At 50.6% G+C, this 69,788-nt stretch overlaps 1 protein-coding gene and 1 long non-coding RNA gene across 5 annotated transcripts; one reads left to right on the top strand and one right to left on the bottom strand.

Annotated features, from left to right (window-relative positions):
- Positions 1-30,310: 30,310 nt before the first annotated feature.
- GATA2 (GATA binding protein 2) lies at positions 30,311-43,794 on the bottom strand. 3 transcript variants are annotated; one of them, XM_075052620.1, is made up of 6 exons: positions 43,531-43,794; positions 41,219-41,712; positions 39,860-40,459; positions 36,975-37,153; positions 33,811-33,936; positions 30,311-32,977 (listed from the first exon to the last, which is right to left on the bottom strand). In XM_075052620.1, exons 2-6 carry the CDS (start codon positions 41,445-41,447, stop codon positions 32,678-32,680), a joined length of 1,434 nt encoding a protein of 477 aa, XP_074908721.1. In that variant the 5' UTR covers positions 41,448-41,712; positions 43,531-43,794; the 3' UTR covers positions 30,311-32,677. The 3 variants fall into 3 exon arrangements, with proteins under 3 accessions (XP_074908721.1, XP_074908720.1, XP_074908722.1); XM_075052619.1 differs by lacking the exon at positions 43,531-43,794 and adding an exon at positions 42,234-42,580; XM_075052621.1 differs by lacking the exon at positions 43,531-43,794 and adding an exon at positions 42,234-42,576 and having other exon boundaries at positions 36,975-37,120.
- LOC142042560 (uncharacterized) lies at positions 41,140-53,920 on the top strand. 2 transcript variants are annotated; one of them, XR_012653800.1, is made up of 4 exons: positions 41,199-41,326; positions 50,190-50,293; positions 51,028-51,117; positions 51,884-53,920. It is a non-coding gene; the product is annotated as an uncharacterized LOC142042560 (long non-coding RNA). The 2 variants fall into 2 exon arrangements; XR_012653799.1 differs by lacking the exon at positions 50,190-50,293 and having other exon boundaries at positions 41,140-41,326.
- Positions 53,921-69,788: the final 15,868 nt, after the last annotated feature.

A 69,788-nucleotide genomic window follows, 5' to 3' on the forward strand; every position in this document is an offset into this window, starting at 1 on the left:
TCTAAAGGTAACGTGGAGCCAACAGGCCTGGGGGTGAGGTTTGGGGTCCACGTGATGCACCCAGGCATGGCTGGGTCCTCCTTTGGAGTATGGGCTGAGCCCCGCCAAAGCATCTGCATCTCTCTTCTGACTGAACAGTGCATTTATCCTGGTTTTTTTTCTGATGTTTCTGTCCAGCTTGCTTAGGACCCAAGGCATTTTATTTCTGCTAATGAGGTTCTGGTCAGATGTGGGCTCTTACTGGAGCTCAGCAGTGGATCCCTGCTGTACAGCTGTGAGAGAGGACAGAGCACGCCCCGAAGCGTTTACAGCATCAGGCCCGGTCCTGGCAGATGCTGGTCTGCATAAGTATGTTTAGACACATGATCCTTCCTCTCGAGCTCAGAGTGCCCAGAATTCTTGCATATGTAAATGTTTGCAGAATCAGGGCTCTGTTTGTATTGCCTGTTTACTAATTTAAGTTTATATTTAAGCTTCTGATGTTCAGTTCATTTTTTTAATCCATCCATAATTTTAAGGAAAGGGGTTTTTTGTTTTGCTTTTTAAGCAGATAACTGAAATGTTCCTTGCAAGTTCAGCATGTTGCTGCAGTAGATATAAAGTCTGGGTCCAGTGGTTTGGGTTGGGATCTCTAGTTTTGAGCAGTGATGAAAGAGAATGAGTACTGTACTGTACAAAGACTTGTCATCACCATTCCCGATGGTTTTTTGTCCCAATTCTTGTTAGGACATGCTTTCTCCATTTCAGCATCCCTCACATCGGACCATTACATAGGTCTGTGCTTGGTGCTGAGTCAAAAGCCGGTCATCTGTCTCCTTTCAGAAGACAAGCACAACAGGGCATGCTTGCATATGCCAGCTGTTCTTACAAGCCCAAAGCTTTTCTGGGTCTTGGACAAAACCAAAACATCACCCTGGCATAGGAAGGAGATGTCCATGTCATGGAAGCCCTCTGACAGCACTGGTTTGGTCTGATCCAGGTTAGAGACAAAATGCCTCGCTGGTAGGGGATGGTGGTGTGGGATTTTGCTCCTGCCATGCTCTGACTGCAGCGCATGGAGCAGCAGAGGGTACTAGTCTTCAGGGCTGTCAGTCGAGCACTAGAAAATTTCCCTTTCAACAATTCTCTTCTTTATTAAAACAAAAAAAGCCTGAATGGTCAGGCAGGAAGAAGTCATTTTTCCAAAATACTCAGTGATGAATTTGGGAAAATTGGAGGGAGGCCAAGGAGCTACAGCAGAGAGTGAAAGTTGGGTGACTTTCCTGGGAGTGAGTGACCAGGGAAGCTTTCAAAGCCACCCCCCCTCCCCTTACCCACCACTGCCACAGGAGAGCGAAAACCTTGGCAGGCAGAGGAGCCGCTGCCACCACCGCTGCCTCCTTTTCTTACTGCCAGATAAAGAGGACAGACTCTCCTTTTTCAGACCATTCTGCTCACACAATGGAAGAGGGGGATCAGCGCCAAAATTACAAGTGTGAGCCCTTAATGCATCAGGTTGAACAATGGGCTTTGGAGGCGTCTGCCTTGTCGTGAGGAGCAGTACAGCTAGTTCTGACTACCCAGTGCCATGGAAAAAAAACTCATTGTCCTGATGAAATGCTCCCCAGAATGAAAACACCCTCCTCCTCCTTTCTTCAGCTTCCTAATGGGAAGCAAAATAACAAACCAGGCCCACAATTAAACAAACATGCCACTAACCGAGCAGAGCTCAAGTGTAACAGATGTTGTTGCAGTTGGACCAGGCTGGGGGCCGGGAGCGAGCCGCTCTGGCTGGCTGCAGCTCCCGGGACGCTGTCGCTGCAAAGGTTTCTTTGCCGCACCACGGCCTTCTCCCTCCACCGATCTTTATTCCTTTTTCTCCGGTGTGCCTTTTCCTTGCTCTCATCCTCCCCTCAGAGCATCCCTTCTGCTTGTCCCACCTGGCTGCCCCACTTCATCCCAACGTCTTGTTCATCACTTCATCATTTTTGGCTTTTAACACTCAAACCCACAGATTTTATTTCAGAAAAGCTCAAGAGAAGGGGCAAAGCCACTTCAATGAACTTTTTAGACCATTTTAGTACAGGAGAATATAACAATTATTTTTCTCCGTTTCTATTTTCTTGCTCAGATCCCGTGCAGAGACCAGCCCTGTCCCCTCACCAGCACACAGTCTCTGCGAGGATGCTCAATGCCACCTCCCAGTTCCTGCAGACCCCGAGTTTGATGGTTGCGGTGCAGGTGCCTGTGGGCTGCAGCTGGGCACACATGAGATCCCCGCCCCAAAAGTGCTGCCCCTCCTCTTGTTGTTCCCCAAAATCACTGGCATATCTGTAACACAAGAAATTTGGTGTTGGAGAGGTGACAGAGATGGCTAAAGAAAGGCAAGCAAAAGGCAAGCTGTGTCCTTTCCATATCCAGCTGAATCCATCTTCTCTGGGGCCTCACAGCTCTGGTGCAGTCCACAATAGTGGTCTTATTACCTCTGAGGCTTAAAGTCCCCAAGTCCTCATCTGGCACTGACTGATGCTTCTGACAGCCTGTGTATCCCTCAGCTTTGCTGGGATCTGTTCCTCCCAACTCTGTGTCAAAGGGACCAAAATAATTTGGCACATCCCAGAGCCGGAGGCTGGTTGGCCTTGCTTACTTCCCTGCAAAGCTGTGCCAGGGTGGTACGCTGCTGGAGGAACCAGAGGGACCCAGGGGTTCAGTGAGAGCCCAGCAGCCCTCCAGGCTTGGGCACGGTCTTCTCGGGCCTTTGGGTCACTCCAAAGAGCAAAACCTCCCTCTCTCATCTGGGAGCCACGGTCACCAACACCTTGCTGAGGTGTTTTGAAGAGGAATACAGGGCTGTAACGTGGGCCATCTGTGGTTTTGGCTTGTCTTTTGTTCTACTTGCTCTTGCAAGTACAAGGTCCTGTGCAGTGGGATTTTGCCTTGCCCCAGGCTGCCATAGCACAGCAACTTCTGCAACTATTAATAGAAGCTTGAAGATGTAAGAAAAGTTACTTCTCTTTCTCCTTCAAGCAGGGGAGCTGGAAGAAATGGGAAGATCCACAAAATCTTCCCTGAGCTGTCTCAGAACAGGGACTGGACCAGCTCAAAGGGCCCCAGAGCCGTGGCTCACCAGCACAGTTCGGGACTGGAGCATCCACCCCCAGCTGCCATGCCCAGCAATGCTGTGGGGTGGAGCAGGTAAGCAGCTCAGAGTGAAGCCTTCCTTGGTTTACCCTGTTTGTTAGGTGAGATGGACTGGTTACCCTGGGGCACTGGCAATATTAAGCCAACACCAGCTCTCAATGCTCTGCTTTGGTAAGGAGCCAGTCAAATGCACGGCCACTATGGATCAGGTCTGCTAGTTCACCATTCCAGTGGTCAGAGCAGCACAGCTACAGATAGCTCGAGGCTCTCGTGTGCTCCCAGATCGCTAGCGCAGTGCTGAGTGGTATTTCCACTCATATAACAAACTTGTGAACAAACAGGGAGCCCTTGGCAAAAAGCACCCCTGCTGTCAAAACCCCCTTCCAGTTCAAAATGAAAACCAAGTCCAGGTAAATGTCCAGGTATTCCAGACCAGGGTGGCACTGAAGGTAAATCACAGCAAGCCAACCAACCACACACCAGTTTACTTATAACCTAAGATTTGGTTTTTTATACTTTTGAACTACTTAGACTGAGGCAAAGCACCTCAGATGATGGAAAATTTGATTGGGGTATTAGTTTTTACTTCCTTATTCACAGCTGATACGCACAATGTGTGCACATATGTGACTGCATGCTTGATAAATACAGCAGCAGTTTTACAAGGTTGGCTTCATTAGAACAGCTGATGACATGAGCTAAAATGACTAGGAATTACCATTCAGAAGTGGATGTAAAATTATCACACTTCAAGAAACTCAGGAGAAATCCTGTCCTATAAAACACTGGTGCCTTGTTCAAAAAATGCATCTCTTTTCACACTGCCCTTCATTCTTCATCCCACCCCCTTCTTTCTCTCATTTGAAACTCAAATTTACCTCTGTTCAATTCCTGCTCTGTTGCCCACAGCATCTTTTATTTTCACAGCAGCTTGGCAATGCAGATTTTGAGACTAAGACCTAGAGAGACACACCTTATTATAGTAAAGTATCTGGGCTGTGGCTGCAGAGCAGCCTCCACCCTCTCACTGGCTCTGGGGCTCACTGGATCTTGCTCTGAGCCTGCTCAGGATGCTGAGCAGCAAAAAGAAAGTCATTTTTGGTTGGGTTAGTTTTATGCCAGCTCAACATGTTGGCAATTCTTTACAGGGTCAAGTAAGAAAGGGAGTGGAAAAGGAGACCATGTTGGACAGCAGTGCTCAGCAGAGAGGTTGGCTAGGGATGCTGCAGAGCCGCTGCCTCCAGCCCCATTTTTTTAATGCTGGTACATTATATATCTTGTAAGGATGTTTGTCCTGGTTCTTGCTGAAGGCATTGACCTGAACATGCTGCTTAACAGCAGTTCTCCACTTAGTCCCATCCCAGTGAAGGCCTATGTGGCTTCTGTTTTTTAAAGCCCATTTAAGTTAGGTCTTCTGTAAGCAGGACTATTTTGATAGAACTTGAGAAGTGATGACACAAATAGTTGACAACACAAATAGTTATGCTGGCAGATCAGAAGAGGTGGCAACCTCTGGATGGGAGCCATGAAAAGCAGCTGTGGACAGACACCTCTGCACGGAGCTCAGCTGCAGCTGAAACAGGATGCAAAACCTAGGGATTCGGTCACTGTTACATCAGGTCAAAGGAAGGGGCAGGGTGAATCAGTCCAGAGCAAATGAAAATGATTCTAAATTCCTGCTCATAAAACCAAAGGGAACTTTTTTTTGCTGAGATTTGAAAAGATTTGGCTAATCCTCCACCATTCTGTTATTTCTATTGTCGATCTGGTGCCTGGTTTAATTCCCATCCCAGACAAAAGCAGAAATGCTGAGATACCACAAGTAGTTGTTGGTCTCTGTAGCTCTTCAGGCCAGGTAGGAGCAGAAGTAGTGGGGACGTCTCATGAATTACCCACCCGTTTCTAAAAGTGTGTCTGTGCAGTCTTGAGTGTCTCAGCCTCTTCTAGAGCAGATACTGTAATGCACCAGCAATAGCAGCATTTCTGTGATTCACTGATTTGGCTGCAACATCTGAGATGCCTCAGATCACATGAGTTCTTGAGAGGTATAACCTCCATGTGTTGCTTCAGTTCCAACTGAGCATTTATTGGAAAGAAAGGTAAAGCGAAGGGGAAACACCCTATGTGGCACAGAGCAAGGAATGAAGGCAGGGCTGAGCAAGACTAGAAGATGCTGCGCGGTGGCAATTCCCAACCATTGTAACAGCCCTCAGGAGAGCTGCTACACACTGGAATAGTTTGTAACAGCCCTGAGGGACCAGGGCCAGAGCAAGGGCAATATCAGCCAGCTTTGTCTCCCTCACAGGACTGAAGCTAAGCGTTGACTTGGAAAGCAAAGGATCTGTTTTTTCTTTCTGGGAAATGGGGCTCTAAGGATGCCAGCTGATTAGGGCTCTTGTGATGGAAAGTGCAAAATAGGAGCATCGTATAACCCTGTGATCTGCTCAGCCTTAATCCAATGATAGCATTCTCTTTTAGATCCTTCTCCTCTCCCTCCTGGATGGAGCCCTAACTTTTGCAGAGCACTGGCGATGTGATACTATCCTCACCCAGGCCTGGAGGAATCTTGCTCATTCCAGTAGTTATCAGGAGGAAAATGTGCCCTTTTGCTGCAGCCAGACCAGCCCTGGAGGAGCCCTTAACCCTCAGGCCACTGGTGACAGGATGCCTGACATCTACATACGCCTACAAGCACGCAGTGAGATCTCTCTGATGCAAGGCCCCTTTGGCCCTGTGCTAATGTGTGAGGCAGCCTCCATGGTCTTTGCATTTCAATGGCATGCATCTACGTCCAATCATCTGGGAATCTTATCGCAACTCGCATAAAGTCCCCTCTGCTCCATAATTACAGGGGCCAAACTAAGAGGGTCCTTAAACTGTTTGTGAGTCAGGTGACCAGGATGTGGCCTAAGGTATCAAAACTTCCAGCAATAAAGGGGACATCATCGTTAGCTAACCCCCTTCAGGGGCTGCTATGTGGCAAGCACTGGAATGCACCACTTTTCTTGGTCTTGCTTGATATAATTACTTTCAGTGTTATTTAAAGCTCTGACTAATCACATGGCAATGGCCAGGTTTATAATGCAACAGTGTGTAGCCTGGAGCAAATTCTGACATAATTACACTGTATAAATTCCCCCATTAGAAATGACACTGCATTGGCATTGTGTACAAAGCAGCCATGGTCCAGTCAACTGGCTCTGTGAAAATCTGTCTGACAATTGTTTACCCTGTTGGTATCTTATTGACACTTCCTACAATGATGAAACTGTTACATGACAGCGAATGGGAGCCAAAGGCTGAATGAGTCTCTCGTTTCCTCTCACTTGCTTCAAGTGCGGTCGTTTTCTTGCCTGGTTTTTCTCTGGATGAGGGCTTCCTCGGTTTTGATCGCTCTGAAATAGAAAGAGAAGCATATGGTTATGGTACAAATCACAAAAGCCCATAGAAATCCTGGTTGGGGTTGCATCATCTGCCACAAGGAGCAATTACTCCCCTAGGCCCTGTGCCTTCACTGCAGTGTGATTATGGGCCATTTTAGGATTCGTTCCGACCTGGAATTGCCTTGCGCCATGGCAGGGTAGCGGGAGCCAAGCTGCTCTCCCGCTGTTTTTGGCACGTGCCGACAGAGCGGCAGGGCGTCGCGGTGGGCTAATTTGTCAGACCCTGGCATGTTGCGCTGCAAAATGGTTGCATGACATATTTGTTTCCCACCGCAGCGTCAGGGCTGTGGCACATTTGAATGGCCTGACGAGAGGGAGACTGCCCTCTTGGTTGGGAGGAGGATGAAACTCTCAGGGCCGTGGCCAATGCTCTCTGGGCAAAGGAAGCCAAACTGATTTCCAGTTTTGGAGCACTGATTCAGTGTAGGACAAGGAAGGATTTTGTCCTTTTCAGTCATTATCTTGTATAAGGATAGGGGGAAAAAATGGGAAATACTCAGTAATATGGAGAAATTCAATGAATGCAATGAATATTGGTTATGAAAACAAAAACTTGTAGAATGTTTCAAAGGCAGTTTTATCACCTCCCTGAGGAATGTTCAGGAGGCACCCACTAAAAACGTATCTTAAGTAACAGGCTTGCTAGCAATAGAATAGCAACAAATGGTGATACGGTTCAGAGGACAGGATAGAAGAGTATGATTCCAGTCTCCCTCTAACCTGGGAGACCTGAGATAATTTGAAGTATGGGGAATGGGATCTGGAGCCTTTCCAGATCTTGAATTTCAGGCTGGCTCAGGAGACCAGGAGGCTTCCAACACAGGCAAACTTAAAAGAGAAATAAAGGGGGTCTTTTGAGTTATAGCTGAAAAAGAGGGAGAAGTTGAATATTTGCGTTCCTGCCAGTAAAGGATTGTTCCTTGCAGTAAGTTGTCTATACCAGTTAATTTACAAAATCCCAAAAGACCGAGTTTCTTCATTTCCCCATAGAAGACTGTTCTTTAAAGGAGGTATTGTCATGTCCATTTGGAAATCTTTGGGGCTTTGTGCAATACAAGTAACATTGGTAGCATTTGTCCATTTTCACCAGGTAAGAGCTGAACCCATTAACCCCCCTTAAACCTGGAGCAATAACACGTGTCTTTTTGTTTGTTTGTTTTCAGCATCATCAGGAAAGCTGTGACCTGGATAAGCCACACAGTATCATTCCTAAGCAGTAAGTAATGCCCCTAAGACAGCAATTTTTCCTGACGTTATTCAGAGGCTGGAGCAAAGTACTGAGATGCTGTTGCATGTATGGGAACAGTGGCGTGGTCCCCTGTTTGTGTTCCCAATCCCAGTGTCCCCACACTGAGCTGGGTCCCTCTGGAAATACAGTGTTTTACCCCAGTCCCACTAGTGGTACTGTGGGACCTGAGCAGTCCCCCCCTCTCTGGGGTTCATGTCCTTGCCTCGGCAAGGAGCAGCATGGAAGAAGTTAGCACTGCTGTTCCCTATGGCAAACCAAGCTGTGGCTAAAGGAGTATTTAGATACCCTGGGCTGCCAATTCAGAACTTTCCTAAAACCAGCAGTAAAATTTGCCTCCGATTCCTTTTTAGGAAAAGAAGTCTCTAGTATAAAGTCTCATTTTCTAGGCATTAAAAGTTTACAACCCACACCATTAAAAGCAGCATTCTGTGCCTAACTTAATGTTTGGTCTTCAGGAACAGCCAGGAGGAAAAGAGAAGGTTCCCTGTTTGTTCTACAAAACAGGAAAGTGGTTGCTTTCTATACTGTAAATATGCATTAGAAAGCTCTTATAGGCTCGTGCTGGGGATTTGATGTTTTTAACTGACTACATTCCTTACATTTTTGTATAACTGCCAAGAAAGCTAAATAAAATGGCTTTTTTAGTGTTTTCTCTAAGAATAGCCCTGCTTCTTTGTAAATATAGCAAAGGAATTGTTGATAATAATTCTTTGGGAGAATAACTGGTGTTATTGATGTTAAAAGTAGAAAGATTGCTCTTTCTCTGTCTCAGAAATACAGCTAACCAAGTAGGCTGGGACTTCAGAAAGCCTGAGCATTCCTTAGCCAGTTACTGAGATTAGACTGGTTTCATTCCTGTGCCAGAAGGTGTAGAATCAGAGAAGACTGGCACTGAAGCTCAAGTAGAGAAAAATAAGATTTGCATTTTCTTTCAGAATGCAAAACTGAACTTTTTCCCTTCTTGTTTGCATTTCTCAATTTGCAGATGGTTCTGCCTTCTGCCAATTTACGCTGAAAGGCTGGGGGCTAATCTCCTCAGTCTGACTCAAATATGCACAATAAACACTTGGGCACCCCTAAACCTCTGCAGTGTTAGGTGAAGTCCCATCCTCCTGAGATACTAGCAGGCAAAGGCTGTCATTCTCATCTAGAAGTTGACAAGTTGAGCCAAATTTTAGACTACAGGCCCCTGGCTGTTGCTGGTTTGATGCCCATCATATGGCATGACCTTAGACGTGTTTTGTAATGCCGTATGATAAACTAGTGGTAAAACCAGGATTGCAGCATGAGAATTTGAACCAACCTGTGCCATGCTCTGACTGCTAAACATTGCTGCCATCCAGGATTACCAGAAGGTGGAAGGCTCATAACCCACTCATATGTCACTTCCAGGAAACAAAAAGGCTAAAATTATTTTTTTAGGGTTGACTGAAAGCATCTGCCTTCCCTACAGTTGAGACAATGTCTCACAAAGGTTCCCTGTCATTAACCAGACCTGCACTTCAGTTAAGCGTGCAGAGATTTGGTGCTTGTTCAACTGGGCCTCGTCAGGGCTGGTAGCCCTCATTAGGATTATTTTTCAAAACAGAGACTTGGTGGGGCCAGGCTGTAGCGTACACTGCCCAGACATTGCCTTCTGATTGTTCTGACTCTGCCTCCTCCTAGCTTCCCCAGTTGCTCCCTATCTCTGCCAGAAAAGGGAGTAAACGGTTGATCCTGATTCACCTTTGCCACACAGCAGTTTATAGACCTCTATTATATTCTCTTTCACTTGTTTACTTCCCAGACTGAAACACCCCAGTCTCTTCAGTTATTCCTCATACAGATATAGTAGGTAAAAATAGGATAATTTGGGGAAAAGAGGTAACCAGTCAGTCCTGTCATGACTTTTTTCCCCTCTATTGTCAGTTTGGTTACATGGTGTCCTTGTCAGTGAGATTTACACTGTGCCAGATGGCATTTGAGGCCAAGCATCTTGGCATCTTTTGAGCCAAAGCAATTGTGCTGTGTTTCACCTTCAAGCCTGTGCTTGTGCCACAGCTTTGATGATATTCTCTACCCAAATCTACGTTATCTAGAATGACACCAAAATTCGTGGAGCCTGTAAGGGAAAGGCATCTAATCCTCTCTACAAGTAACTCCTGAATGTGAGGTGAAGAAGAGTGGAAGGTAGAGTTCCTACCCTGTAAGGATTTTCAAGATTTAAAAAATTAAAACAGACACCAGTGGTCTCTGTATCTATCAATTTAAACAAACAAACAAGAACACCCAAACTCAGTTTGTTTTTATCAAGCTTGAGAGATGCTACACAGGCTGACTACAGCATTAATGAGCTTGTCTGTGGTTTACGAAATTCAGATTCAGATCCTTCATCATTTCCAGCATGTATCTGGGCTATTGGCTGCTCTGCTTGTGTTCCTAGATCTCGTGTTGTTACTGCTAGTTCCAAATTTGGGTGAATCTCAAGCAGGTAGGACCTTGTTCAGGTCCAAATAGCAGCCAACTTACTAGGCTCACAGAACTTCAATCCTGAATGAGGACAAATTTATGAAAATTGCTTGTCCTATAAGATTTCTGTCATTCAAAGCCAAATCCACATGCTAAACTTGAATTGTCTATTCCTTTCACTGCTCTATGAAAAGTCTGAGCACTGTGATAAGGACCGTGTGGAGCACAAGGAGAGAATAATAGGTTAAACATTGCAGATGCGCTCAAATTGGGGTTAGGAAGAGAACCCAATGGGAAAAGTAGTCTGGGATCCAAACCACTTTGTGACTTCTGCATAACTGGAGAATTGAGCCGTAATGGGATGCAGAGCATCTGCATGTTTGTCTGCCCATGAGAGGCACTGCTTCTTTTAAGTTGCCTGGACCACAGGCCCCAAAAGATCTTGTACTAACTATAGGATAAAATAACTGTTGCCTCCCTGAATCCCTTCATGAGCGTAAGTAAGAGGGATGTGAGTGAGAGCTGAGTTCCCAGAGTGGGTGCTGGGAGCACAGTGTGAGAGCGTGCGATGCTGTGCAGAAACATGGCTTAAGGTCAGACTCAGCTCTAAAGCTTCCCCAGAATCCCAAATCCTCTTTTTATATGAGTTTCACTCAAACACAAACAATTAAAGAATTTCATCTTCTCCTACTATGGTGGGAAAGCCTGGATGCTTCTCTGGTCTCTAAACTTTATTAAATAGCTCCAGAGTGTTCCCTAGATGAGGGTCCTGCTTGGCTTCAGACAACCCATATCTTTGTGTTTGATGCGAATAAATTGATCGCTGATGCCAGTTGGCAGTGGGGAAGAGAAATAACATAGCGTGTTGCAAAGAAGGAAGAAAAAAAGGGCAGCTATGAGCCTCATGTCTGCTCATATGATTGGAGTCATTTGACAAGGAGTCCCATCAATGGCAGCTTTTCAGAGACCTCAGCGTGGGCTATGGCACATCTCTGCTATCTGCCTCCTTTTATACTTCCCCTCCTAAGGACAACACCCATGCCAGCTTTCGAGCTTAACCACCATATGTTCTGACGCCTGCCTGGAGCACAGGAAGACACTTTCTGTAGTTTTAATTTTGGAATTTGCCCCATTAATAGCAACGGTCTGGTGCAAGGGGGAGAAAATTTCCCCCTGGGCCGGATTGCTCTGGATTCCAGCAGCTCTCTCATCATCAGGGGTTTGTCAAAGCATGCAGTATGCTAACATCCTGCCAGCTCACCTTTCGCAAGCTGAGTCGAAAGCATTAGTCCCACCAGTGCAAATAAGGTGTCTGCCACATGTCTGCTGGTTTCTCCCTGGTGCACTGAGGCAAAGCAGCCCTTCCTTGTCAGTCATTGACCAAAACTGTTGATACTGGAACAACTGACTGGGCTGGTTGTAAAGGATGCCAAAACCTCTTGAAAGCTGGGAGGCAAAGGTGTTTTCTTTTTAAATGAATTAAGCTGTAGAAGGAATTTCCCTGAGAGCTTGTTTGATATCTAGAGTAGAAATGGTTTTCCTTCTCCATCTGCACCTACTCAACACTCAAGAGTCACATCCAGGAAGCCTTTAGGCACATTTCTCCTCTCCCCTCCAGACTCCCTGCATTCGAGTTCCTCTGCATTTATTTCTACACAGCTGACGAATGTTCCAGGTGAGTCCAACTTGAATTTGCTTGCTGGGTTAGTATAATGGATTTAGTTCAGCCTACAGAAGAACATGGAAGTTGTAGAGCACGTTGTATCAGACATTCCTGGCAGGGCTGAGCTGGAGGAATTTTGGTCCAGTTTGGTTAAACTGCCTGTTAAAATCACAGCCAGTTCCTGAACTACTTGTTAAAGCTCAGTTCTGGTACATCCCACTTTATGTACATGCTCTCTGTTTTCCTGGGAGCCACACCTGCTCAATTTAGCAGGCAGTTCCCCCCCTTCCCCTCCCCAACAGCAGGCTGAGAGGGGATTTCTGGCCAGCTCCAGGCCCCAGGGTCACCCAGACACCTCCTGACCCCCCTGCCGCCCCTGAGAAACATAGCTGTGCAAAAGGAAAGCGCACCCCAAGATCTGCATATGCCCAAAGCAGCACGGACCTGTTGTATTGCTGAACGCTGTCATGTGTTGGGACAGGACCTTGCAACGCAAAAGGCATTTTGCAGACACATAGGAGAGCAACCCCATGATAAGAGTAGCTTTTAAAAAACAAGTCTTACTGAGAGGAGTGGTAAACCCAGCTCCACCTGTACCTACACACACAGATAACACCTGGTGGCACTGATAAAGCGCTGGAGCTGTGAGCCTAATGCCCCTTGGCTCCTGTAGAAAATAGGACCTCTACCAGCATCCGTAAATAAATATCCCCTTGTGTCTTTACACGCTTAAATACCTTTGCAAACCTGGCTCCTTGCCTGTTTCCCATATTCGGCCGCTGCTTCTTTTGCACAGCAGCAGGAGCAAGAAGCTCAGCTGTAATTTGGGGTTGTGTTGTGCTAAGTGCTGTACAGGCATAGAACAAAAGACCTCTGACCACTTCCCAGCATCTAGCTTTTTTTTTTTTTGTCTTTTATTCATTGTTTTCGTGCTTCCTTTATATTCCTGGTGCCTCCAAGCTAGAATACCTTTGCTGAGCTCCTGAGAGAGCCAAGCCAAGCCGGCCACATGGAAAGGACTTTTTACCTGCGTCCTGCTTATCTGCAAGTGGTAAGCGTGGCTGGAGTGAAGCTGCAAGGGTTGAAATGAAGGGTGTTAGGGGTAATGCTCCACAACAAACTTAGTGCTTCGAGGTTCCCACTGGGATTAGGGAACATAAGCACTGCTGGAAAAAAAAGCAAAAGTTTAGACCACAGACAACTGAGCAGATGCAAACATGTGACACAAAACTGAAAAGCTGTGCTCCAAGAGAGGCAAATGTACCCCAGCTGCGCCTGGAGTGGGTGGGTTGTGCTTTTCCTGTGCCCAGGCTGTTTATTCGACATTGCTGTCGAATAAAGATGGGATTTCCTCCAGCTTTATGTCAGGGAGCTTCATTTCTTGCATCTTGACCCTTAACTAGGTAAAAGTTATTGTATTAACAATCAACCAACCTTGGGTTCCAGCTCTGAGTGATGATTTGCATCCATCCCCGAGTTACATAAATCTAAGCCACCATATTTTAGAGAAAAAGTTCTTGAGCTGGTGTTTCTTGTGAAATCCCAATGGGAGAAGTGTGTTTTCTGGGTGCTTTAATGCATTTCAGGTTCATTTTGGGGCTCTGCAATTCATGGCAGCTGGTTCTCTGATTATTTTATATTAAGGACCAACTTCCAGTAACATCAGTGGGAGCAGGATTTTAGCTCTAAAGCTATTATTAACTAATGCAGCACAACAATGCCTGGCTTTCGTTCTGTTTTGTTTTCTCCCAGGGTCGGAACGTGTGTGTATCCCATTAACTCTGTCCTCGCTGCTCTCAAGATGTTCCGCACAAATGATTTTATTTTTTTTGTAAGAAAATATATTTTACTAGGCAGTTTTATGAGAGCTGACAAAATGCCTCGTAAATAACCCAGCAGGAAATATGGGGTAAATAAAATTTTTACAACTTTATCATAAACCTGAGAAGTCTTTGGTTCCTTTTCGAATGGAATGAGCAAGGTATTTCATTAAAGGAAAAGACATGCTCTCTAAAGCCCAACAATTATAGACACAATGCCTTTTTAACCTGCAATTCAGTCAAACAGGTTTGGTGGCAGTGGAAAATGTTAAAGGCCCTGTTTTGACACTTTGGGTCATGCTCCCCACAGATCAATTTGTGCTGTAGGTTCCCTACACAGCAGAGCTGGAGAACTGGTGTGTGCCTGACCTGCCCCCAAAGTACCCAGGACCTCTAAGGAAACATGTATCTGGAGGAACATGCTTAGGACAGGCTGAGGTTTTCTGTTGCCTTTGTACACCTCCTAGTACAGGGGGCTGTGGCTGGGCCCCTAAGTGCAAAAGGAGTACAAACAAATATGGTCCTCAGGTCTTCAGCACAGCCTGAAATGCAGTGATTTGGTCAAAGACCAAGAGTCTGAAATAGAAATGCTTGGAACAAGCCTCAGTCCTTGAACTTTGCGTGAAGGGGGAATTCAGCTCTCAGCAGGAGGATCTTTGACGTGTGGTATTTTGGTACTGTGGGAAGACGGGAGGGGGTGTCACTTTTAAGTCCTTTGCACTTGTAAAAATTCATATTGACATCCATGACTATTTTCTACTTACAGTTAAACAGGAATTTGGCAAAATACAACCTGTTCCTGGGTGCATAAGAGGTATGAAAACTGACTCCCAAAGGAAATGGTAAAGTGCCATTGTATGCCTACTTGTTCTGATGAAATACCAGAGGAAACAACCTGGAGTGAAGGTCTCTGCCATTTCTCACACCTCTGGCTCTCTGATCCACCCTATTTTTGTCTCTGGGTTGGCTAAAAACTGAGAAAGAACAGTCCTGGAAAGGCTGAGCTTCACAGAATCGGAGATGTTCAGATACGTGTGTTATCTTCCCTGCATTGAGAGCAGGGCTCTCAGACTCATCAGAAGACACCGGAGTGGACTCCACCACCCAGGCCTCGCCCTGCTGGCACCACAGGTTGTACCCCACAGCTATGGCCCCCACCCCTCCTCCAGGGCGTTATTGCATAAAGCCCACCACCCAGGGTGGTATGGGCCCCACCTTCCCTTAGAGGCACTGTTGCATTCTCCTGCCTTCCTACCCAGTCCCTCCCTGCTAGATAGCCCTTCCCCACCAGATCACCTAGGTCCTCAGGACATCTACAGCAACTTCCTACAGGAATGTCATGTCAGGAAAGCATTTAAAGCCTTTGTAACTCAAATGCCACGTAAACAAGGAGGTAAACCCACCCTACACCACCACTCCAAAGGCCTTTTGATGTTGATTTCTTTTATGGCCACCAGGCACACTTTGGGAATGGGGCACCTACAGGAGAGCTGGTCCCTGCACCAAGAGGTTTGCACTCCTGCAGCCTGATCCTACATAATGCTGAGTACTCAGAGCCTTAGCTGACTTTCAAGCCAAGTCAGGGTGTCCCTGGGAGCTTTGCCTGTATAAGGGCTCCAGCCTCTGGCACGTTGTCTGGAAAGCGCTGTGTGAATAGGAGAGACAATTATCGCAGCCCTTTCCCGAAAGGAAATTCCATATTGGCACTGAACAGCACCATAGTATGGCAGAGCACAGCCCTGACAGAGCAGGCTGGGCTGCCTGCGAGGCTCTGCCCTCCCCTGGCAGCGACTGACAGCATGTCGAGGGAAATTGGCTTTTCGGTGGGACATGCTGCTTTAGTGAAAGCCCATACGTTACTGAGTTATCTGTTCTGAATCCCTGTATTATCCCCACGCCTTTGTCACCACCCCCCTGCCTCTACCCTCCCCTCAGGCCCCCACCCTGATGCAGAGGTTAAATAAAATATCATTTCCTTCTGATTTAGCCTTTGTCTTTGGCAATCAAAATGCCCTTCAGGCCCCTGCGGACTCAACCTTGCAGGTCAGGGTAGGACATGGGAAACCCCTTCCCAGGCATTTCACTGTAGATAATGTCGTGGCTGATTCATGAGATCATTCAAAGTGCTGCCTTCCGCTGTGGCTGCTGCTTTCGATGCTGATGCTTCTTGGCATAGGCTCTACCTCCTTTTTCCTCCCCGCAACACCACCTCTCCTTCTGGCTGGAATTTACAAACCATCTCCTGGGCAGCCGAGAGACAAAGGAGGGATGCTCAGGAGAAGAAAAATAAGGGGCAGATTAGGTCTACTGCAGCAAGCCTCCCTGCAGGGGAGGAACAGGCTGGGTGAGTCGGGAGAGCCGGTGAACTCTGTCCCTCCTCCAGGAGGGGCTGACCCAGGGAAGCAGCAATGCTCTTGCAATCCTGCTGCTCCTGTTTGAGCCCCTGAGTGCCAGAGTGGACAGAGGAAGCATGAGCACTCCTGTTGAGATACTGCTGGGCAGGTATAGCAAGAGATAGGGGAACTATATGTATATCTGCCTATAGAATCATCACCTGTGTGTCATTCCTCAGCTTGAGGGTGCAATACAAAACAATGGCATGTATTTTTATTTATTATAGCTCCTCTAATCTCCTGCTCAGCATCTTCTGGGACACGCCCTCTAACATAACACCCAACATAACACCAACAGAGATCATGCTGGTAAAAGAACCAGTGGTGTAAGTAGAAGACCTATAAAGGACAGTATATTAGCTGTCTTTTATTATGGAGTGCTGTTATTTTAACCTCTCCTTCCTTGTGCAGTTTTACATACTTGGGTTGAAAGTGCAAAGAGGCACCAGGGAGATAGAGAGCACTGACTTCACCCTGTAAAGTGCAACACAGGTAAAAAGGGAGGAAGGTTGACAGTGTTTTTTGTCATTTGTGTGGTCTCCAAGGTAAGTAGAATGAGCATGGAAGGAAAGTCTCCAGTGTCGGTGTCCCATGCATTTTGCTGGCCGTGTTTATCCATTTCTGATGCAGTTAAGTGTGCAAATATGGGGGGGGGGGAGCATGTTTCTGTCATGGATGTGCAGCAGGTATACACAGGGATGCACTCTAAGTGAAAGCCTCTGTGAGTGCTGGGCTTTCATCCACCTTTCTGTCTGATCAAAACTACTCTGGTTCAGTCCCATGTAGGGATACACATTGGTAGAAAATCACGCTAGTGAAAACTGTCCATGAGCCATCAGCTGTCATCCCCAAACCAGTGTCTATTGGCATGGTTTAGTTGTTACTGATATAACTGCCAAGTGTGTCCTAGGACTTGGCCCCAAGCATCTCCTCACTGTCTGCTCTCTGTAGGAGACCAGGTAGGGATGCAGGAAAAGGCGAGCATGGAGTAAAGGACAAGGTATGGGTTGTTTGTGTGCATCCACCTTACCATGGGGTTATCTGCGGGTCAAAGCACATATCTTTGGTGGACGGAGCTGTAGGGAATTAGCTCACAGGAGTTTGGGCTATGAAGCCGTTCCCTGGTTTTCCTTGCAGAAATAGAGCCTATTTATCTATTTATTTATTTATTTTTAATCAGCAGCCTCCTAAATAACTATCTAAAGCATTTCAAAAAGCCAAGCTGGCAAGACATAAAATCAGAGGGAGACAGCAGGGAGGGGAAAGCGCCTGAGAGCCGGGAATAGAGGACAAATGGCCCCTGCCTCAGCAATGGTCCCAGCCCCCCATTCTCACCCTGCTAACATCCCTCCCTTTGGTAAACAAAGACAGGCAGGTTGGCACCTTGTCTCCTCAGACAAAGGAGCTGACCCTTTGTTTCACTGTGTGACTCCCTGGCAGATGGGGGCTGGAGGGTGCCTGAGGGGTCTTGTTCAAGGAAAGCCTCCAGTATGCAAAACTCGCCCACAGGCAGAGAGGAGGGCGATGGGCTTCCTCCTGTGAAAGAGCTGGGTGAAACAGTTTCTACCTCTTGATAGTTCTTTTTTGACTTTGCGAAAACATAAATAGGCTGTAATTTTCCTAACTGAGCCTCTTGTTTTTATAGGAACTGAGAGGGAAACCTGGGATTTGGAGCCAAACTTTATTTCTGGAGAGGGAGAAAGCCAAAATCCTGACGGCAGGAATGTGTGCATATCTTAAATATTTAAAATTCTTACACAAAATTTCTTAGGAGGCTAGAATCTGGCCCACAAATCAGTGAGATGCAAGTTTTGCAAAGTCCTAATACTTGCCAATCCCTGCTTCCAGCCCCAAGGGATTTACTGGGTTTTATTCTTGTTGCTTTCAGGGGTTGAGCAAGGCAGATGGAGAGAAAATAGCCAAGCCAAGGCACAAGAGTTGATGACAAGCCCATAGTTGGTCAGTTAGTTAGTCTATCACCCACTGCTGTGTTTTAGCCAGGTCTTCTTCCAAGGCCATTGCACCACATATGTGGCCTAATCTTGGTGTATGTGCATTCTGCAGCCTCCTATGCCATAAAAAGCTGGGCTTTCAATTAAATCACTGAAAATATATTGATTTCTTCAGGGAGGGTGTCAGGCACTGCATGGGGAGACCCATGGCACATTTCCATACCCAGCTCTACTGTGATGGGAGCTCAGATCTGTCCTCGTGGATGGGGAGTCTGTAGGTTGAAACCAGTTTCAGTCAATGGCCCTGTTGTGCTGTCTTGGACCGGCTGGTAACAGGAAGATGCCCACACTGCTGTTGGCATGATTTGTCCCCTTGTTTCATTATTTTCCTTCCCTACTCTGACCTATTATTAACAGACCCACCTTCTACCTAGTGTTTCTGTTTCCCCTGATATATTTGTAAAAGGCCTCTTATTCTCCTTAATCCCTTTGGCTATAATTAACTCATTCTGCATTTTTGCTGCCCTTATCTTTTCCCTGCAAGCCTTAACTGACTGAATATTCTTGTTTGGTTGCCTCCCTGTTTTCCATTTCTACTAAAGGTTTTCTTTTAAATCCTTAGATCTCTGAGCAGGCTTTGCACACTCATATTTCTTGCATTCTTCTTTTTTATTTACTCTTCTTTTTCGCTCCCACCTTACTTATTGTGTGTGTAAGGACCCCTAACTGCCTTACACACAGGCAGATTTCAGGACCTCCTCACATGGCACCTTACTTGCTCAATTTCTTAATTCCCTTCAATGCATTCGCCTTTTACCTTTGGCACTATGCAATTTTTTTGGCAATGTTGAATTTGTCCTTTCCATTTGGGAGATTCCCACCTTCTCAGGCAGTTTCTTTCTTTCACCTAATACCTTTTGTTCTACAGAAAACATGTGAAGTAAAAATTATGTCTTTTTAAAAAAAAATATTTTTTGTGCAGGGTTTATTTTTGATCCAGAAAACTAAAAGGGCTGAACATGGGCTCCATGCTATTCAGGAAAGTGGATCTTGGCTCTCAGTGCTTTGTCTTCAGAGTTTGGGTCTTTATAACATCCTGCCATCTCTTCCCAACAGGAGTCTCCAGACAGCCCTTTCCTTTACTCCTCTCAGTTCCCAGCTTTTCCATCCTTCTTCTCAGCTGGGTTTGCCTTTACCGTGATGGCTTTGAGCAGGTTTTATTTTCTTCTGAAACATTTTACCTCTCATGCTGACAGTGATATCTCCAAGGGGGCTGTGCTCCTGCTACTGGGGCTCAGCTGGGAAATGGGGTGTTCCCCCACGCTCGGAGAAACAAACTTGTGGCACATGATGGGGATCCATTGTGTTTACCTGAGGGAAAGGTGCCAGGGGTCAGGCTGACGTTGTGTGGTTGTGGACCGGGGTGGTAAAAGCCCACAGGGGATGGTGGAGACCTGTTCACCGTCGCAGTGCTGAGGCAGCTTGTCCTGACCGCCATTTTAGGCTGCAGAAGGAGGCAGCTTGGGCCACTCGCTCCTCGGCCCGCTGCTAACACCCGCCTCAGGAGCAAGCATGGAGAGAGGAAACTTTTACTGCTAACAAAGAGGTGTAAGCAGAAGTGGGATCTCCAGCCATGCTTTTCCTCTTCCTCCCGCAAACCCTGCCTGGGCACCCCAAGGAGAGGCCACCGGGCTGTGCAGGTACACCGCGTAATTCAGCGGGTGGGGATGGGGATAAACAGCCCATTCTTTTGTCCCCATTATTGTGGAAACAGAGGCTAAAAGAGACCCCCTTGAGGGAGAGTCACAGGTGAACTTGTCCTGTGCGGTGTCAGCACCCAGGAGGCTGCCAGGGTGAGTGGTGAGGTCCTGGCCCAGACGGCCATCTTCTCCGTGAGAGGACAAGGCCGCCTGAGCCCTGCAGCCCATGCTACTCACCCTGGGAGAGGGCAACCAGCTCACCATGGTTTGAAGAGGGGAGAAAGACAGCTAAATTGACTGTTCTTACCCCACTGCCAGCTCCCTTTGCCCTTCCCACCATGTTCCCCCAGGCCTCGGCCTCCATGGAGGCAAGGGCTGCGCTGCTCGGACAGCGGGGTGGTGGCAGGGAGGAGGGAGGTTTGTGAGGGGCGGCACATGGGCTGCCTTCCCTCCTCAGGGTCTCCCTCCCTCACGCCAGGCAGGTCCCACCAGACCTGGCAGTTGGCTGCCTGCTTGGCCGTGCCCACAGCCTGTTTTGCCGGCCTTGGCCCCCAGCATCGCTCTCTGCAGCAGCCATGGACATTTTTTTGCCCTTTGCTCTCCTCCAGTTTCAGGCTCTGCCACTCCGGCACTGTGGTTCAGCGGGGCAGAGCGGGGGAGGGAAGGAGGAAGAAGCGGGGGGGGCTGCTTTACAGAAAAAAAAAAAAAAGTGAAAAGGCAGTCATTTGGGGCCTGGGCATGCTGGTGGTTTCGCTGCTTCCGTTGCCTGATCCACCTTTTCAGACACGCATGAGGAGACTTCTGAGAAACGGCCCTGGGCCGGCCCTGAGCTCTTCAGCATAACCGTGCACACGCATACGTGTATTTGCACGGCCCTGTGCGCAGGCTTGCACGCCGGGAAGGAGCCCGCGAGGCCGGGCTGCTCCCCAGCACACACTCACGCATGCACACCTACTATCCTCCTTCCACAAAAGAGTTTTCTTTCATTTCCTGCGAGAAGAGGAGGTGGGAGAGAGGGAACTTGAAGGCTGCAAATTCCTCAGCCACATATCTCGCCTCCCTCTCCTTTCCTATGCTGCCTGCCAGCTCCACGTTCAGGAGCTGCAGCTCCTGCTTCCCATACAAATAGGCAAGGCTGAAAAACTGTGCTTTTAAACCTTGTGAGACATTTCTGTTGCTTTGCAGGTTGGGTTTTTTTCACAGTATTTGTGTGCTTCGCCTGTCAGAGCCACCTCAAGGCTGCTCTAACTCTATAGGGCCAAGCTGCTGTTTAGCTGGTTAGGAGCACAGGCATGCCTTGTGCTGTGGTTGAAGCATTTTTTCCACCTTTCTTGCCCCCAGCCCAACCCAGGAAGCTTGTCTTCATGCATATTAACAATTACCCTGTGGTGGAGCAAGGCTTTTCCAAACCCTGAGCAGTATACCTGGCATTTCAAAGGGATATTGCTGTCAAGCACCCAGCTTGTCACAAAACTGTGAGCTGGAGCCATTAAAGCAGCAGGTGGTACCCAGGTGTGTTAGGCTAATCCTCAACTCTCCTAAGCCAGAGTTACTTTCCCTCATGAGTAACTAGGACAACCACAGGAGAGCCAGAGAGTGTTTCTGTTTCACAGTTATTTGGTGCTTGCAGGTTCTCCCTTATTTTCTACAAGGGAAGTAGTATTGCTTCTGTGTCATGGACAGAGACATTAAGGGTAGTACGTAAGATCTTATCCTCTCCAGAGCTGTGGCAAAGCAGTTTATGCCAGCCACACCAGGGCTGCCATGGCTGTGAGGTGGTGTTTCTTAGCCTGTTCGGAGCATCCTGATGCAGTGTTGTGGCTCAGTTAAAACTGCTGCTGATGTAGGAGGGAGTCCAGCTGGCTCTCCTGTTCTTTTGCCGGATGCTGCAGGCATAAATGAGTAGTATCAATCAGAAACTATGCCTGAAAAGGCAAGTAGATTTTTGTGTTCATCTAAATAAGGGAAATCCTGTGCACGGAGATTTCAGGACCTGGTGGCTGGAGTGCAGAATGCATGGAGAGAAAGTCCGCTTTTGCAGAACGTTTCCCAAGGCATCCAAGGACTCTCTCAAACCCACAAAGACTGCCCTAAAACCACAGCTGCAACAAAAGAGGAAGAGTCCACAGCAGAACTCGGAGCATATTAAACCTTGCAAAATAGGTCTCTTTCTGTGGTGGGGCTATGTGTATAAATACATACATACATGTACATGAAGAGAGAGCTGGGTTTGTTCAGCATCAGAGCTAAAAGTGAAAGCAGCCTGCAGGAATTCTGAGCAGGGGCGGTGATTTCAGGCAGGGCTAGCAGTGGCAGGGCTGGATCACATGGAGGAGTGGCCTGCAGCGGTGGCTTCACAAGGAGAATGACCAGTCTTCCCGGGCCTTGGTGCAGCAGAAGTAAAGGACTCTGGCTGGTTTGTGAGCCACAGAGGTAAATTCAGTCAGGATGTAAATGGGAGAGTGAAACATTGGAAAGAGAGCACCAAGAAAGAAGGTGCAGATGAAAAGATGTCCAACTGGTGCAGGGTACATAGGCCAAAAGGAGCGTAATTTCCAGGTGGCACTAAGAAAGAACGTAGGAAAAGAAAGTAAAAAGAGCATGTTAAAATACAGCCAGTTTTCTAACATGCTGGTACCATTTCAGTTCATGTCAGTCCTGACACAACTGAGTGCAGCCACTGTTGAGTTCAGAGTTGTGCAGGCTCCCATGAAGGCAGTGTTCAAGGCTGGCCCCAGTGAGACTCTACCTGAGGTGGCTGCATTCCTATGCATTGAGTCAGGAGCTCAGGGTTAACTCTTTCGAGGATGCAAGGCCTTTGCTGAGCAGGTGTGGGTCCCTCACAGACAGCTTTGCTGGAACTGGAATGACACTGGCCAAAGGGATCTCGCCAAAGAAAGGAAATTCAAGGAGCCTGTGCATGGACACAGTGTTTGTAAGAGCTGTTGCTTCATTTGGACAAGCCTCTGGCCCATGGTGCTAGTGCATACTTTGTGAATGTGCCTATGGTATGGTTTGCAGTCAGAGCTGCATATTTTGGTTGTTGTATGTATCCAGCTTCAAGTTTCCATTCTTGGGACATGACCAGGTCCGGGGCCTGCCCTAATACAGACTAGCAGATTGCCACAACCCTATGTGAGGTAGATAAATCCTGCCTTAACAGAGTGGGCAGAGACACTAACCCTCTGAGTTAAGCAGGTGTAGAGCCTATTCTAGATCTCAGGTGTTTGTAGCTCCTGGGCACAGCGGACTCACCTCCTGGATCACTTTAGAAAGTACAGAAGAAGGAAATGCACTGGAAATCCCTGCTACTATCTCAGCTCTTCTGAGCACAAGGTCAGCAGAAGAAAAGCTACTCCTTGCTATGTCTGGGCTGCAGGTAGACAGGCTCCACTGGGCAAGCCACAACCTTTGCTCCCTGGTCATCTCATCCAGGCCAGGGATGTGGCTGGAGCTCCCTGACCTCCTTTAGCCCATACAGCCAGTCTTTCTTCCTAGGAAGTCAGAGCAGAGCTGCTGTAACCCTCAAGATGGAAGGACCAAGGGTGGCTGAGACCAGGGGTTACAGTAGCATTTCCATTCCGGGATTATCCGTGTCTCATCTTCCACTGGAGCAAAATTCAATTTCACATGCCTCAAAGTCAGCCTGCTGTGGAAGTGATGGAGAAAAAGAGTAAAGCAAGCAGATAATGCAGCGGAGGAGCATTTATTTGCATCTTTCCTGGATAGAAGCATCATCTCCATTCCCACCACTTGCAGGACGAGCTGTGGTTTCTGGCAATGCCAGACACCACCGTCACCCTCTGGGTTCCTTTCCCTTTCGTTGTCCCTGAGGAGAGCAGGACTCCTGTAAAAAACCCTGCAAGTGTCAATGAGAGCCAGCTCTATTATTCACCAGCCAGTGAAGCAAGACGAGCATACTCTCCCACAACCTAGGGATGCCCCTCTGATCTATTACCAATGGGGCTATCTTTAATGGGATCAGAGCCTGCCCTTTTCCACATCCCAGTGGGACAACACCTGCCCACCAGAGAACAAAGAGGAAACCTGTTGTGATGGGGAAAAAAGACAGAGTTCTCCCCAGAGAGGCAGGGAGGCCATTTGATTAAGAGCATCTTTCTCACAGCCAGCTGGTTTGTTAGCAAAACAACTAACTAAACTTCATCTTTATGCAAGATAGAAAAGCTCTGTGAAGCAAATGCCACAAGTCCAGTTTTACTCACCTACACAAACCATGAGAAATCTGGGGAAATCTTTGCAGAAAAAAGACTGTAGGAGCAAGAGGGAAAATATTTCTGCCTAAAAACAGTATTTTAAAAATACTTTTTAAACGTAAATTCAGAGCAATATTTGAAATGCTGCAGCAAAGAGATCTAACCAAAAGCTTCATGTCTAACTTGTCCTCCTCAAAAGACCCAACGGTTACCCATTGCTGTACCTTTCTCTCAAGTGCCAGCCTTTGCAGAGGTGCAGCATCCCAGTCAGGCAGGTTTAGTTCCAGCTGTGCCTTCTGCATGAATGTCCTCTGGACACTGACTGTCCCATGTGTGCACATCTGCCCAGGAGTGCCTTCATCTGTAGCAGTCCCAGCCCTGGGGCAAGGAACGAGGACAGGACCAACAAACCCACATGTCCTTGACAGTGGTGCCAAACTCCAAATCAGACTGTGCCTTCTTTTTCTCCGTCCATTTCTCAAATCAGAGACCCTAGGCTTGGTTGCTGGTGCTTATCCCATGAGCTGCCCAGAGCAAAACTGGCATATGAGCATAGGTGCAGGCTCCAAGGGGATCAGAAGAAAGTTATCTATGACCCACGGACCACTTTGTGGTACGTGGTTCATTAGCCCTGTCCAGAGTTGGAGTGGAAGGACTCAGGCATGCTTGGGTGCGTTTGTGCATCCTAGTTTCTTTGGTGGTTTTGTGATTCTGGCAGAAGTGTAATTGTGAGCAGAGCTTTATTCCAGTGGATGTGGCACGTAACAAGAAGTTCACCTTCAGTTAGAGAGGATCTTAATATGACCTTCCATAAAAAAGAGGCATTGTTTTGAGTTGTTAAACAGCTGCAGTGTTCCACCCCAGTAATGGTTGCAATTCAGTAGTGAATAATATAAGTCTTAGATAAACAGCCGGTAAAATAATTTGGGATCTTTCCTGGCAGGGGGAAGCAGGCAAGTTACTCTACAAAAATAAATTATTATTCTCTCTGCCTAGGAAATGAAGTGTTCTCCTTTTCATCACCAAGTGGGCTGTCACACAAAATGTCTTCCCGCCCTTGTGTGCTGGAAGCAGCCCAATGCCGTCTGCAGTACTCTCTTGCCATCTTCACCTTCATAGGAAGCAAGAGGACGTTTTAGTCTGGATTCATGCATCTTCTCTGTCTTTTCCTCCGACCCTTGTCTGCTTCTCCATCCCATCCCCAATCTTCTTAAAAATAACCCTCCTAAACTGCCTGTCTACTGTTCTGCGCAGGCATGAACACCATCTCTTTTCTTGAAGCAGCTACAACGTGACTGCAAGAGAAGCAAATGTTTCCCTAAACCACTCCCTCCCGTGAAACGCAGAGTGTCTGTTCAGTACATGCTGTGTCTGCCTGTGCTGGGGCAGGACTGAAAAGTGCCGGGCCTTGGGTCTTGGCCTCCATCGGATGAACAATTTCCCGTTGAAGGTTACTCACTTCCTGTTTTCCGTATTTAGACAATCTGGGCCTATAGGGAGGCTTTGATTTGTTGTAAACTTCAGCTGGTTTAAACGTTAAGTCGCGGGAGACCGAGGTGAGGGGGAGGAGGGGAAAGGCCTGGAGACAAATTAGGGCTATTTAATACCGCGACTGTGTTCTCTCGCAGTTTTCTAGTGACCATTAGAGCATGTGAAAGGAAGGTCAGGGGCTAACAGCATGGGAGATGGAGAAAGGGCTGCTTCACAATGGGCTGGGGCTGGAGGCTCTGCGTGCGTGTGTGTGCGTGTGCATGGGGCTCTGTGTGTGTGTGTGCGCGTACAGCAGTTGGAAACAGCCGTGTGATACGCTCCAATGACTAATTTCTCCAATGTGTCATTTTTGCCACAGACAGCTGTACGGAGGGGCTAACGGCAGTGCAACAGCTCCACAGTGAAGGTAGGGAGGAGCCTCTAACCTAGAGAGGAGAGTGCAGTGCCCTTTCCCAGTGCCTATCAGTACACACCACACACTGACATTTGTTAGAACTTGCCCAGAAGTCTGCTAGACTGGAGCAAGTCAGCACCTGTACATAGCTGATAGGGCAGGTCATGTCTTCTTTATGCCTGTTTTGCAAAGGGAAACTGAGTCATGGATTGCTATGACTTTGCTTGTTATCAGAAAGTGAGTGTGTGAGGGATTGGGGTGAGTCCTGGCACCAGTCAGGCAGTGGTATGTCTCCTGAGATGTGCTTCATCGTGAAGAACATCTTCCCTGTGTCGGTGGGAGTTATGCTTGGATAGAGAAAAATAGTGCACAGCCCAGAGCGCCTGTGGGCACGAAGGATACCTGAATGGTTTTGGTCTGTACCTTTTTGTTCATCTAGTTCTCTTCTAACAGATTAACTCTCAAAATAGGGTGCTTTTACTCAAAATTTTACAAGGGTGTACAAAAAAGAAAAGAAAAAAACCTAGCGGGCAGGCTGAAATGCAGCAGGAGATGGTAAATTAATCTGAATTTTACAGCAAAATCCAGTAGGGATTTACAGGGACACCCTTAAATCACTCTAGCACTATAACCTGCTACCAGGATGCCAGTGTGGGCAGGTGGGAGTGAATGAAAGAACCAGAGAGAAAAAATCACAACCAAAACAGCCAACATAATGCTCTTGTGTTCCAGGTAAAGAAATCTGCCTTGTCGTCTCTGCCTGATGGAGAGCAGGCAGGAGCAGAATCAAGCTCCAGAGGAAAATAAAAGCACTGGGGAAAATTTTGGTGAAGCACTGAAGTGTTTAGAAGAAACAAGGGTCCACGTTCACGCTCTGGCATGGATAGGCCCAACTCCAAATGATTTACACATGCTCTTGACCCTCCTGAGGCAGAGCCAACTTTCCTCCAGGTAACTCCCTGCAGCCCAGAGTGCAGAACCATAGAGAGAGGCACGGGAGCAGGATACAGGCAGGTAGCTGTTTTCTCCCTGGTATTGCTGCATAGACTGGGTTAACATTATACTTCCCTGATTCAGTTTTTATAGACCAAACAGTAGCGGTTCCTTCCGTCAGTGGTATGTCGAAGCCTTTCCCTGAAGGAGGGGTTAGTTCTCTATTGTGTTACTACCTGCTGGATGTTTTTTCTGCTGTATCTCCTACCCTGCAATTGCATTTTGCTCAGCCGAGCTTTTGGTGCTCAGAAATGCAACTTAGTTCTTACTGCAAATGCAGGGTAGTTCTTACTGCAGTCTCTCCCTGTAAGTTTCCTCTGATGGCGCCATCAACTTCCCAGCAGCACCTTGGGGCAATCCGAGCCCTGGATTTAGGATGAGCTCTGGATCTGACAGGGACACATCAGACTGAATCAGGATTGACTGCAAAGCCAACACCATGGAGAATTGCACCCAAAGCTGTTCAAGCAAATGGTGTCTCTGAATCGGCACCAGCCGGCTGCCCTGATGCTGAGGTTTGATCTGTTAGATCCAGAGCAGCCTGGTTTGCACTCATATCACCATGCTTAAAGAACAGTCACTTAATCTCACCTAGAAATGTTTACTTGTGAGGACCAGATGGCCCAGGGAGTTGGGCTAAACAAAGCATTTTACTTCTAGGTCACACATTCTAATCCAGTCCAGGTTGGTGATAAATGAACATATTCACCTGATAGCCACTTTTGGCTTAATTTTTGGTGTTTTTCAGGCTGGTTTCCAAGGGGAGATGTCACACCACAAAATCTCCTTCTGTGCCCTGACACAGTTGGTACTGATTTGACTGTCTCTGTGGAGAAGCCAAGGATCAAATGCTCCATGGCGCCAGACTGTTTTCTTTTGCAGCCTGCAGGTAAGGGGAAGTTGTCCTGTGTCTGGCTGTGCCATGCCTGCTCTGTGGATGGGCAGGATTTCACTTTGCAAAGCTGTCAGTCCAACCCCCTCCACCAACATGAAATTCATTAAAAAAATAGGGAAATGTTTAATTGCAGTTGACATATAGGCACTCTCTGCTATGAACTTTACACACAATCACAGATAACAGCATCAAAATTAATGCCTGCTTCCCACTTGTCCTGCTATAAGCAATAAACGTTTGGCAAGTCAGTAAATAACAAAATTCTCATGTGGCCATCTACAGGTCACCAGGATACTTAAGAAGTTTGCGTTAATTATACCATGTTTGCCATCAAAGAGGGGATATTAACCCTTTCGAGCTGTTGCAGGAAAGCAGTGGAGTCATTTGGAAGTAAGTAAATGAAATCTTATCACTAAAAGTGCAACCTTTGCAAAATAAAAAAAAAAAAAAAAAGATGTTTGAGGCAAAAACCTCACTAGGCATCATGGAAAATACAGTACCTTTTCAGCTTTCCTTTTATTTATTTTGTATTTTGACATCAAACACTCCCTGTAACCTAATCTTCTTGGCTTTTGATGTGGCCGTGGAGACATGACAATTAAGCACGGCTTAGAACAATAATCCCAACAACGGGAACCAAAGGCAAGTAATGTCAGGGTTCCCCCCTCACAAATAGCCTGTTCCCCCAGTGTTTGGTGGTAGTGGAAGGACCGTAAATCCCAATTTGTTGCCTCGATATCTGCTCTGTGCTTACACTTTATGTTGAACTTTACACACTTGCTCCATTTCCATTCCCTGCTGTTTATTTTTCTTCCGCTATGCAAAATGTCTGGAGACAAACACGATACACGCGTTGCAGAGAGATGGTTTGATCTTTCACAGATTAGTGCCACCTGACAAACACAGGATTATTTGTTATCTGTGTTGCAAGAACTACTGAAGACCCCGCTCAGAAGAGGCATGCCTCTCCAGGTGCTGGGGGGCTTCAGCACCCCTCCTGACAAGCTGATGGATTATGGCCCCAATTCTGCAAGCGGATCAGACCGACCCGGCAAAATGCCTCCAGAGAGGCAACACTAAGGTAAGCTATCATCACAGCCTGAACAGGTGTGTAATGTGCAATCAAAGCAAATATCTTCATTATTCTAAATTTTTTTAAAGAGATGTTGTTATTTCTCCTGTTTCCTCCTCATCTCAGCTATTCAAACATGGAGGGAGAGTGGCTGAGTTTAGTTATAACCCCGTTTTAAACCTGTCTGAAATCAAACATGTTTCTTTTTAAATGAAGCTTGCACGGTATGCTATAAACTGCCTTTTTTTTTTTTTAATGGGTGTTTGCACTAAGCCTCGCTAAACAAGTTAGAGAGATGATTAACTTGTCTGAAATGATGCAGGAAGGCCTCATCCTGGTTGTGTGTGCTTTCTTCAGCACATTTAGAGCTGCTGCGACTCCTGTCTCATTCGTGAGCGGGGCTTGCAAACAGGGCTGGGGCGGAGGCTGCACGGTTAAAGAGAAGCAGTGATAGAAAGGGCTGGAATTTGCACACAGGCACTGAAAAGGGAACTCAGGTTATTTTTTTTCTTAATGAGTAAGGAGTTATCCCCAAGTTGGTTTCCACAGAAGTGAGATGCAACTCCCGAGGGGTCAAAGGAGGAAACCCAAAGTTCATTAGCAGTTTTCTTGAAAATACTGTTTTAGTAGCAGCAGTACTCATCCCCACACATGGCAGGGGGACTTTGCAAGACTTCGCTTCACTTTGTAAGGCTCCGAGGAGTTCCTTGTGTGGGTCAGACTCGACCGTGTGATGAACACAGCCGTTAAGTTTTGGCCATGGGTGAGCTGCCTGGTAAGCGCTCTTCTCCAGCCTCACGTGCCAGCCCACGTGTGCACCCCCCTGCACCCACAGCTGCACCCCTTGTCAGCAGTTCCCAGGACAGCACTGAGCAGCTATGGGCTGGCCATCCCTCCTTGCTCCCTTCATGCCACTGATGATGCCAAATGGTAAGAAACAGGTTTCCAGGTTGATGGTGTTGCCTGTTACAGCAGTGCAAGAACCTATGGAGAGCTTTGCCCAGTCTACTACAGGGCCTGCCTTGAAACCCATTAGGCACCTGGCTGCTTTTCTGTTCACAGTGCTTTTTAAACTTGTTTTTAATTGAAAAGTATTTCTCCAAACACTTTTGGAAAAACAACCCAAAAAACAACAAAAAAAAAACAACAGAGAAACCGCAGTTCATCATCTGCAATGTGGCTGTTGCCTTAGATTTTTAAACTGGTTTAGAAAATTTAGCGCACTTAACTGCGTGACCTCATCACCCCAAAACAACACCGGAGAATGAGCTTTTGTACTTGTGCTTTTTATACTAAATCATTCACCAACCACTTTTTTTGTCCTACACTGGTAGGTTTTTGAAATATCAATAGACGGCTCTGCATAAAGTTTAAGCTAATAATTCTACTGGCAACAATGGCGACGATAATTTTTCCTCTCTCCCTATTAAAAGCAGCCTTTATGACATGAAGCTGGGTACAGGTACTTTCACAAAAAAGGTATTTTATTATTCTTAGCAATATTCACCTTGAAGGAATATGAGGAAAGCATACACTTTTTACAGACAATATATAAACATGTTGTACATAATTAACAATAACTTAGTTCACTAATCCAAAAATAAGCAAAATAAAAATTAAAATAAAACCAGAAAATACTGAAGGATTTTTTTATGCTGATACAAGTACAAAATAATTTAAATCTCGACTGCCGTTGTCTATGCTGCAGTGACTGACAATATATTGCACTTTGTCAACTGTATCAGTAATCCCTGTCTTCCACCCACATCCCTTTCCCGCCCCCCTGCCCAAATCCTACAGAAATTTGAGTTGGGTACAAATAATGTAGAACTGTACCATTGTAAAAGTTAAAAAGTAAAAAGGACCCAATTTTTTACCTCAGTAGATTAAAAATTCTTGTGGTTTCTCCCAACCAATTTAGTTTCCCGTTTATTTCCACTTCTTTACAAAGTGCACCTATATGCCTACGCAGACCAGAAAAAGGAGGAAAGCAGGATTTTCATGGCTGCTTGGTTCTTAAATCATTATCAAATATTTGAATTACATGTTTAGGAAAAAAATTAACATACATCCATTTTTATTTGTTTCGTGTTTTCTTCTTTAAAGCAGGACTTTTGCAGTAAAGATACAATTGGCTTGATCCAAAACAAAAAAAAAAAAAAGAAAAACCCCATCAACAAAAAAGTTAAAAATTAAAAAAAAAAAAAAAAAAAAAAAAGCTTGTCACAGAGTTAAGCTTACGTGGTTTACATTATCAAACCCCTCTGTTCATTGGGGCATTTTCATCAGAAGTATAGCTAAATATGTACATTGTATGTTATACTGGAGCTTGTGTTCACGAGAGGCATCAGATCATAACAATCAATAGAATACACTTCACATTGGCAATAGCTTTGTTTTCGGTCTTTACGTACAATATGGTTTAATAATGGGAGATTTAAATTTTTTCTTTTTTTTTGTTTTTTTTTTCATATAAAATACGCTACGGAAAACGGACGTTCCCCTTAGAACGATGCTTTCCCTCGTCTCATCAGCTGTCGCTGTGTCTGGGATTTGACGGATGTGTGAAGCTCAAACTGATTGTCTCTCTCTTTCCCCTCTCCAGTGATCTCAACCTCATTTCTGCCCTTCCTCCCTGTGAAGTCCACCGGGGCCTGGATGCCTGAGACAGCACACGCGCTGGCTGGCTGCGTGTGGACATGGTGGCCACACTGCCGTAAGTTTACCCAAGCAGCTAATCTGCATTTTTAAGCGACAGCTGCCAACACAACAGAACAAAATGCTTCAACCTCTAAAGTCTGCGAGTTGGATGTTTTTATGCCCTGTGATGGTTTTTGCTGTGCTAGAAGTTAGCTGCGACACAGTTTGGTAAATGCCTGTATCTCGCCCCTTGCTAGTGCAGGATTGCCTTCCCGAGAGTTTTTTTCCAACAGTTTGTCTGATCTAGCTGTCCGTTTTGAGGAATAATAGGGTAGTTGGGAGGGGGGCTGTTTTTTAAATAAATCTTTCATGTTAGGGAAAAGAATGAAGAAATTGTGTCAAAATAATCACCGTCTTGGGCACATTAAAACCCCATATTGCGGCTACATTTTTGCTTTGTTCCCCCCCTAATCTTTTCCCCCTTCCCAGTAGATATTTTGGTATGAAAGATAGATGGAGCTAATCCAAGGGGGTTGCTGAATATGTTCCCCCCTCTCCCCCTTGTTTTGAAGGCAGGTTTTCTTACAGGGTAGCCATTGCAAACAACAGCACAAAAACATGCAGCCAGAGGGGTTGAGGCTTTTTGTGGAAAACAAGAGCAAAATAAATATGACTTTGTGTCTGTTTTCATTTTAAAAATTACATTTTTATAAATGTGTCCTTTTTTTTTTTTTCTTCTTCTCCTTTTTTCCCCATCCCAAACAAAGTCTGCGATAGAAATCCAGCATGTCTGGCTTCCAGTGAGCCGATTCCATCCTGGGAGGCTGCTTATATCTCTTTACAATATTCACAGTAATAACAAAGAGAGAAAGGAAAGCCAGTTCCAAGCCTTTTCCTTCAGCTTCTGCCACCTTTTGCTTCCTGCTGGACCATTAAGTATCGAACAGGTGAGTTCTTTTTCCTTATACCTGAGGGGGCAAAGTGCATTACAGGCACCACTACACGTTTCTGCAGAAGACCCATCATTTGCAAGGTTTTAGTCCAGCATTAAGAGTTAAACCACATGGGAGCAAAGATCCCCTTTTGCCATCCCTACATTCTCCTCTTGGCAGAACGTTTTCTTACTTTGTGTCATCTTAGGCAAAGCCCCATGTTCTTAATCTCTGGGTGGGTCTCTTGGTCATCAGGTTTTATCCCATGGCTGTAACCATGCTGGATGGGTGTGGATGTCCAAATGAGATGCTGGAAGATGGGTGGATGGGGGTAGGTGTTGGTAGGATGTGTCCAGAGTGGCTGAAAGGTGGCAAATGCCCCATGGGCGCCATGTGGCTAGCAAGGGCAGCAGCACTGAAGGGAGACGATTTCTCCTGCATGCACTTGGACAGTTCCTCAAAACACTCAGAGCCTTTCTTGCTTTTCTTTGATTTGTTGGACATTTTCCTATTCCTGGTCTGAATTCCTTCCTTTTTCATGGTCAGAGGCCTGTTCACCTGCAAGAAATGAGAAAATCAGGCTCATGCAGACAAAATGACCTTATTGTGCAAAAATGAAAATATTTGGACAGCCCCCATGTGTTTTTCCTGGATGGAGACCTTTTTCTGGCCAAAAAAAACGGTGTTTCTCTCTGCAGAACTTGTTTATATTGATTTGTTTAATAAAACCACACACACAAAAAACCCATAGACATGAAAAACAAATTGAACTGAATTTGGCAGCTGATGACTCTCTTTCCCGTAGGCTTACCCTCAGTCCTCATTCATTTCCTAATAGAAGAGATCAAACTAGGAGGCACACATTGACCCAAATTCAGTCCTAAGACATGAGCAATCTTGTACCAGTAACCTCTGTTACTTACAGTTTAAATAACATTCCAATGTGTCAAGTGATTCCTGCTTAGGATTAATTTCTTAAAAAAAATAATATAATAAAACAAAGCTTTAGATATAATTTTTTTTTTTTTAATCAAAATGAAGATGCCTGATCAGGATTAATTTTTGCACAGAGACCATTCCAAATGGCCTCTGTGTTTCTGGAGGGAAACAGCACGCAAAACATGCTTAGATAAAACCAAGTGTGGTAGCTCTATTTTGCCTGATTTGCCCAAGCGTTAGAAGCCAAGCTAATACATTGTAATGTCACTGAACTTAGCATCACTATGCTGACAAAGAACGGCTGTCACTTCCCAGGGGAACCTTAGAGACGGGGGAAGGAATAAAACAACAACCAAAACCCTGAAACCAATAAAAGCCTAGTGTACACCATGCAGTTAAGACATCAATCCCAGCTAGGCAAGCAGCGACACATGAGATGAGTAAATACTCACATTGTGCAATTTGTAGTAGAGTCCGCAGGCATTACAAACTGGGTCCCCGTTTGCATTACGTCGCCATAAGGTCGTGGTGGTTGTCTGACAGTTGGCACAACAAGTCCCTGCTCTCCTAGCCGCTGACTAACCAAAAGAAAAAGAAAATTAAAAATGTATCGGCAGGAGGAGGGAGATCATGAGAAAGGTCAAGTTGGACTCAGTATTTAGGTTGGGTAGAATGAATTACTACAATTTTTACAGAGCATCAGGGCTGAAGGGAAGCTCCTGTCAGTTTTACATTTTGCGGCCGTTAGGTTTTTGTTTAAATTCAAGTATTCTCCTATGCGGGCTGCAGCTTCAAGCCCCATGGCACCGCATGTGCAGGGGAAGTAAGGAGAGAAACAATGCATCTCTAACTCCACAAACAAAAATTTTAGAGGGGGAAACATCATCGATTTGTTCAGGTTTTTCCTTTGCAGGATTCTAGAATGCATCATGAAAATGCATTTGCCTTTTTTTTTTTAAATGACTGATTTAGTTTGTGCCAATGTTGGGAGTGGGTTTGAAAAGAGGGAATGATCTTCAAGAATGTGATTTTTACCCCTACTCTGGCCCTTTAAAGATGGACACAAAAGAAAACCAACCGCATTACTTAACTGGGTGCAGTATTTATCAGAGCCATCACTGAAAAATCAGTTTCCATTTACAAGTGAAAAGGAGAAAACAAAACCGGCTCCAACTTTCTTTAAATATTTAGCAAACCAAATTTCATGCCTTGCAGCAATGATTCCGCTGACCCGTCTGTGTCTGCTGCCTCTGTCCCTACTCAGTTCCTTGGCTGACAAGCCCTCAAACTGTCTTAAAAGAGGAAAAAAAAAAAACAAAAAACCAACAACCCAACAAAAAATCCACCACCCTTTCCTAAAACTATTGTTCTGCTGAAACCAAGGTGGGGGGAAAGAAAAATGCCCAAACATTCACCCACCTCCCAAAACAAGAACAGGAAAAGTAGAACAGCAGGCAGCCAGTAATTTCTGGATGGGCCCTTGTCTAGCAGACCCCACAATAATACGTTCTTTGTGCAAGCATGGTATCGTATAAAGTGTTATGGACGGACTAATTGCACCCCATATTTGGGGAAATAATTTTGTATTAGAAAGCTTCAGCCCTGCCTCTGGAAGTGGTCAAAATACTGTCCATTTTGTGCAATTGGATTAATGCTGAGGACTCAATATTTTCTTTTCTTAAATTAGCAGAGTTTACTTTCTAATGCATATCAGTCGTGGTAATTTCCCCGGGGCCTTGGTCCCTGGATATTTTTGCTATTAGCCACCGAGAGCCATAGAGTGAAGCAGGAGTGAAGCTCACGTTAATGTGCGGGGCATCTCCGTGAGCAGAGAGCTGAGTCCCAGAGCGGTGGGTTTCCCAGACAAGAACTTTGTGCGCTTCCCTGCCTGCCGGCTCTGCTGGGGAGCTGGCGCCGCTCGAAGCACAGACCAACCCGCCTCGCAAGAGGAGCACCGGGTTCTGTTCTCACTTGCTCCTGATTTACACCATGGTCCTCTGTAACTTTCCCAAAGATGATGGACGGCTCAGCAGCTTAAGGCAAGAATCAGGCCCTCGGAGACTCATATATTTAAGTCCCTTACTCGCCTGTGAGAACAGGCCAAAGGCAGAAAGAGGGGGTACCCCCTACTGCAAGTACACTCATGCAACCCAAACACAATTAATGCCAGACGTCCAAACACTGACATTATTAATATGATCACTTTGCTATTGCATGTCAGATGAACAAATTCCCAAAGATGGCCATCTCCTCTCCCCCGCAAACAAGCAAACTACAGTGGAAAAAGGGGCAATAAACAAAGCCGTAAATCAATTAAAACAAAACAAAACATTAAAACAACTACACTAAAAGAAAACCTCTCTAGTGCCCCCCAAAACCCCTCGCAGTGAGCTAAGTATAACAGTCTCCCAACACACTGGAAGGTGGAGATCTATGTTTGCATATCTGAGATGGCTTACTGATACTCAACTATGCTGCTTAACTCTATGGCCTGTCCCATTCAGACTGGAAAGCACTTGAGCCTGAGAGACGATAATGTTACACTGTTGTCTTAACATTTTTCTATATGTCAGTCACTTTAGAAGGCAAGTCATTAAGAAGCTTGCATAGTTGAAATTCTGACTCACGACAGAAATCTTCTGTATCCCATCCCAGTGTTAGAGCAGTAATGCCAATTTTCTGCTCTCCAAACCTCATTGAAACGTGCCCACGAATAGCTAAGAGACTTAGGCACCATAAATCACAAAGCTTCAAAAAATATATTTATTATTCTTAGCATTTTACGCATTATTTGTGGAGTAGAGTGTATTAGAAATTTCAAAACAGCAAGCATGACTGGCAAGGCTTGCCTATAGAAACTCTCTAAAGCTTTTAGAGTCAGGAAACAGATACACAAAGTTTCCTTATCTTTAACGTACAGATATCCGGATAGGAAACTACTACCAGGAGCTTAGAAAGGACATTTTTTTTAAATCACTCAAATGAAAATACAAAGTATAGGTGACTCCATGGAAAAATAATAGGATTTTTTTTTTTTTTAAACAGTAGGGGATTGTCTGGGGAGGGAACCAATATTAATATTGCCAGAGAATATAAGAGTGAAAATTACTTCATGGCTTTTATACAAATAATTATTAAGTAGGGAGCAGTAGCTTTGACTCATCTGATTTGTTTTGCTTTTTGGAGCTGAAACTTTTTTTTAGTACACGGTGGAGGACATTCACGCTCATAACCCTTTCGATCCCAGTATGCGCCCAAAACGTCCCAAGAGGCCAAATAAAGGAGGAATTAAATTAAAAGCTGTCATCCGAGGATGAACGGGGAGACGGATACATGATATCCCGCATGTATTGTGAGCGGCAGGGGGGCTCGGGACAGAGGCGCGCTCGGCGGGCCGCGGCGGCGCAGTGGTCTGTGCCGGGGATGGAGGGGCTGGGGGTGGAGGGGGGGAGATCTGCCCCGAGGCACGGCAGTGACCTCGACGTGACTGACCCCCATGTACAGTACAGCTCGGCTCTGCGCAGGGGCTGAGCAGAGATGAGACACGTTTGACTGGTGCCTGCGTGTGGTCCCTTTGCCTAATTTATCCCCAAACCCAGGAGAAACAGACACCTACCAGCCTTCGCTTAGGTTTAATGAGAGGTCGGTTTTGACCATTCATTTTGTGGTAGAGCCCGCAGGCGTTACACAGGTAATGCCCGGTGCCGTCTCTTCTCCAGAGAGGGGTAGCAGTTGCTCCACAGTTCACACACTCTCTGCCTTCTAAATGGAAACACGAAGAAACCGGATTTCTTTCTTTAAAAACAAATTCACAAAAGCTTTTTGCATTGTCCTTTAGGCATTTTCCAGAAGTCAAAACAGTGTGTTAATTCAAGCACAATCAGACAGCAGTGACATCTACAGCACATGCAGCAAGGAGCTCAGTGTTTCAAGAACGCCCAGACTCCAGCGAGTATTTTATGTCATGATCAGAAATAGGCAGCTCTCTCTGCAAGGTGAGAAAGAGTGACACTCTTATTGTGTCAGATGGAAGTTATCGTTTCAGTAACGAGAACTCCCTTAATCTGCGTTGGGCACCGCTCCCCTCTCGTATCTATTGCACTCGGATGGTTAGATCCTGTGTTCTCCTGACACAAATACACACATACACGTGTACAGAAACACACACACCTGCAAACACACAACACGTAAAAGAGAGAGTCAAAGGAAGAGGTTTTCTAGAATTAAATCTAAGCAAAAAGACCTCCCATTCTCTGCTTTCCTTTTTGTTGCAAATGCCAGGGGATGAGAAAGTAAAGCTGAGCAGACTGGGAATGGATACAGAATGCCAAAGGCTCAGTTATGATTTTTGTTCTAAAGGCAGAAAAAACGCTGCTAATGCTGATCTTAGAGAAAGTTCAGTTTCAGCAAGCACTCTGGAAATTACTGTTAAAAACAGGCTTTGAATTCTTTTCTGTTTCTGTGATTTTTCAATAATACAGTTTGGATTTAGTAGGGAGCAGTTTACCTTATTACTGCTTCATTATTAGTTTAGTAGCACAACGTGGGAAACACGGCATTGTAGAATGTCTCTATTAAAACCCAGCATGTAACTCCTAGATATCTGTTTCTGCCTCAGAAAGCTCTCCGCTAAAAGTTCATTTGCCTCTGATGGTTCGAGGGCAGGTCTGCTTAATATAGAAATCTCTCTTAATATAGTTTATGCAAATCCTACAGTATTTAACTGGAGAGGAAATTCTTTTTGCTAATAACTGAAGCAGGCCATGTTGAGTTCAGCGGGGCTTGTGTCTCCTTTAATCTAGGGAGTGGGTGGCTTTTAAACAACACAGTCTAGAGTGAAAAATGAGGGGAGCTCTGCGGCGCTGCATTTGTAGCTTTTGTCCCTCCTAGGGCAGGAAGCTGCAGGAGTCGTCGTGTCGTGAGTCTTAGTTTTCCTACAAAAACACTGAGTGGTCACGAACTTTCCCCAGTTCCTTGCACAGGGGGCTCCCTTACAGAAAAAAAAAAACCAACACCCAACCGTAAAACAAAACAAAAAAGCTCCTTACTTCCCCCATCTAATAAAATCATCGGCAACTACAGGACAAAAATAAAAAGCTGCTCAAGATCCCTTTATCTTCAGGTACCTGGGTCTTGAATCTGTTTCCCCAAACTCGGGGGGCTCGAGCTGCTAATTGCCTTTACTTTCTACTCTTTGCACTACTAAAAAATACATATACATAGTAGCAACTAAATTTAAATAACGGGAGAGTGAGTGTATTTTTCCCTTCAGAGGAGCCATTTGAAAAAGAGCCGATGAGCTTGAAAAGTAGCTGATATTTTTGTTGCAAAACTCTTAAGAGATCACATTTCTAAATTATTGTCTGCTTTAAAAATAAATACATGTAGTGTATTCATAAGCATCTATGTGCAATGATATATAAGAATACACACGCGCATGCATATATAGCCATTTATTTTTAAAGGGCTATCTAAATTCAGTCCCAATATACTGTAATTCATCTCCTTCCATTGCTGAGGATGTTAAGCCAGGAAGGTTAGTAGAATTACACAAATTGTCTTAATTTGTCTGTCTAGTTGTACAACTAATGTCATTTCAAAGTGGGATCAAAACTTCACCCATCACCTAATTTGCTGATTTAGGACTGCTCTTTCGGGAAGAAATGCAAGGAGGGGTTGTGAACACGGGAAAGGTCTGCAGTCTGTCGTTTGGAAGCAGAGATATGTCTGGTTCGGGGGGGGGGGGGGGGAGTATTTTCTAGTTAAAGTTAGGCTGGAGTAAGTTAGCGATGACTGGACACCTTAGTCTTTCACACTGGTATGTAAACTATATTTGAACTTTTGCTCCTGTAAAATGCGAAGGAAATAAGGCCCTCTGCGACTTGAAGCAGACTGGCCGGGTAAGTTTCGCTTTCATCCTGCACTGGGGCCTTGGTTCGTATTAATGAAGAGACGTGGAAATTATTGAGGGAGAAATACCTATCGCTAGGAAGTCCCCACGTGTAATCCGTGAGGGTTTGGCTGGCTTGGGGGAGCAGGGTCAGGCCTGAGCCCCTTGGGTGGCTGAGGCCAGCTTTTCTCCGAGGGAAACGGTTTTTTCTCCTATAACTCCCTCTTTGTACAACTCGATCTACCAGCTCACACCACACCGGTCCCCGTGTCCCTCGGCGCCATCTGAGCGCCCCAGGGCCGGTGGCTCAGTGGCCGCTACAGATGCGTTGCCACCCACAGAAGCCTGGTACAAGCTCCATCTCCTAGATTAAAAACCCAGAAAAGCAGGACCAGGCAGCCACCTGCCCCTCTGTCCCCAAGACAGCCGACACAAGCACCCAGCCTCGCAGCAGCCTGCAACCTCACCCAACAGCCAGCGAAGCCACCCACCCACGACACACACGCTCCCCCCACCACCCCCCTGGGCAGCACGGCTGTCACCTCGGCCCTTCCACCGCGGGGGGGTACAGCTGGTGCGTGACGGGGCAGGCCACGGGCTGCAACACTTACCCGAACAGGATCTGGCCTTGCTTCGCGGCTTGGGGGTGAAGCTGGACGCGGGGCCCCCCAGGAAGCTGCCAGGGTGGAAGAGGCTGCTGCTGTAGTCGTGGGCGGCCGGCACGTAGGAAGGGTAGGTGGGGATGGGGTGGTGGGTGGAGGGCTGGGCCCCCATGCTGGTGAGGCTGCTCCTGAGCGGGCTGGCGCTCTCCATCTTCATCCCCTCCGACAGCGACACTTGGTACTTGATGCTGTCTTTGTCCTCCTGCCGGGCCCCGGCGGAGGACGAAGGGGAGGCGGCGCTGGTGGAGTTGGGGTCCGGGGACACTTCCTTGGGAGGGGTCGGGGGGAAGCCGAAGAGGTGGGAGCCGGAGTGCGAGGCCGGGGTGAGCGAAGACACCGAGGCGGTGCTGGACGTGCTGCTGCCTGGGTACACCGAGATGGCCCCGGGCGCTCCGGCCGCCGAGGGGTGCAGGGGTGTCTTGGTGAAGGGGTTGACGGTCCAGGGGTTGTGGTGGTGGGCAGACAGTGCCGCCTTGCTGCTGTCCAGCCAAGGGATCCCGGGGCTGTGGATAAGATGAGGCCGGCACATTTGACTCCCGGTCAGGCGGGCTGTAGGAACACAAGAGCGGTTGGGATCAGCGCGGGGCAGCTCAGCCCGGAGCGGCTCTGGGAAGTCCCCCAGCTCCCGGGGCGGGCAGCTCCCCAGCCCGCGGGCAGCCGGAGGGGAGCCGGGCATGGGGAGAGGTTTCACAACCCGGAGAAGAGCAGCCAGACTGCCGCGCCGGCCCCTTCGCCCTGTCCCCTCCGAGGGAAAGTAAACCAGCCAGCCCAGCGAGAAAGAGCGATGGGCAGCAGGAGGGGGACCCCAGGCAGCCGGGGCAGGAGTAGAGGCACCCCCTTTCCTCCCGCCCCACCCCTGCGAGGAGGCAGCAAACCCCTTTCTGCTCCGTCTCCCGAGCTGCTGCAGCGCGCTCTCTCCGGCTCCTAAAAACACCCCCAAATAAAATCCATCGCCGATTTGAATCGGTTTGTATTTCGCATCCGGGAAGTAGCCGTGTCTGCGAAGTTTTAGCTTGTGCGCACACTATTTCCCCTTCCTCTCTCACCTCCCCCCCTTTTCTTTCCCTCCCCTCCGCCGGTCCTTGGTTATCTCTAGGGTTAAAATCCACCCCTGCTTCCCTTTCTATCCTGTTTTCTTAGATCTCCTTTCCCCCCGGCTCCGACACACCGAGGCGGCCCCCGAGTGAAGCTCCTCGCCTCCACGTAGGACACCCGCCGACCCGCACGGAGGGGCCCGGGGAGCGCAGGCGGAGGCGGGCGGGGAAGGGGCCGGGGGGGTGCAAAGGAGAGCAGCGGGTGCCGATTTACCGTGTGCCTGGCTGTAGGAGACCCTGGCCCGGGCATGGGCGGAATTGGCGTAGTAGGGGTTGCCCTGGGAGTCCAGGTGGTTGAAGAAGACGTCGACTTCATCCGGAGGTAGGAGCTGCGCTGGTTCCATGTAGTTGTGAGCCAGTCCGGGATGGTGGCTCTCGGGGTGCTGCCCGTTGAGCACGGCGTGGTGGGCCATCCAGCGAGGCTGGTCCGTGGCCACCTCCATGGCCTCGGGCCTCCCCTCCCACCCACCCCCGGGCCAGGAGCGAGCGGCGCTCGGTGGGGGGGGGAGTGCTGCTGCTGCTGCTCGGGGGGTGGTTTTTGGCGCTGCCGGTGGGTTTTAGGAGATGGGGTGGCTTTTCTTAGAAAGAAAACCGCCGGGTGATTGGAGTGCGCCCTCGGAAGGGTGGGGGAGGACCCCCGAAGTCAGCGTGTCCCTCTATCAACAGGCGGGTGGCGGAGGCAGGTCCGGGGAAGCGCCGGGGCAGCACCTGTAGGGAGAGACGGGCGGGTTAGCGGCTCGGCAGCCCTGGGGTGCGCTGCCCGCCGGGCCGGCTCCCGACCGGCTTGTTTTCCCAGCGGTAGATGGATGGGGAGGGGGAAAGAGAGCCCCTCCCCCCCACCAAAAATATCCTTTCCCCCAAAGTCCTCGCCTTGCGCCCTCCCTGCTCATTGCCCCACAAAATAAACAGAGATCCCATTTCAAACTCTTTACAAAAAAAAAAAAAAAAAAAAAGGCAAAAAGCTTCCTCCCCCCCCCCAGCTCTCGCTACAAACGTCAACAGGAGTTTTTCCAGCTGGCTTCAAAACTGGAGTAAAAAAGGAAGAACGGCAGATCTAATATAGCGTAGTTTTAGCAAGAACTCCGACTGACACAAAAGGAAAAGGAGGGGGGGAAAGGGGGGGGGGAAGAGAAGGAAAAGAGGAGGGAGAAGGGTGTCTAGCGAAAGCAGCGAGTGCGCCCTGGCAGCGGCGCGGCGACCCCCCCCCCCCCCCCGCGTCCCACACTTACCCGGCGCGGGAGGCAGGGTGCCTCCGCGGGGTGGGTGGTGATGGATGCCTGCTTGGAGGATGCGAGTGCCGCAAAGAGGGGGAGAAAGGAGGGGGAAAAGGAAAAAAAAAAAAAAAACAAAACCAACAACCAAAACCAACAAGAAAAAAAAAGGCGAGGAGGGAGAGGGGGGGGGAAGGCAGCGGGAGCGCGGGAGGAGGAGAGCAGGCTGGATGGAGGGTGTTACTCAGATGGCAAAGCCGCGGCTCTGGCCGGCTCGGTCCCATCCCCGCGCATCCTATATGAGCGCTGGCGCCAGCTGGCCGCGGCGCCGCAGACGGGCCGGGGCGCGCAGGGCCGGCGGCCGGGCCAGCCAATCCCGCCGCCCCACACCGCCCCCAACCGCACCCCCGGCCCCAAACGGAGCCGGCCCGGGGGGGGGGGGGGGGGGAAGCGCGGCGCAGACCCCCTCCTCCGCCCCCCTTTCCCCGCCCGCAGCATCCTCGCCCGGCAGCGCCGTGGGGGCTTTCCCCGCCCGGGCTCGCTGCACGCCCCTGCGGGGCGGGGACGGCAAAATAGGGGGGTCCCGCCGGGGTGTGCGGGGGGGGTGGGGGGGTGTCGGGGCGGGCGAAGGACGGAGTGCGGGAAGGGCTCGGCGGTGGGACCGGCTCCGTCGGGTGCTGCCCGGCCGCGGAGCCGCGGCTCCCAGCGCCGCCGCCGGGATGCCCGGCGCTTGGGGGGATGGAAGTCGGCACCGGGGAGATAAATATGTTAAAATCCCCTAAATCAGGCACAGCAGCGCGCGGCCGGGAGCGGGACAAACCCCAGCGTGGTCGTCCCATCACGGCTAGTTTGAAATAACTGTCTGAATCGAGGATTAAAAAAAAAAACAAAAAAAAACAAAAAAACAAAAAACCAAATAAATTCGCGGCTCCGCGCCGGCCCCGGGGACCGACAGGGCGAGAAGGGCCCGGGCAGCGGGGCCGCTCCGACCGGCGCTACCCTCCAATGCCGCCCCGGGCAGGCAGCGGGGCAGAGAGGGACCCTGCTCGGCTCCCCGGCCTGCAGCGCTCGGGCCGGACCCGGGCTGGGGTTTGCCGGCGGCTGCGGCAGCAAACGGCCAGGCCCGGGGAGCCGAGCCGGGCCGGGGCAGGAGAAGGGCGCCCGGGCATGGGCTGCAGCCTCCCCGCTGGGGCTGCGGCGTGGCACCCCTGGGTTTTTTTTTTTCGTCTCCCCTTTTTTTAAAAAAAGCAAAACCAACCCCCCCCCCCCAAAAAAAAAACCAAAAAAACCCAACGGTTTTAATATTTGCAATTACTTGTGCGCTTTGGGCCGGGGAGGAGAGGCGCAGCCCGAATCAACAGGCGTTTGCTGCGGAGCTTGCGGCGCGGCTCGGCTGGAGCCGGGGGAGCGGGTCGGTCTCTGCCACCCCCCAAAGTGCCGATAAACCCGGCCGCTTTTGGGGCGGAAAAAAAAAAAAATAATGGGAAAGTAACAACCAACACACACACGGACCCCCCCCCGAGAGCGCGGCCGGGCGCTGCTGCAGGTCCCGTTTCCCAGGCGCTCCCCTCCCATTCCTCAGCCGCTGCTTTCGGGGAGGGAAACGCTCGTCGCAACCCCTTAAACCTCCGAGCCGGTCCCAGGGAGAGGAAACCGCTCCCCCCCCCCAGCGAGGAGCGGGGCAGGGGGCTGGCGGGGAAGCGGCCCCACCGCCCGCCGGGCAGCGGCCGCGGCTCCAGCCCGACGGCGCGGCCGGGGCAGGGGGCGCGGGAGCCGGTCGGTGCCGTGCGGGCTGTGCCGGGCCCCGCCGGGGGGGCTGGGGAGGGGGGCGAGGGGGGAGCGGGGCGGCCCTGAGGATGCTGCTTGCTGCTGCCCCGAGGGCAGCCCCCACCCCCCCGTCTCCCCGGCCCGGCGGGCAGCGCTGGGGGCTGGGAGCCGGAGCCGGCCTCCCCCGGCCCGGCCGCCCCAGTCACTACGACGCCGGGGCTCTGACGTCACCCGTCACTGCCAAATTCGCCAGGAAATGAACTTTTTTTTTTTTTTAAATAATAACAATAATAATAATAATGATGACGGTAATAATAATAAAACTCCCTTTCCTCGCTGCGGTGCCCGTCTGGCCGGAGAGACACGGGGCTCCCTCCCTAACTATTCCCCCACTACCAGCACCCGTTGTGCCCCCCCCACCCCAAAACCTCCCCCCAGGGGATCCCCAGCGCAGCCCCCCCGGGGGGACCCACAGCACAGCCCGGCGGGGCGGGGAAGCGGGGGCCGGGCTGGGGGCGCCGGAGGCGTCGGCAGGGGGGAGCCGGCATTGCTCCCCCCACCCCCTACCCCCCCGCATCCTTTCCTCTGCCGGCCTTCTGCACCCAAAGCCGGGGTTGCCCCGCTCCCCCCCCAAACACCCCCCCACCGGCCCCCTGCCCTCGGGGCTGCGCGGCGGCGCCGGGACCGCGGCGATCCTCGCCCCCTCCTGCCGCCGGGGGGGTCGCAAGCGGCGGGTCGGGCGGCAGTTTCTCCGTCGGCTGCCGGGAGCGGAGGGGGCGGTGGAGCCGGCTTCTCCCGGGACGGGCTGGTTGGCCCGGGCAGGCCGGGGACAAGCGCTGGGCCGGGCTCGGTGGGAGAGGGGCCGGGGCTCGGCGGGGCAAGTGCCCCCCGCGCTGCGGAGCTGCTGCCCGCGGCGGAGCGTGCCCGGGTGCCTTAGGCCGGAGGTGCCAGGGAGGAAAGGGAAACAAAGCAAAAAAAAAAAAAAAAAAAGAAAAAGGAAAGTTAAAAGGCAGAGAGAGAACCAAGAGAGCTTTCTAAAAATCCGGCTGCTCCCTCCGAGGCGATTTTCTTCCTACGTGCACCAAAAATCCCCCAACAAAACCACCCTAATATGCCCCCAAAACGGATTTTTTTTTTTTTTTTGTGAAAGAAAGGCGAGTATAAAATAAACTCTAGCGTTTGCAGGTAGGTCCCCTCGGCGCCTCGTTCCACCCACAGCCCGGAGGCTGCCAGAGCCGCGGAGCACCGTGCCCGGGGGGCTCTCTCCCGCTGCAGCAGGGCGGCGGGCAGCCGGGATCACCCCGGCCCCTCCGGCTCCGGCTCCCGGCGAAGCCTAGCGCCTCTCTATGCCCTTATTAATTACTATGGATGTTTTAATTATTGCCCGCCTGCCATCAGCACGGGGCCGCGATTTTTTTTTTTGGGGGGGGGGGATTGGGGTGGGCTGTTTGTTTTAGGCAGGTGATAAAATCGCAGTTAACGAGCTGATAATTCGTTCGTGTTTGTTTTAAAAGACAAATTGTAAAGATTAATCAGGCGGCTTGATTTATGGCGAGGCAGACCCCGGCGCTGCCCGGCCAGGGCTCCCTGAAGCCCCCGGCTCGGGTTACCCGGGGGCCGGCAGGCGAAGCAAAACAAAAGGGGCGAACGGGCAGCGGCTCCGGCCGCGCTGCCTCGGGCCGGGCCCCCCGCCCCGGCGCCCGCCCCCACCCCCCCACCCTCCCCCTGGGGCCGGGGGGGTCCGGCGGCCCCCTCCCCGCCGCCGGGGTGCTGGCACTGCGGCCGGCGCCTCTCTTCGCACCCAACTCTCGCGTTTTGCAGCCCCCCCCCCTTCCATTAAAACCCTTTGTAAAATAAAATGACCCCCTCCAGCAGGGATGAACGATTTCTGCTGAGGGAGCGGTTTAATTCCCGTGCTTGAGCCGGGAGATTTCCTAGCCAGCCGGCTCTCAGGATTTTACTTCATTTTATTTTATTTCTTTCCCCGCTGCGTCCCGGTCCCGCTGCCTGCGTTTGGCGAACCGGTTGCCGGCTCTGCTCTCGGCCGCTAAATGCCGCGGCGGCACGGCTGGGGTTTTTAATTGAATTAATTCACCCATCGGGAACATCGGCAACCCGCGCTGGCTGCTGGAGGCGAGCAGCTTAGCTCCGCTCCGCAGCCCGCTTCACACGGCTGGTTAAGCAGCTCTCCCCTCAATTTTCTGCCAAGCCTCCGGGGAGAGGGTCCTGCCGGGCCCGGGACGAGCCCTGCTCCCTCACCCCGCTCCTTGCAAACCCCCATTTGCCACCTTTTCTCCCTTTTTTTTTCCTTTTTTTTGTTTTTCCCCGACACAACGGGCTCCGCTTTATTAACTTTATTTTGTTATTGCCGTTGCAATTTTTTTTTTTTTCTTTTTCAGTAAGGGAGCTTTCCCAGATCTGGAAGCACAACTGGTTATTTTGATTTGATTGACAAGTGATGTCATATCGTTAAGGGAGGGGGGGAGACGACAACATGTTTTAGCAACAGTTAGCAGCGCCATGTGATGGAGTTGACACCTATGCCCGGGCAGAGGCGAAGGCAGAAAACAAATACCCCCGGCCGTGCACGCAGACTATTTATTTACACGCCCGGACTGGCGTTTCTTCCTCTTCCTCACCCCGCCTCCCCGATCCTGGGTGCTCGGACCTGAGAAAAAGTGGACCTGAGCAAACGGGGCTGGGCTGGGTGGGACCCGCAGCCCCCGGGGCACTTTCCTCCAGACACCCCCTTTCCCGGGGTGCCCCCGGCGCGCCCCCCCCCTGCCCCATCCAGGGCCCACGCTCCCTCCCGGTGAACGGAGACCCGGGGGTCAAGACCTCCCGGGGCGGCCGTGCAGCATCTTTCCCCCCCCCCGCTTTGTGCTCCGCCCCGAAGTGCAACCGGCGGCGGCCGCAAGTAGGGAGGGCAGGAAAAACTCCTCGAAAAGGAAGAAAAAGAGGAAGAGGAGCGCTCAGCTCCGCGCCGGGCCGCGGTAACTCCCGACCGCCGGGCGATGTGCGAGCCCCGGGGCGGACCGGGGAAGGCGGCTGCCCTCCGGCGGGGAGGGGGCTGGAAGGGCCGGCGGTGGGCTGTGGGCGTACCGCCCCGACCCCCCCCTCCCGCCCCGCCGGGGGCCGCGGCAGGTAGAGGACCAGCCGGCCGGTGCGAGCGGCTGCCGCCCGCCCGCAGGTAGGAGCCCCGCGTCCGTCTGTCCGTCCGTCCGTCCTTCGCCCCCCCCCCGGGGCGGCCAGCACCGGCCGCGGCGAGCAGCACCCCCCTCCCCGCCTCGGGTTTATTTCCTTGGGTGTGATTTTTTGGGGAGGGGAAGTTCTTCCTTTCTGCGGGTTTTTTTTCGGTGTTTTCCTCCCTCTGGTCTTGTCTCCGCTTTGCTTTTCTTCTCCCCCGGCCCCCCCGTCCTGCGTTACTGGCACGCATTAATGGCTGCTAATAGGGTTATAAAATGACACAGTTACCTCTTAACCACAAGACCCTATTTAAGCTGCATTAAAAAAAAAAAAACCAAAACAACGAAGAGACGGCTCGGGGAATAAATCACGGAATACTTAATCTTTTTTCTTTTTCTTTTTTTTTTTGTAAATACCGGAGGAGCCTCCTCGCTATCCCCCCATCCCGCAGACGATTTCCGCGGGGTATGTTATGTCCCCCACCGTGGGAACCCTCGGTCCCAGCCTCCGTCCCAGCCCGCTCCCGCACACTCCTTCACCTGCACTTTGTCCGCAATTTCCCCGGTGCCCGCCGCCCCCCGCAGCCCCACGGCTCGCTCGGCTGCAAATAAAGGGGAGGAAAAGCCTCGAGTCGACCCCAAACTGCCCACAAAAACGCCTTTTGTGCAAGTTCCCGAAGAAAAACGCATGCGGCGGGGGGTGGGGGGTGCACACGCACGGCTTTGTCCAGAAAAAGGTATAAACATATTTTTTCAGGCTCTGCCAGGAAAGATTTCGTTCGCAGGAGCTCGCTTTAATTTTATATGTATATATATTTTTTTCTTGCAAGGTTATTTCGGGCGCAGCTGTTGCAGGAGGGAGGAAAGAGGCCGATCTCGCAGGTTCGATTTGTTTCTCCGCAGGCAAAACTTCGCTGGGGAGGGACCGAGCCCGGAACGGGGAGCGGGGCTCGTCTCTCGCCCGGCACCGGCACCGGCACCGCCCGCGGCTGTCTCTCCCCTGCCAGCCGCGGGGCTTGGGCCAGGCCGGGGTTTAGACTTCCGAGAAAAAAAAAAAAATTTGCGTTTAATAAAGATGCTCCGTGCTCTGGGGGAGAACAATCCCCGCGACTGAAATCCGCACCCCCCTTAGTGAAATCGCTTTTCTTATTGAAATCGCCTCAAATCCAGGCAGGCTCCGCTCCTGGTTTCTTCTATTTTTTTAATTTTTTTTTTTGCCTTGCCTTCCAGCCTCAGCACCCCAAAGCAAAAGGAGGATAAAGAGGGGAACTTTGCACATACAACAACAAAAAAAAAAAAAAAAAGAGAGAGGGGGGTGAAAGAGCCGGCGGAGAGGAGCGGCCCGGTCCCCGATGTGGCTGGGTAATTTTAAATCATGCAAAGCCCCGTAAAGCTGCCGCACGGGACTGGGACGGGGAGGACTCCCCGGCAGGCAGGTGCAGGGGGAGCGGGGCCGGGCCCTGCCGGCTTTCCAGGGCAGAACAAACCCTCGCATCTTTTTTTTTTTTTTTTTTTCTTTTAATGCCCAAATCTGCCAACAATAGGAGCGAGGAGATAGGATGTGGCTGCGGGGAGGGGGCGCGGGGCTCTGCACACCCTGTCTCCGGGAAGTGTCTGCCTGGCCGCCCTGGGTGAAATGCAACTTTCCAAGATGGAGATTTAAATAATTACCCAGGTGACAAGGGGGGGAAAAAAACCAAACAAACAAACAAAAAAACCAACCAACCAAAAAACCAACCAACCCCCCAAAACCAACAAACCAACTGAAACTGAAACACGGCCCAGTGGCCCCGCTCCCCGCAGGGTGCCAGTGCGGGGAGCGCACCGGGTGCGCCCCCGCCGCCGGGCAGAGCCCCCGCCGCGCCTCCGAGCCGGCGGGCGCTGCACCGGGCTCAGCCCGGCCCGGCAGCCCCGGTCCTGGTCGGGCGGGAGGAGGCTGCCCGAGGCGGGAGGGGGGTGTCCGGGCGCGCTGGGGGCATTTTTTCGTTCTTTGCAAAACCCTGCCAGGTTTGTCCCCGGGGGAAACCGCCTCGAGCGATGCGCTCCAGCAGCGGGACCCGCATCCCGGTGCGCCGCGGCGGCGGAGCCGCCGTGCCGGTACGGCAGCCCCCGGGCCGCGCAGAGCCGCGCAGCCGCATCCCCTTACCTTGCCTTTCGCCCGTCCTCGTTTTTCTTTCAGTTTTTCCGCCCGGTGCCTGGAAAGCGCCGGCTCTCCTCCTCCGCGGGGCCGCTCCGCGGGCTGGGGAGGGGGCGCCGGCCGCAGGGAGCCTCCCCCGCCTGGCCGCGCCGGGAGCGGCGGCTCTGCCGCGGGCGGTGGGTGCGCGCAGCCCGGCGGAGGGGCTGCCCGAGGTGCGCGCTGCTTAAAACTGGCAGCGGATTTCGAGCTGAGCCCTTTTTTTTTTTCCCCCCCTCTCCCTTCCCTCCTTCCCCCCTTCCCTTCCTCCCTCCCTCCCTCCCTCGCTCGCTCTCTTTTCCTCTCTCCCTTCTTTCCCTCCCCTTCTCTCTCTCACTCTCCTGCATTCAAGGATGGCACAGCGAGCCACTGTGTATTTATGTACATAATAAGGCAGCTCGTCCCCTCCACTTCATTTGCATCATTACAATATCTGTACAAGCACATCACATTGTCTGTTGCTTGCACCTTTTGTTACGGTTGCTGTCACAGTCTACGCGACTTGACTTTCATATTTTAAATGAATTGATATTATACCAACAACACACACTCGCATCCCAGGCGCTGGGAAACCGGGCTCCGGCGCGCTGGGCGCCGCAGCCCCAGCCTCTCCCCAGCCGCTCGCTTCTTCCACCGGATCCCAAGGAAGGTGGGGTGCGGGGAGCCGCTTTGTAGGATCAATTATTCGTATAAATTATTCCTATTCGTATTAGTTTTGTTTCCATTCCCCAGTGAAGGGAACGTTTGTTGGGCGGTGGATTTCTTTTTTTTTTTTTTTTTTTGCATTGGCCAACCTGGCTTTTGTATAACCTCGTGTTTCTTCTCCCCCCTCTCCCTTCCCAAACTCAGTCTTTCGGGCAATGCACCTGCACTTAAGGGAGGCAGCGGAGAAGCTGGAAGAGGCGCAAGCAGATATTACGCGACGAGTCGTTGTTATAGCTAGGAAAGAAACGGTAAAATACATATCTCGTAGACCCCTAGGAAATTCAGCCAGAACGAATGTTTTTGGAAGTGTTTGCGCGCCCCAGCCCCGGCTTGGCAATCCTCACCTGCTGGGTATTTTCCTCCCGGTGCGTGCGTGTGTGCCGGGCTGGGGGGGTTCCCCTACCCCAGCGCCCGGTGGCTGGATGGGGTGGCGGGCGCCAGTGCCGGCCGCGGGGGGCCGCGCGGCGGGGGGCTGCAGGGGCCGCGCCGAGGCGCCGCGGGGCGCGGCGCAGTTCCCCGGGTGGGGCAGGCGAGACCCCCGCCCGAGGCTGCGGGAAAACCATATTAATGGAAAGACAAAGGCCGGACGGTCCGGCGGGGGCCCTGCGGGAGCGGGGGAACGAAATACGGTTCAGGAAGGGAAGGAGAAAAGTTTCGGGGGAGAGGAATTATCATCATAATGGAGGTAAAAATGTGAGCAGGGGAAAGGGGGGGGGTGGGGTGTCCTATTCTGCTGGCATTTTCTGTCTGTCTTTGTGATATGGTTCGGGGGAAAAAGGGTCCTTGATATGCGGCTGATAATTCTTATCAGCCCCACGCAGCCCATTTCCAAAGTAAGTGTTTTAATTACTCCTCCTGTATTACCCTTCATCCTCTGAGAGGAGATACATCGCCAGATTTATGCAGGGGGGGAGAAAATACAAAAGAATGCGGTATTAAAATATATACATATATATATCCCCCTTTTTTCCCTTGTGCCCAGGAAGAGGGAGACGCTGTCGCCAGCCGCGCCCTGGGATCGCCCCTGCACGGAACGACTCTAAAACGAGGGACCGTCGCTCAGGCGGACAAAGTACGGCAAAAGCGGGGTTTGAAGCCTGCAGATGTTTCCCCGACCTGGGACAGACGGGGGTGTCCGAGCCGGGGGCTGGGGGGGGCTGAGCCCGGCGGAGGCGCAGGGCTGCCCACCCGAGGCTCACCGCGCTGCTGCCTGCTCGCCGGCCGGGCTGTCCCGGGCTGTCCCGGGCTGTCCCGGGGCCAGGGCTGACCCCCCCCAAGTGCCACCAGAGGCATTTGGGGCCGGAGGGGCGGGGGGTTGCGATTTTCCCCTGATGTCCGCTGGAAGAGAAGGATGTTTTCCTCTGCTGTTTAGCTTTCGTGCTAAAGATGTCATCTGAAAGTCTGGGAGGAAGGGGGGAATTGTGATCTGCTCTCTTCCACGGTAACAACCATATTCTGCATATTGAAAAATATGACAGACAGTGGGGAAGGCGCACTTCCCCCCCACCCCCTTTAAAAAAAAAAAAAAAAAAAAAGAACCAACCTTTTCAATATTGATTCAACAAAAAAGAGGGAGAGAATTTAAAAAGAGAAGAAGCAGCACCAGCAGCAGGGAGAATATAGGCTCAGCAACTCTCCAGGTTCGCTTCCTTATTATTACTATCCAGGGGTAATTTTTCATCTCTGCTAGCTAATCTTTGTTCCTTGTGAAGATAATGAATAGCCCAATCCTTATCTCCTGGGCTCCTGGAGGCTGCTGGAGAATGGGGTTGAACAGGGTTGAAAATTGGTTCCAAAGTGCTGCTGAATAAATGGTGTTCCTTATCTCTCTCTTCCAGATTATCGGAACCCTTTCAAAACTCACACAACAAATACAGCCACCGCATCTAATGCATCATTTACCAGAGCAGATCTCCGCGTTTGATCGGCAGATAGGCAAAATCTATGTATTCCTTGCTTTACTTAGTATGCATGGACGCGGGGCTGCTGTGCATGCAGGGTGCCCCCCGGCTGGGCCTGGGACACCCCCGAGGCTCTTAGCACACGCAGGTCTTTGCTGTGGACTCCGTGGAGTGACAAGAGTGTCCCCTGCCTGTCCCGGCCCCGGGGGAGCAGGGTGGGACAGCAACCCACCTTGCAAGGTGCTGCCGTGCGGCACGCTTGGAAATTTGGGGTTGCTCTGCTGGGGAGCTGGTGGATTTGCAGGGAGAGGGGGAGAGGTGTGAGCATCATCCTGGGCACCCAGGCACCCGCTCACACTCGCTCCTGCACCCACAGTTGCATTCACCCATGCCCACGAGCGGCTGCTGAGCCCCAGCTGCATGGCAGCACCCCAGTGCTCCAGAAAGTCACTTTTAGGCTCAGCTGTGCCCTAGTCCTGCCCCAGCCCTCGGCAGTCTCGGGGCCCAGCTGGACCAGTCTGGTAAAACCTCCCAGTGTCCCCCCCAGCTTGTCCCCCCCCAAATCCTGGCAGGCCAGCCGTGGAGTCCCCCAGGGGCTGGGGCCAGCTTCCAGCCCTCCCTGATGGTGCTGGGTGCTCCCTCCACATCCCAGCCCCAGGCAGAACAGGGCACCCAGGGCAGCCCAAATTTGGGGACCAACTGGTGATCCTGGGGGAGAAAAATAAACAAATAAACTCCACAGAAAGGGAGTCCTTCTACGCTCCCAGAGTTAGTGTGAACGCTGTCCCTTCCAGCTCAGGGCAGTATCAGGTTTTCCTTTCTTTCTTTCTTTCTTTCTCTCTTTCTTTCTTTCTCTCTTTCTCTCTTTCTTTCTCTCTTTCTTTCTTCCCCACCCCTAGGTTTTCTTGTTTCTTACTCCCCCCCCCAAAAAAAAAACCCCAAACCATCTGCATAACAGTAAATGCCTTCCAGTCTGGCTGTGCAGCCCCCAGCTCCAGAGCAGATCCCTCAGCCCTGAGCTGGAGACAGATGTCCCCTCAATTCTCACCTCCCCCTTCTTTCCCTTGCAGCGCCTAAGCTTGTGCCCAGGTACCAAACAAGGTGGCATTTTATTCTGCGCCACTGCAGCACACCCCGTGTCCTCAGCTCTGCCCTGGACCCCCCAGCCCAGGGGGCCAGCAAGATTCTGGGTTGGGGACAGGACATCCACAGTGTCCCAGTCCCCTCTGCCTGTCCAGCAATGCTCATCCCTCCCCTGCCTGGAAAGGGAGAGAAACTTTCGTGGGAAGTTGTGGGCAAGCAGCAGCCCCAGCCAGCTCCTGCCCATGCTCAAGAGTTTTGCAAATGTTCAACTTGTACTAATTTTTTTATGGCTGTATTCACAGTTGTTCCCTGTAAAAAATGGACCTGTGTTAGTTTATTAATAACCTAAACATTACGTATTAAAGACCTATGAGTGACACAAGATGACAAAAAGCTGTATTTTTCCAATATACACAAGCACACATTTAATAACCTTCTATTGCATCTCAGCTAGGCCTTCTCTCTGATGGTTCCCATGGCAACTGAGATAAAAAAGCAGCCATTTTCCATATCTCTATGAAAGTCTATTATATTGCAGGATTAGTTCATCTTCTGCTAAGGTCAAACACAAAGTCATACAACCTGAAATATTTAGAATCCATGTACATTCATTTTTTTATATGCCCTTTCATTTTCCACAAAAGACTGGGCTCCTCTGAGGTTTTATTCCCCAGAAAATGCTAAGCAAAGCAATAAAAAAATCATGATTAGCAGCTGATGAAAAGTTCAATTGTTTTTTTTTTTTCCCCCAGGTTTTTTTTTTTTTTTTTTCTTCCCCCCTTTAAAAAAAAACAACCCACCACTATTGTTGAGCAGATAGTGCCTTCCCCATTTATCTCTATCAGCAGCCGTGATTGCAGCCGATACCGGCCGCCTAATTGGGCTGGGAGCAATTTGCAGGCGGACGGCGTCACCTTCTGGCTAAGGCGGGTGAGACAGCGGCGGTGCAGGGTCAGGCCCGGGGGGGGTGGTGCTGGAGCCGCCCCCCCCCCGCCCTTCTTTAGCATCCCCCAGCCCGCAAACCGGCGGCCCCGGGGCGGGAGGTGCCCGGGTGGCTCCGGGCCGTTCCCCTCCGGGGGTACCCCGGGGGCGCACAGCTCCGGGACGGCACCGCGCAACTCTGCGCCGCTCCGTAAAAATTAATATCATCTCGCTACCAGCTTGCAAATGTTTCAAGAGTCCGTGTGTGCTTACTCCTGCCATGATTAAACATTTTTATTTGTTGGTGTGGCGTGATGAGGTGCACAAAGGCTTTCACCTGTAAGTTTCAGCTATTGCACGCCTGCAAAAAAAAAAATATGAAAAATGCGTAGAACGCATCTGAGTTGCTCCCACGAGCCCCGATCTCCGGCGTGCTGTGGAGAGGGAAAGCAAAGTCACTTTTCTTTTGTTATGAAGGAGTTGGCAACGTAATTCAGCTGGGTCTTGGTGACACCTAGAAACGCAATAAAATAAAACCTGGGCAGCCTTCAGACAGTTTGAATGGTGACAAACGTGTTATCGCCTATGACATGAAGAACTACGGCTCACACTTTTTCCAAGGTCACTCCTGAAAACCTGGAAAATCAGGGGAGAGAATTTGTGCATGTGGCCATCCACACTTGTGGCTTTGTTCACAGTTACCTGCTGCAATGTGACATTTATTCCTGCCCCTTTTAATATGGAAAAATAGAGGGTCTGGGAATATGTGCAAAAGGGGAGAAGCTCATGGGTGGCAGAAGGATTAAAACTTTTTTTTTTTTCCTTCTTTTCTCCATCCCCTGGGGGCCCCACAGGGGTGTGCCAGTGGCTCTGGCCATGCTGTTGGAGCAGCCTGGGGTGGGCCAGGCAGGGGGTTGGCAGGGATGGTGTATGCCAGGCTACCCCTGCAGATGACCTGCACCTGCTGCAGAGAGGTGGAGTGGGAGTGGGAGATAGGAGCTGGTGTGGGCAAAGCCAAATCCCAGCCCCAACACTCCATCCCCCGCTGCCTCAGCTTCCCCCAGCCTGGGTGAGGTGGGCGGCACAGGGCGCACATCTGCACGGTGTTGCCAGAGGTTGGCATGTACCTGAATGTGTTTTTAATAAGATGTTTGCAGGTAGGTGTTGCACAGCAGTGGCCAGAGCCATGCCCACCTCCCAAAAGCAGGCAGCAGCCCCTGCTCTCTCTCGGCAGCACACCTGGGAGGGGGATGCCGGGGCGGCTTCTCCCCCTGGGACCCCCTCACCTGGCCCATCTGCACACCCATAAAAGTCCACACCTGTACCCTTCCCATCCTTTTGGGCTCTGCTTCCTTGTGCTCCTTTTGGTGGAGGGCAGATGGCTATATTTTTAGGGCTAATGCAAAGCTATCTATTCTTAAGCCTTGGATCTTGGGACTGGAGGTCTTGTGGTTTTGGGGGTTTGTTTTTTTTTTTAATAAGGTGGCAGTATTTCTAGTCTCAGGGCTTGTACTAAAGGGAAGAAGCCTGAAAACATGTCCTGAAAGTTTGAAGAGGAGTACATAGTATCAGCAAATGTAGGTGGTTTTCTGTTTCAAGTCCTGTGGTTTATTTTCTTCCCTACTTCATCCTTGCCACCCTGGGCAGCAGCTGGTGTGGTATTTGCACGTCTGGGGTCTGCGGCCCTGAGAAAGCCTCTAGAAATCTTGAGAGTAACTGTGTCCTTCAGCTAAAAAGGGGTGTTCCCCTACCTACAGTGCTAGCACCCTCTTCTTGGAGTGGTGGCGGTGGTCTTCTCTCATAGCTCTGGCTTTCTTGTGAAATCCGCTGCTGAGGGTAGGTAGAGGCTGAGCTGCCCCAGTGCTGGCAGCGTGGTTGCTATGTGGGGGCTGCGACAGAGTTCACTATGAGGGTCCCCGTCCTTCAGCAAGTGGGAATGTTTGTGCACCAGTGCCCATCAGGGCTGCCGGGAACTCTGCAGAGCCGTGCTAGGTGCTGTGCTGAGTGCCATTCAAACCTAGCACAGGGCAAAAATGGGAAAAAAACCCAAGTCCCCTTTGGCCTGCAAATATTTAGATTATTTCCAGGGGCTGGTTATTGCTCGGGGAAGCCTGGAGGCATGTGGGGCTGCTGTCATGTGGCTTTTTGCGGGAGCAGGGTGGCTGCTCGTGCCTGGGAGGAAGGGGCTCCTTCCAACCCTGGGGGGTCGGGGGGCCAACGGTGCCACCGAGGGGATGCTCTCTGCTCCCCCTCCCCGGCGAGCCTGGCGCCGTGTGGTTTGGGATTCAGGGCAGTGGTGAAATGCCCCAGTTTGGCCCCCAGTTGTTTTTCTGTCTCCCAGTGACATCTGGTGTGTTGCTGCGAGTTCCCAGAAAGAGGCCCTGATGGAGGATGTCAGGGTAGGAAGAAAGGAGCTGACCTTGCTATTAAAAGGCAACAGAAATGGAAATATTTCAGGCTGTTTCTAGCAGACATTTCTGGGAAGAAAATCTCCTTGCTCTGCTCCATCAGGCCCTCATGGGCAGCTTTTCTCTGCTAATTGTTCACTTGATGACACGCTGGAGATGCTTAATTTATCCTCGCCCCAATTGCTGCATCTGAAAAGATCTTGTGGAGTTTGAGAAGGATTTAAGTCCTATTGATCCCTCATGACTTCGTATGTTCCTGGCCTTACAGTGACAGCAACAACCCCAATGCTCTCGGATCAAAGATGCTCATCTCGAGTGGGAAGAGTTTGGGGCCAGATCCTGCTCTGAGTCTGAAGCAATCCTGTTGAATTCAGCCCAGCATTCCCAGCAGCACCTCTTTAAAGAGGGAATTTCTTGCAAATTTCTGATCCCTGCTCTAAGTAGGGTGCTGTGATGGAAGGAAACCTTGCCATTGCCTGGCTGCTGCTCGTGATGGGGGAGAAGTGGAGTAATTATCGAGATTAGCAAGAATAAGCTTTGCTTACAGCTTGAGATGAATGAATGTTTTAAACCCTCTTGGCTTTTTGGCCGAGATCAAATGTGGCATCAGTTTAACATCTGTATCCTTTATCTGGGGAGTGGGAAGACTAACCTTTGCCGACGCAGGGCGTGAACTTGATTTAAAAGGGCTTTCCTTCAATTTTTTTCCCCTGGGCTGTTCGATCCTGCTAGGTGATACCATGGGGAGCAGGGGCTGCTTTGCCTGCCTGCAAGGGAAGGGGAGGAGGAGGAGCACAGCATTGTAGGCTGTGCTGGATATTTGGAAAATGATGAGAGCAGCGAGTGTGAAATGTGCCTTGGGGTGGACCTGTGTGCTTGAGGACAGTGCGGGCAGGGTGACAGCGCAGTGACAGCAGGCAGCCATTGGGATTGAGATGTACGGATAGTCCCTGCTGGCCGCAGAGCAATCGGTTCCCCTGGTTCAGGCTCGTCCAAGCTGTTGTCTGCTGAGCCGCGGCTGACAGCGTATCTCAGAAAACCCAAACAGTGTATCTGCTGCAAAGGCATAAATCATCCCGGGTGCCGTCTACCTGTGCCCCGGCATGTGGTGCGTGATGCTGTAGCTTTGTCCTGGGAAGCGCAGGGCCGGGAGCGAGCTGACAGCCGGCGTTCACCCAGCACGGGTGGCGGAGGGGGTTTGGTAGCAACCAGAGGAGCTAATGATTTAAATGATTAGCACGAGAAGCACAGGCAGCTGCTATTGACTGCAGCCAAGGTGCTCCTGTTGTTCAGGCTGGTGTTTTCCAGCTGCTGCCCACAGAGATGTCACCGGTGCTGCCAACAGCCACCTCACCGGGGCTGTGGCGGTGGGATGCGTGGTGGGTGATGAAGCACTTTCCAGAAGATGTGGGCACAGAGCAGGGGCAGCCGAAGGCTCTCTGAGCTCTGCCTTCAACTGGGTTTTGGTGATGAAAGTGGCCATTTCCTTGGGATGCGAGTGCCTGGTTTGGCTTGCTGAGCATCATCTCCTCTCGCCTGCCCTGGCTCTGGGGTGCCGAGCATGGGTGGGCTGTGCCTGGGCTAGTGGCCTGCAATGCCACAGCAGTGGCCAAAGCTGGGCAGCGAGGCTGGCGTGTCCCAAATGGGGAAGATTGGTGTGGCTGTGCCCAGTGTGGGAGCACAGGGAGAGGCTCTCCTGTGGGGTTTCTGCATCCTCAGAGCATGTAGTCTGCACTGGGCTGAAGGCACTGGCTTCACCTTCCCTGTTGCCTTCTCTTGGCATGTTGCTCTTGGTCTATGCTAAGGAAGTCCTTAATGGTGACAAGCCCCTGAGCAAAAGAGCACCCGATAACTTTTTTTTGCACCCAACAGAGAGGGAGATGGTATCTGGTAGAGCTCAGGAGGTTTTCACCTCCTCAGGGACCAGGCTTGGCACTTGTTTGAAAAAAAAAATCAGCCTGGGCTGGCTTTACCCATCCTTGCAAAGTGAACCGCATGCATGTTGGAAGGAAGTTTTGTTTGCTGGGCCAGAGAAAGTGAAACACAACCTCAGAGCAGGGCTGGAGCCCAACTCACCCACCATGCTCTGGCAAGTGGCACACAAAGTAGCAGAGCTGCAACCTGCACCCCTGGTCCTCAAAGCCCCCCCACATCTGAGCAGCCCCTCGAAGAGTGTTGCTCCAGCCCCACACAGGCAGCCATCAGGTCAGTGGGTGGATGCGATGCCTGTACCTAAAGGGTCTCCAGGAAGGTCCTCTTCCCTTCGGAGACTAAGATAGCTGATGCTGGGAGGCAGAGCAGGTTGTGTTTGTCTACTGTGGGCTCTTAAGACCCACTGGAGCATCTGGTCGAGCCACTGCTGGGGACAGGATATTGCAGCGGGGGATATTGGAGCTAGTCCACCAGCCGGTTCCTGTGCTGTGTGGATGTGTAATGCACACCAGCACGGTATATACAGTGCAGAGTGTGTGACTGTGGATGCAGTATTTATTTAGGTGTTGAAGGTGAAATGAATCTCTGTCGTTTCCCTCTGGGCTGAATCTTTACCTGCTCGCCCGGCTGAAAGCCAACACTGCTTCTCTGGAGCATGGGAACCTCCTCCCGGCATGGTGGGTGGATGCTTCCTGGACTTCAGGAGAAAAGCCCTTTCCCCCTGCATCCCCTAAGGAAACACTCGCTCCCCCTTACCCATCTTCCCACTCACTTTTGCCTTAATTTCTAAAGGCTGGTTAGGCTGCTGCTGCTCTGCCCCTTTCTCTTGTTTTTCCTAGCTGTTTTGGAGCCCAGTGGGTGGCTTGGGACAGAAACCTGCCCAGCCCACAGAAGCCATCGAAATGCTTCCTATCGGGCTGATAAAAGCGGGGGGGGTGTGTCCTAGAACCCAAAATAGTAATTTCCAGTGCAATGGTCATATCCCACCAAGTCAGCTCAGCACAGTAACTGTAAATCCTGCTGAATGGTGATGCTCTGGACAAGGCAGCAGGGCTGCTGCTCTTCCCCAGCATGCACAGGTGAACTGGGAGTAATTGCACCGAGGCCAGAGGGGCCACTGGGAGCATCCCTCAAGGCAGAACTTTCCTTAACCCATTGATCTCAACCCTTGCCTGCTGGGCTATTCTCAGGGCTCCTAAACAAAGCCCATCCTTCATTTGGTAACATGGCTGCATTTTTTTTTTTTTTTTTGGTGAATGGATGGATTTCTTCATAAATCACTTTTTTTTTTTTTCACCAAATTAAGAGAGAAGAGAAGGGGAGGAAGGGAAACCCCCCAGCCCTTGTCTTGGTGGTTTGTCATGCCTGTCTTTAATTGACAGACCTTGTTATTAATGTTTTCCAGCCGCCTCTCATCCAGGGCTCAAACCTCCCTTTTAAAGCCCTGTCATGTTAAAAATTGACATGTGTTGACTTTGGCCTGGGAGAAGCTGGGCCCTGGCTGTAGGTAGGAACTGCATGTGTTTAGTCTGGCTTACATTTTATTTTCCCCTTTCATCAAATTAGTTCAGCTGTATTTTTTTTCTGCAGGAAAGAAAAGAAAAGAAAAACTGTTTGACAATCTGAGGCTCTCGGTTAGAATTGCAGCATTGCGTTAAAACAACAAAAAATAGCTTACAAATGTGGGCTGCGGCAGGCCGGGTGGAGATGGGGCCACCGGAGCAGGGACGGGAAAAGCTGCTGCAAGTAAACACCATCTCCGAGGAGGCGCACAGAGATTCCTCCTGCAACCCCTCAGCCTCGGCTGTTTGTTTGTTTGATTTATTCCAGTTGGGGTAGTTGCATTCAGCCTTGCTAAAATTAGTGCTGTCCTGACTGTATCAGGTTTTTTCCCCCCCTCTTTCTAGTTCAGCCGGTGCAGCAGCCTGGCTGCAGGTACCCAAGTGCTCCACCCCAAAGCTCAGCCAGGGATGTGCTGCAAGCCCATAGAGTGAGCACCAGGCTGAACTGGGGCTGGAAAGCCAAGAAAATCCTGCTTCTTGCCCATTAAATGCCTGGGATTAGGAGCTACGTTGCATGTTTCATTGAGATTGCAGTTAAGGTCCAAACTGCATCCATCAGGGATGCTCCTGCCTGTGAATGTGGAGGAGTTCCCACACTCCGGGGAGAGCATGTCCTATTCCTGCTGCCCCAGGGTTTTACTGACACCTTAGTGCCTTGCTGTGGGAGGCATATTCCCCACTCCCGGTGCATTTCCCCAGGTGCTTCAGGGTTAAATGCACCTGAAACACCAGTGGGGTTCATTTAACATGCAGGAGGTCTCCCCAGCCCCAAGTCGCTGAGGACCAGGGAAGCACCAGCTGCTGTTTCAGTGCCAAATGGAAAGAAATAGCTGAAACCTCAGGAAGTTACTAATGTGCTGGTGTCACCATCCTGCCCGCGCTCAATCCAACCCTGCCCTGCCCAGGGCGGATGAGAGACACCGGCCCAGGGCTGGAAACAGTGAGGGGGGAAAACCCCAGATGGGGCTGCCAGGAGGCTCCATGGGGGTAAGAGGGATCTCCACTCCCGCCCCCTCACGGGCATGGCAGTGGCATGTCCCCGTGCCCCCAGTGGGGTTTCTCCTGCAGTGCCTGTGGACATAGGAGCAATGGGGCTCAGCATCTGCTCCTTGGTCGATGCCATGTCCACGCAGAGCCAGTGTCACTCCTGCAAGGAGTGACCACCCTATCGCACCCGAACAGTGCAAGTGAAATGGAAACAGGCCAGAGAAGGATCCTCATTTGCCCCGGGGCATGTTGGGGACAACCTGCCTCTGCCTCTTGAAAGGTCTCGCAGGTGAGTGCTGGTTTAGCATCTCCCCTTGTAGCAATTCCCATGCAGCCTTTTTTTCTGCATCGCATGATGGTGTTTCTGTGGGCCCTGCGGGATGCCTAGCACGCAGCTCTGTACCCTCAGTGCCCACCAAGTGCTGTGCCAGACCCCACCATCCTGGCAGCCCCGGGACCCTCAACCTGGATTAGCCCCCCCGGTTTTGGCCGTATGGGCAGACAAGAGCAGGTCCCATCTGTGATGCTGGCTGCCCCACAGGTGTCATTGCAAACCGGGGTTGGGGGGCCTGGATGGTTCCTGCCTCCCTGATGGACCCATAATGAAATAGTTGCACTCAGGGAAGTGTGAAGAGATTTGGTGCCAAGACCTCTTGTCCCCGCAGCCACGACCCCTTTCCAAAGGGGCTAGCTGGGCAGCGTGCCCATACACACGAGGACCCAGCCCCTCATGGGGGGGCTGAAATATTTTCTAACAGCTACTTTTGTAACATTAGAGAAATCAAAGCAAAACGTGTCAAAATTCCCATTAAGACACATTTAACTTCCCTTGTTTCAAGACAAAGTGTCTTTGCCTTGAGGCAGGTTTCGGGTTTGCTGTGCGGCCGTGGGAGACTATTGGATTACAGGCAGCACAGAGCCAGATTTTGCTCTCTTCAGGGTAAAGGCTTTTTCTAATCAGGATCAGTTTAATTCTGTTATCTGAATTATTAGCTTGGCTCTGTTTCTGGCCTGTGCAGGAAGGAGATGAGGGAAAGGAGCCTGTTGCTGGAGGAGGGGAGATGAGCGGGGAGAGGGTCCGAGCCCCAAAGGGCAGAGCCTCTCCCTGCCTGGGACCTGCTCTTTGCACTGCAAAAACCCTGTGTTCTTGTTCTAGATGATGATGGATGGTGGAAGGTATGAAGGCCTCCGAGGGCTTTACAGCTACAGATTAAGCCTCGCCGCATGGCTTTACTATAGATGAGCATCAACCTGATTTACTGGTGGGGAAACTGAGGCACAGGGCAGAGATCAGGGACATGGAGCTGTGGTGCTGGCAATGCCAAGCTGCCCTTGCCTGCAGAGAGGTAAGTTAAATTCCTCATGAAATAGAGGAGATGGCAAAATCCCTCCTTTCCTCCTGGAAAAAACAGCATCTCTGCATTCTGGCTCATGTGTCAGGGGAGGCTGTTTGGGCCTTACCACATCCTAGCTTTGAAAAGGATACTTTTTTCCCTTCCCTTCCTTTTTTTTTTCTTTCCCCCCCGAGAGTGAGGGTGTGTATGGAAATTTGAAGGCAGTGTTTTCCACGTTATTGCTCCAACATCCTCACTCTCTGTGTCATGGGTCCTGTCTGTGGTCCCCATTCCCTAGTGGAACTGGATGCTTGTGCTCCGGACACACGCAGTCCTGCTGCTTTCAGCCCAGGCCCTCCAGGGAGCATTTTGGCTGTTTAACCTGCTCAGAGGGCACCAGGCAGCAGCAGTAACAAATAATAACTAACCTGGTGGGTATTGCTGATGGCATCGTAAAGAGAGTGTGGAGGGGAATGTTAGCGTGGCCGTGCTGAGAAGGGCTGGTCTTGGGTGAAGGGGCTGGGCAACGCATCCTGAGCGGCCGGCAGCCGAGGTTTGGGTTATCTGCACCTCTAAATGGGGTGAAATCAGGCTGGACTGAGACATCAAAGGAAAACTGGTGCTTTCTCTTGGGAGAGCAGCCAGCTCTGCTGCCTGCACGTTCCTAGGTGGTTCCTCAAAAGGAAGGGAAAGTTGCTAGCATGAGGATGACCCCATTTTTGTTTCACCCATGCAATTCAGGGGATAGGGGAGCCTCGCTTCAGCCATGAGCTGCATATCTGCTTGTCCAAAGGTGGCACCAAGACACCTAAAATGAGAGGATGCAGGCACAGGTTGTGTGGTCAGGATTAGCCAGGCCACCGAAGCACGGCTGGGGTGACTGAGGCTTACAGGAGTGTGCGAGGGCTCCAGTGCATCCAGTTTAAGCTGGCGAGCAAATCGACAGGCAAAGGCACCCAGCATGAGGTCATGCTGGGTCTGAGCAGCATAGGTGAGTGCAGGCAGTCCTGCAACAAGGACGATCCTTGCAAAGTAATGGGAGACACTGGAAGAGACAGGAATAAGGTGGTGGGTGAAGCCACTGCTTGGAGTGAGCATCTGGGAGTCCAGAACCCATCTGAAAAAGGGAAGAAAATTGCTTCCAGCTGCCTTTAAGGAGAGGAGAGCCTGTGAGGAGAGGGGCTGGTCAGGCAATTGCCAGGCTAGCTGGTGGGAGGGCAGGCAGTCGTGCAGCCAGGCTAGCTGGCAGACTTACCTGCAGTGGGCACCCTTGGGAGACCCCAAGGTTTCTCCTGGGCTGCTAACATCTGCCCTGCAGCTGAAGTGCCAACTGCTGCCAAAGAGTACTTCCAGAGCAAGAGACTGAAAAAAGCAGCGTAGGGTGTCCTCTCCCTCATGCCAACGAGAATGTGGCTCCTCAGGTGCCTTTACCCTGGGGCAAGAGGTAATTCAATGAGACCTTCCCCATCCTGTGGCAGTGAGACACCTCTGCTTAATAAACTGTCTGCTCTTTGATTACACTCAGGTCATGGTCATTCAGAGGTCTGAGCGCAGGTAGGACTGAGGTGTGTTGGCAGAGCTGGGGAAAATGGATGAGTTGCAAAAGACCTGAGGAGTCCTTAGCAGATCTACCACTGAGCTGTCTTACTGGGTTTTTATAAGGTTTCCTTAACACCTGTGAAGAACAACAGAGACCTAGCTGGTACATGAAGGGTCTTCAACCCATTAGATTTGAGGACAAAAGAGCTGCTTGTTTCCTGGCTGGGACAGTCCTGGGGTGGGAGCAGGGGGATCCAGCACAGGGCAGGGGGTTGATGTGAACAGCACTGGGTCTGGCTCAACGGTGATGGGGAACCTGTGACTGGACCCATATTGGTCAGCATGTAGGGATTCCCACATGTGGCAGAGCTCAGCTCCAAGGGGATGGAGTCTGACGTGATGTTTTTGGCTTCATTCCTTGCTGGCATAATCAATCTTCTGCAAGAGATGCTCTCCACTGAGCATTTCTGACGTTATCTCATCCCTACTGTCAAGTGCAGGCTGAAAAAGTGTCCCAGCACTTTAATTTTCAGCCACTTAAGCCTTGAGCATCTTTGAAGCCTTGGCTCCATGCTTCCCTCTGCACCCATGTCTCCTCACTGATGAGCGGCTGTTGCATAGGGAAGCCAGCCTGTGTCTTTGGTGTCCTGCCCCTGCAAGGTGCTTTTTTCCCATGGCCTGTTTTGGTCTGTAGAGTCCTTTAGGTTCCCTGTGTCGGATATTATCTCTGTCCTCCTAAATCAGGAGCTGATGGTTGCATGTCTGAGTCCAGGGACACAGTGATCCTGGAGTCCTCTTTCCTTGGCCTCCTTAATTTGATGGAGTCAACACTCTTTTGCTGGGCCCAGAATTTTTCCAAAGAAGATAATTTTGTGGGGATACTGCTGTGGGGTGTGCTAGTTTGCATTTGGGATTGTGCTTTGTATTTTAAGATTGTTGAGAGTTGCGAGATGTAACGCCAATGCGTGAGCTGATGTTGAGAGTCAATGTTTCTTTGGGTCACTGCTGTGGACTTCTGCCATGGAGCTGCCGGAGCTGGTGTCCAGAACGCATGAGGTACCAGCTGGGCTGGTGCCTCTTTGAACATCTTCACCAACATCTTCCAGCTCAGTCCGTGTGTCCTGAAGTCCCTTTCCCTCTTCTAGAAAGGCCAAGGACATGGGAGATGGAGTGAGCTCAGGCCATGGGGACCTCCGGCACGAGCCACTGAACCCAGGTGACAGGGATGGTGCTTCCCAGGGCTATCAGCTGGGACAGCCCACAGCCACCCTTGGCTGCTGGCCAACGCCTCTGTCGCGCTTCAGCAGCGCTTCTTCCCCGGGGAGGTTGGTGTCACCTCAAGCCCTGTCTTGCAGCTACTCCCCGGTGAGTGCAGGCTGTGTCTGCGGCTCCCGTCCAGGTGTTTCATGGTGTGCTGCCACCCACCCGTGGGAGAGGGACCTTCTCCCACCTGCTGGGGGTGGGCAGAGCTGTGAGCAAGCCCGCTGGGCTGGTGTGCCTCCAAAGCTGGCTGGTGCCGTCTCCCCTCACCCCAGGGTGCCTCACCAAAATAGCTGCTATGGAAAGAGGTTTGTTGACTTTTTTCTTTTCCTTTTCTTTTTCTTTCTTTTTTTCTTCCTGTGCTCAAACTTCCCCAGACCTCCTCAGAAGGCTCTGGCATATCATCCTACAGATGTGGCATAGAAGCCCTGGTTGCAAAATATATCCGGCATGGCAGTTGGTAGTGTTATGCAATCTCCATCAACTTACGGAAACCACTGTGAGATACTATTAAAGAGAGACTCCGGTCCCATCCATCACTCCAGCCGCAGTCACGTGTCCTGCTGTCAGGCAGAAGGGCACAGGCAGGCAGCACAGGGGCTGTAGGTACCAGGAGAGCTTTCCCTTGCAGTGGGTGCTCTTGTGCGGGGGCAGTCGGGATATCGCCTCTCTTCCGACACCCTTTGCTGTTCAGACCAGATCTGTTGCTTGCCATTTATGTCCTACCATTAAATATTCCTCTTCAGTGTCTGTCAGTGCTGCTGGTTTCACACCAGTGGTCAAAATCTGGGTGATTGTGAATGGCCATGCAAAGCTCAGTGGGGACACATGGCAGAGATGATGGTTATAGTATCTCCGAGAGGCCAGACATGGGATGGGAGCGTGAAAGCCGCTGTTCAGATCTCAACGTGTTTCCTTTTTCTTAATCCAGCAGAGACCTTCCTGTGGGCTCCGTGGCCCAGGCTGTCCCCTGTGGCAGTCAGTGCAGTGTGTTCAATCAGACTGTCCTAGCGTGGGACAGCCTGTGCCACCACATCTGACACCAGCAAGCGTGTGTGAGAAGGAGCTGTGCCAGCTGGAGACCCCAGGTACCTCTCCTGCGGGAGAAGGACCTTGTGCAGGTCAGAGGATGCTGTAGGGACTCAAAGTCAGAGGAGGGAAGGGGATTGCAGGTGTTTGCAGGAACAAGGGCATCTACACTGTTCCTATGCAGCTGGCCGGCTTTTTTCAACTAAAAGGGAACCCTCTGGATGAGCAAAACCAAATGGGGAGCAGGACTCTACCTGCCCATGTGCAGAGAGGCTCCTGGAGACAACGGCTGGGCTGGCGATGGGGCATCCCCCTCTCATCCTGCACCTCTGTTCTCTGGGGCTCTTGCTAGTCGCCATCTGAAATAAGTGGGGCCTTGGCTGCGAGGGGGCACTTGCGCAACAGCCCGGGTCTCCCGGATCGGCAAGAACATCAAGGGCTGCGAGGCTGGATTGGCAACCTTCAACCATGGCAGACTTGGGCAAAGGGCCGCAGGACACGGGTCTCGCCACCCCTACCCATCCCTGTCCTCAGGGCACCTTCCCCGTCCACCCCGATAGCTGTGGCAGACACCACAGAGCACTGGGAAGGGACATGGCACTGGCGTGAGCAGCCATTGCTTACCCGTCGCTGATGAGCCATGCTCAGCATGGCAGGCTCTTTATCACCGCGGCTTTATTGCACGTTATTGCACAGCACCTCCTGGCCCAGCTCACCCTCTCCTCCCGAGCCGCCTCTCACCCATCTCTCTCTCTCTGCAGGCATATTAAATCCCCGAGGTCTGCCCAGGAGAAATTGCCACTGCTCCATTACCTTGCTGTCAGCATCCGCCGCACTTGTGAGAATCAGGCTCCGCATCAGAAAATAATAAAGGCAATATTATGAGCAGAGGGGAGAGGAGATTAAAAAACCTGTTTAAAGAGCCTTCTGGTCCCCATGCTGTTTATTGCACATCGTGACTTTGGGTTATTTTTGTTGTCACTGCAGTTGGACTTTTAATTTTCCTCTGATCGTCAAGTGACTGGTTTGCAATTTCCCTGTAGCTCCAAGGATTAAAAAAGGCTGGTTTTTTTTTAAAGTACCTGTTGCTCCCCAAGATCAGCTGGTGATACTTTCTCTGCTAGTTGAAGTGCTAATTAAATCCTTTATTTAGCCAGGCCACAGTCATGGCATGCACGGAGTCCAACCCTGAGGCTGAGTCAAACTCACAGTGGCAGTGACAGAGCTGCTTGGGGAGGACTTCGTGTCCCAGTGCTGGACTCTTCTCCTTGGGATCTTGCTGTTTCACTCATGTTTATCCAGGACTTTTTTTCTTTTGGGGATGTGATTTACTTTCCAGGGTGTTTTGGTCAATTTTCACCCTTAATACCTTTGGCTAATGAGCCTGCTGAATTTCACAGAATGATTTTCATGCACTGACATGTTTGTGCTGTGGGTTGGCAGCACTATAAAGGGAAAGTATTTAAGTCCTCCAGCCAAAAATGCCGTCTCCCCCACCTCCATGCCAAATACTTTATCTGTGATAGGATTTTTTTGTTGTTGGTGGTGGTTTTTTAATTAATGGGTAAGTGCATACATAAATCCCATGAGCTGCAGAAGCAGTGCTGGGTGTTGGTACCGTGGAGCTGTCACGGGCTGATGCCACAGCAAGGGCTGTGTGGACGCGTGGCAGCGTCCAGTATGGACATGCAGCTGCCCTGCTTGGGTACTGCCTGCCCCTGTGCCCATCTCTGTGCTGACGGGTTTGTGTTATACCTCCTCAGCCAAGGGGGTCAAGGTTACCTGGGGTGGCTTAATGAATTTTATTGCAGTGCAGGTCCTTGTCAAGCCTGGAGAGTTTCACCAGGGTGAACCTGGGATCCATCACATAAGCAGCTCTGCCTGCAGCTCCAGGGCAGGCATCGCTTCAGCTGGCACGGCCACAAGAAAGGAAGGTCAGTCTTGGAGACGTTGGCTGGAAGCAGCTCCTGGAGGGCTCCAGACTAAGAGAGCAGGACTGTTGCTGGCGCTAGATCAGCTCAGCTCTGGTTTTGCTCAGTCAAGTCCTGCAAACATCCAAGGATGAGACTCCTCACCCCTCCAGGGAACCAGCCCACTGCTGTGCTGTCATCCTGCCGACGGCAATAAGGAGCAGGTGGAGATGAGCACGATGCTGAGTACAGCTCCTTCAGGCACAGCACTCAGGTATGGGGCCATGGCAGACACCATCGATGCGAGGGCCTGGTGGAGAAAGATGGGCCATGACAGATGTACTCACTGGCTGCTACATGGCACAGCTCCTGCAGGCCCTGCTGGGATGCCATATATGTGTCTCCGCATTGGGTTTACTTATCCCCTGAGATGTGAGTGCAACCAGACCTGTGCTGTGCACACACCCAAAGAGAGCTGGAGATGAAAACCCATCTCAGGAGCTACTGCTTCATTTTGGTTTGCCATGCCCTCCTTCCCCACCCTGCTCCCTGGGGGTTAGCATGGGCAGACCTGTGTTACCTTCCCAAAGGCAAAGGAGTTGCCTGGCTTTGCTGGAGAGGAGCCCAGGTCCAGTCCCTGCTCCCATCCCACCGCTGCCCGAGTGCCACCGAGGTGCTCAGCTGGCAGGAGGAAAGCAAAACTCTGCCTCTCTTCTGGTCCATCCCTCTCCCTCCTCCCAGTCCCAGGGACCTGGGTTTGGGACTCCCCCACCAACAGGTTATGCTGGAACCAAAGATTAAGATTAAAAAAATAATAAAAAAAAATCCACATGTTTCTAAAGAAAACTCCAGGCTGAGCTTTCCCAGCTGGAGGGTAGGGGACGGTTGCTTTGTAATCACTCCCGGCTTACTGTTGAAAACATCTTGGTCAGATTTTTATCAGTGCCTGAACAGGAACAGCCTTGAAGGACTGTCTCTGGGGAGATTAGGTGGTTGCCTAGTACAGCATGAGACGCTCCTGCCCAGCCAGCTGAGGTGCATTTTAAGTGACACTGATTTGGTGTCTGGCTGGGGACTGGCATCCCTGGTGTTTCATGGCAGAGCTGGGTGGCCACTGTCTGGCCCAGGGAAGACCATTAGCTGTTGGGTGATGGCCACGGTGGGGTGTAAGTGTGTGGTTGACTCCTGCTTGTAGTGTCAAGGAAGGACTGGGGATGCCCAGAAGGCAGGTGGGGTGAACTTACCCATGCTCAGAATGGGGTGAAAGGAGAAAAAGGCAAGGAGGCTTGGGGCTGCCCTGGGGGGAGAAGACTGATATTGGGGATGAGGTTTGAGCTGTGAAAAGGGGACCCTGCAGGGACCTGACAGGGAGATGTCTCAGCTGCAGAGACAGGGTCAAGGTGAGACCAGGCCGTGTAGGGGTAACTGGGCTAGAAGTAGTGAGATTTGGTCTGTGGTGTTTCTAAGCAGCTTTGGGGCTAAGGTGTGTCCTGAGAAGGTTATAGCATCCCCCAGGGGTGGTGATGGGGGCTGCGAGAGGAATCTGTACAAGAGGTGGGTGTTGAAGAGCAACAAACTGCTGGTCCAGGCTGGGATGGATGTACGATGGGCAGGGAGGAGACTGAGCCAGTCCCCTGGGGGTGAGCCTGGGTGCAGGGCCTGGGCAACGAGAGGGAGGGTGGGCTGGAAGGCAAGGGGAATGGAGAGCCGTCCTCCCGCCAGGCAGTCAGCACAGCTCTGCGAGCTCAAACCCTGCAGGGATGAACCCTCCGCTTGGCTGATGCTGCTGCAAATCAGGTGGGACCATGCCAGGTGATCTCCATGGAGAGCGCCTGCCCCAAAAGCCCAGCCACCAAGTGGGATGGGTTGGCTTGCAC

The sequence above is a fragment of the Buteo buteo genome, chromosome 21 (genome assembly GCF_964188355.1).
Source record: "Buteo buteo chromosome 21, bButBut1.hap1.1, whole genome shotgun sequence".
Lineage (NCBI taxonomy): Eukaryota > Metazoa > Chordata > Aves > Accipitriformes > Accipitridae > Buteo > Buteo buteo.

Excerpts from the sequence above, each read along its gene's own strand:
- GATA2 (XM_075052620.1), bottom strand. The coding sequence starts at position 41,447 with ATGGAGGTGGCCACGGACCAGCCTCGCTGGATGGCCCACCACGCCGTG. Across the intron at positions 40,460-41,218 it reads CTCCTACAGCCAGGCACACG|CCCGCCTGACCGGGAGTCAA; the intron begins GTAAATCGGCAC and ends GTGTTCCTACAG. Across the intron at positions 37,154-39,859 it reads CAAGGCCAGATCCTGTTCGG|AAAGAAATCCGGTTTCTTCG; the intron begins GTAAGTGTTGCA and ends TTGTTTTTAAAG.